This window comes from Centroberyx gerrardi, chromosome 7 (genome assembly GCF_048128805.1).
Source record: "Centroberyx gerrardi isolate f3 chromosome 7, fCenGer3.hap1.cur.20231027, whole genome shotgun sequence".
In the NCBI taxonomy this organism is placed as follows: domain Eukaryota; kingdom Metazoa; phylum Chordata; class Actinopteri; order Beryciformes; family Berycidae; genus Centroberyx; species Centroberyx gerrardi.
In genome coordinates this window covers 2,789,553-2,861,211 of record NC_136003.1, presented here as the reverse complement: position 1 = coordinate 2,861,211, position 71,659 = coordinate 2,789,553, and the positions used below count along the sequence as shown (strand labels likewise).

General features: G+C 42.0%; 3 protein-coding genes across 5 annotated transcripts in view; 2 read left to right on the top strand and 1 right to left on the bottom strand.

Moving 5' to 3' along the window:
* The window catches only part of prmt1 (protein arginine methyltransferase 1), a 6,785-nt gene extending 226 nt beyond the window's left edge, over positions 1 to 6,559 (bottom strand). The window contains exons 1-10 of one of the 2 annotated variants that reach the window (XM_071905201.2): positions 6,512 to 6,559; positions 5,431 to 5,517; positions 5,099 to 5,254; positions 4,828 to 4,891; positions 4,577 to 4,719; positions 4,237 to 4,324; positions 3,496 to 3,611; positions 2,355 to 2,505; positions 1,429 to 1,550; positions 1 to 1,237 (exon numbers count right to left, since the gene is read on the bottom strand). The exon at positions 1 to 1,237 is cut by the window's left edge and continues 226 nt beyond it. In XM_071905201.2, the coding sequence (XP_071761302.1) occupies positions 1,154 to 1,237; positions 1,429 to 1,550; positions 2,355 to 2,505; positions 3,496 to 3,611; positions 4,237 to 4,324; positions 4,577 to 4,719; positions 4,828 to 4,891; positions 5,099 to 5,254; positions 5,431 to 5,517; positions 6,512 to 6,538 (1,038 nt within the window). In that variant the 5' untranslated portion in view covers positions 6,539 to 6,559 and the 3' untranslated portion in view covers positions 1 to 1,153. Of the gene's footprint in view, positions 1,238 to 1,428; positions 1,551 to 2,354; positions 2,506 to 3,495; positions 3,612 to 4,236; positions 4,325 to 4,576; positions 4,720 to 4,827; positions 4,892 to 5,098; positions 5,255 to 5,430; positions 5,527 to 6,511 lie in introns of both variants that reach the window. The other variant, XM_071905200.2, reaches the window with a different exon arrangement.
* Positions 6,560 to 21,428: 14,869 nt separating this feature from the next.
* On the top strand, positions 21,429 to 62,024 carry ap2a1 (adaptor related protein complex 2 subunit alpha 1). Of its 2 annotated transcripts, XM_078284678.1 has the most exons (21): positions 21,429 to 22,223; positions 25,679 to 25,890; positions 29,344 to 29,537; positions 30,695 to 30,824; positions 32,678 to 32,779; positions 33,562 to 33,821; positions 34,581 to 34,749; positions 36,796 to 36,933; positions 37,420 to 37,602; positions 37,839 to 37,936; positions 38,045 to 38,276; positions 39,744 to 39,932; positions 40,357 to 40,511; positions 45,136 to 45,198; positions 46,367 to 46,449; positions 52,136 to 52,225; positions 52,680 to 52,803; positions 56,783 to 56,899; positions 56,994 to 57,063; positions 58,102 to 58,236; positions 61,386 to 62,024. In XM_078284678.1, exons 1-21 carry the CDS (start codon positions 22,157 to 22,159, stop codon positions 61,461 to 61,463), a joined length of 2,889 nt encoding a protein of 962 aa, XP_078140804.1. In that variant the 5' UTR covers positions 21,429 to 22,156; the 3' UTR covers positions 61,464 to 62,024. The 2 variants fall into 2 exon arrangements, with proteins under 2 accessions (XP_078140804.1, XP_078140805.1); XM_078284679.1 differs by lacking the exon at positions 45,136 to 45,198.
* Positions 62,025 to 66,509: 4,485 nt separating this feature from the next.
* On the top strand, positions 66,510 to 70,673 carry LOC139916357 (uncharacterized). Its single transcript, XM_071905202.2, has 5 exons — positions 66,510 to 66,711; positions 66,930 to 67,028; positions 68,231 to 68,390; positions 69,131 to 69,254; positions 69,369 to 70,673. Exons 2-5 carry the CDS (start codon positions 66,936 to 66,938, stop codon positions 70,273 to 70,275), a joined length of 1,284 nt encoding a protein of 427 aa, XP_071761303.1. The 5' UTR covers positions 66,510 to 66,711; positions 66,930 to 66,935; the 3' UTR covers positions 70,276 to 70,673.
* Positions 70,674 to 71,659: the final 986 nt, after the last annotated feature.

The window sequence follows — 71,659 nt, the reverse complement described above, 5'->3', positions numbered from 1 at the left end:
AGGGCTGATGGAGCCAATTCCAACCAGTCCTGGAGAAACAACTGGAGGGACATCTGACATCAGTGTGGTCCCAGCAAACCATCTTTTTCTCCAGGTCCAGTATTTATGAACACTAGACTAAACTCTACAAACAAAACCCACCAGTGTTGCTGAAGTGTGGTTTTCTTAAGGGAAATGGGGAGGCGGTCCTAGTTGTCGCTGTAATGAGTTCTGATGTGAAAAAAAATCTCATAAAAGCCAAAACACACAATGAGGGAGGACAGCTGGGGGCACTGTAAAGGGTTGTGGTGGGTATGGGGTCCCTTTGGAAAGGTTTGCAACCTGGCAATCATCTTGGACATACGCCTCAATGAGAGCACTACTCAAGGGCAATTTTAGGGAAAGGATGTATTTGGAGAGATAACTTGGTTGTCAAGTAGATTGGGCGTATACTGATTGATAGAGGTGGAGGAGATGAGGGTTTTGAATCTTACAAAAAAAAAATAAAAAATAAAACAAGAGCCACTTTCCTCATTTCATGACAGCCACAACTCAACTGTTGGGGGCCTAATGGGACTGTCCCTTGAACTGCTCATAAAGAATTCAAAAACAAAAAAAAACAAAACACAACCACTGATAGCTGACTTTCTCCATCTAACGGAAGACAATCTTATGGTCTGATGGGGCTTCAGACAGCCACAGGAGGCTTCAACATAATCAGAATAAAAGACTGGGAGGATTCAGGTAGCTAGGTCACGTCATTAAGAGCCATGACTATACAGAGGGGGGCCAAAGTGACTGAACAGTAACACTATGTACAGACAAGTCAGCAGGGCCGGAGTGTTTGTGTGTATATGTGGATTCGGAGCATGCAAAGGTCAAAAGAAAACTCAAAATACGCTGGACGCAGGAAACACATCGGCACATGTGGAACAAACACATTTTGAGTGACTATTGCACAATGAATCACGAGGCAAATTCACTTTGGCCCTAAAGATTTGGAAAAACCTTTTAAATACTCACAACATCTGAACAGGAAACATTACACAAAAGCCAGTCTTTAAAATGATGCTTTAGAGGAGAATGGAACTGCCTCCAACACAGAGACTCTCATTCAGACCTCATTATCCTTCCTCTAATACACATATACACACAAACACAGGGATGGACGCTCCTAGCGCATTCTGTACTCAGAGGTTTTGGATACCTCACACAGCTGACCCTTGAAGTCGATGTCTACGGTGAAGTCCAGGTCTCTCTGCAAAACCAAAGACAGCAACAAGTCAGACAGGAGCCATACTGCAACCAATTTCAGTGTAGAAGCAACATGCAAAATCAAGCATGGACACAAGTGATTGTATTCACTCGTGTGAGCCATTTCTTATCGGAGCAAGCAGGGGAAAAGCTTCCAACACTGGGTGAAATAGGGTAGTCCAGGTCTGCTCTTACGTTGTTCTTGACATTTGGCTTCATGTTGATAGTGCCAAAGATCTCTTCACCAGTCTTGACAGTCAGGTAGTCATCCAGGTAGAAGACCGTCTGCTTCCAATGGGTGTAGGGAGACTCAGGACCTGGAGAGGGAAAAAGTTGAGTACCTTAACGCATGCATACAATTTCTACACGGTTGTCACACCATTTAAGTCTAGGTGAAAAGCTGCAATCCCCCATGATGGTGAGAAAACTGAGCAAGAAAGTGAGAAATTATGCTATTATTCTGTTGGCTTCAACAGACTTGGGAGTATGCTGTCAGAGCTGCATGGAACCATTTTATGGTTGTTTTCCAATATTGTTTGAAGACAGGTCTCCAGCAACTTCAGTTGTTTTGGAGAAAGCTGTAAATTTGCAGCTGAAATTTCATTTTTATTTGTTGGAATTCACATTTATGCCTATTACTGCAGCATGAGGTCACCATTAAATATACTGTTTTTCAGGAAGTAAAAGTAATGGGAGTTAATTTCATGAGGACTTTAAGATTTCATGTTGGCGAGTCCAGTTTTCTCTGAATGGAGTGCTTGCTCACTGTGATTTAGGAGACACTTTTAGATTTCATTCCAAGTTTTAATTAATCACTTCCTGTGTGAAGAAGATTTCCCACTAGTGACTTTAGAATTTAATTTGTGAAAATGATCACCTCATTTTCACAAATTAAATTCTGTCTGGGATGGTCACTAGTGGGAAATCTTCTCCACACAGGAAGTGATGAATTAAAACTTGGGAGTGAAACCCAAGGCATCACCAAGGCAGGATTTTACGCTCTTCTCTGTTGCAGCCCCATTTCCTGATAGAGACAGCTGGATTTTTAAATAAAAATGATTATATGCCCCTGTATTTGTATAGACAATAGGTGTACTGTGTCTAAAAGGAAGCAGGCATACTGGTGGAAAAGCCGGTTCTCTTGTGACAGCGGGTGAACTCTATGTTGAAGTAGGTGACCAGAGCATGGATGTAATCATTCCTCTTCACTTGCAGGCAGAACGGTGAGGTGAAGGACAGGTCCTCAATCTTCACTGTGTAGATGTCCACCTCCTAGACAAAACACAACATTGGGGAAACCAAATCAGTTGAATTTCAAAGTTGCAAGTGATATGTTCAGGGTCTGAAATTACCACCCGCAATCAGCACTACATTTGTTCAGTGGCCAATAGGGCTGCTCTTCGACCACTGTAACAAGTTCTGGAAAAAGTGGCAGGGCGGTTAAGTCTTAACGGGAAATGCGCTTTCGAGTACCCCCCCCCCCCCCCCCATGTTGTTTGATTAGGCTTATAATGGAGGGTTTGCCTCTTCTTGTACCGTACGTCTGCTGATAGGCACACCAAGTTAGAGTTACATGAATCAATTCAGAAGTTGCATTATTGCAAATATGCATCATTTTGAGAAGCCATGTCCACCGCCCCCCTTTGGCAGATGTAACAAAGATTTTGTATCAAACAGGCTTCTGATGGGCTGCCAGTTGCACTGCTCTACACAAAGCGGTAGCGTCTAAACTTCATGGATAGCTAACTATGGCCTAACATTAATGGAAAATTAAAGTTAGTCCCATGTAGCGACACAAAGAAAAAATGAACACAAAAAAGATTCATTGCATAAGTGGCTGAGGAAATTTGAATTTAAAACTAAACCTGCTCTCGCCTCATTTTGTTTGTCATTAATGTAAAGCTGAATGAAACGCTGATAGTGACTGGCTGAGAGAGACAATGAAACGTATTTATCTTACCATAAAATTTACAGGCCTATTTGGTGTTCGCAAGCCGATTCGGATTACGTTTGTAATTGCCATGTACACCCACGTCAAATAGCCTCTCAGAAACCAGTTTCTGTACTCATTTCAGGATACCGACTCATATTCAGGAACCTCAATGCATCTCAGCCCCCAGGGGAGCCTAGCAAGTAATTCCAAAACATGCTTTCACATTCCTTCATAAGCTCATCAGTGATCAAGTGCATTTGGCATCAGCAGTGTCTTCAAAACTCTGAGGCAGCTGGTATCCCAGTCAAACCAGCCATCCAACCACCCACCTTGATGAGGCAGGCACTGCTGACCAGCTGCTTGGGGTCCACCACATCCACTAGGGGCTCTTTAATTGCCACCTCCTTGATGCAGGACATGTCAAAGCCATACACGTTCTCCCACCCTGACAGAAAACAGATACACAACATGCGTGCACAGATTGTTGTCACACCATAGCCATTCAGTTTTCTAAAAAGCTCCATGTGGAGCTAATGGTGTCCTGTGCCCTGAAGAGTGAAGGTTTTCCAATTCCGACCAATCACTACAGCAGCTCATTTGATTTAAGGTGTTTCAGTGAAATCAGCTGCTCAAGTGTTTGGTTGGAATTTTTCATGGCACAGAACTGGAAACACTGGCATGAGGAAATATTGTGTACAGCAGAGAAAAATAAGTGAATTCCACTGCCATTCAATTCAAACAAATCCTCTCCTCCTATCTTCATTCTGTCACACCACAGTATTGAATCCTAATGGGACCACAAGTCCAGAAGGTAGTGTGTGGCTGGAAATGCCCCGATTCACTTTCTGCATATACAGTATTTTTTTTTTTTACATAATAAAATCATTACTACTAAAACTAGTTTTAGATGATAGTAAGACTACATTACAATGCTAATTTTAATTTCACATTTTCTCTAGCAGTGGTGGTAACTTCCTTCTGTGATGGCGCACCACTGATAAATGAATACAGAGGAAACGCTGCGTTCATTAGGTGTCCCATGAAGGCAGAGTAGGTGAAAGGCTACTCACAGTGGATTTTGTAGTCCTTGTACTGCCTGTCTTCGATGGCTGTGACATAGAGGGTTGCCCTGTCTGGAAAAATCAGACCATCTGGTTTCTGTCAGAGGGTGAGAGAGAAAGAAAGAAGGTTAATAGTCTTAGAACAACAGATTACCAGGCTATTCACAGCCGTGACATTTGGTAGCAGCTGTGTGGAATCATAGCACTAACATCCCTGCCTGCACAACACCACAGCACAACACAGCCACCCAGGCAACAGAGACCAAGACCAGCAAGGGATGCTCTGGTCTTTCAAGTTCAAACATAAGGACCCCCCACCACCACCACCACAGCACACACAGACACCTACCAGCCACTTGTCTCTGGCATAGATGACTGTATTGAGCATGGACTCGTAGAAGAGGCAGTAACCCATCCACTCAGAGATGATGATATCTACTCCCTCCACTGGCAGATCCACCTCCTCCACCTTGCCCTTGATGATCGTCACAACTGAGAGACGAGGAAGTCAAAGTCAGATGCAGGTTAGACATGGGAGATCCATTCAGTCATGTCTAAACTGTAAAGATATCACCATGTAATTTTATTAAATCCACTCACTGTCATCCAGCTTGTTAGCCTTGACAATTTTCACAGCGTAGTCCGAGATACTGCTGCACTCTATCTATAAACACAAACAAAACAGAAAACATTTTTAAATCCACACATCACCAACTTATGTTGTCTCTATAGGGAGCCATTTCCCCAGACTCAACACTACCAGCCAGTGTAGGAAACTTTCACCAAGTGGGTGGGAGTGTTCCATTCCAGCCAGTCTAGAAAACCACACAAGCCTTAAAGTAGTTCTGATATGAGGGAGCACGACACTTACCCCTATAACCTTCTTGGCCCCGGCTTTGGCAGCAAACATGCAGAGGATGCCTGTCCCACTGCCCACATCCAGCACCACCTTGTCCTTAAACAGATGCTTGTTGTGGAACATGGAGTTGCGGTAGGTAAGAGTGCGAACCTCATCTTTGAGCATTTCCTACAATGACATTGAAAAAAAACAATTAAATAAACCCCAACAGTGCATACACACAAAGTTTATGTGACTCTGTGGGATTAAATATGTAAACTTTGATGAGCCCAAATATGCCAGAGTGGAAGTTACTGTAAACAAATAAAATGAGACCCATAAAGGGTAGTGCTTTTTTCCTTTACCTCGTGGATGCCAAAGTGGGCATATGAGTCAAAGTAGTAGTCCTTTGAGGTCATGTCTTCAGCTGCAGGCTTGGCTGAACTCTCCCCCTGAGAAATCTCACCAAAGACAGACAAAGTTACAACCAGAAATCGGGTCGGACTTAATTTCCTCAAGTAACAAACTACAGTAGACATAATTGCTCTATAAAAGATCAATTTTACTAGGCTGGAAATTTGACTGGCTTCACAAACCAATTGAGTTTGTATTGTACAGCATGAGCTTTCCCCCCAGCACAAAGGATGAGCGCACATGGTTGGTAGTGCTATAATGACGATCATGGCCATCTTCAATCATTACCACTGACCATTAAATATTTTATAATTAACAATGATTTCTCAAAGTCCTCCCAATTACAATTCATCGCCAGGTGCCAGTGGTAGGCCTCCACACTCAGTTGTACTGAGACTTGAAAGCTACAAGTTGTCGGGCTTTTTCTATGGAGTGGCATGGTACCGTTTAGCCGGGCAACAAGCCCTACCGGCAAGTCCGCAATTTATATGGTGTTACTACTATTACTGAATTAATTGGATGACAAGCTTAAACTCTCTTCGTCTCAGTTTGCCATTTTCTTGATGGTAAGATAACATTTGGACTGAATAAAGCTGGTGGGAGCATGAGGCAGCATCCGTGCTGAAAGTGGCTAACTAGCTAGCTAACACATTAGCCCCCATGCGGTCTCAGGCTCAGCAGCTGGCCAGACACGGATTAACTGCTGGCTGTCGCATCAATTTACGAACATTTCTGTTACTCAATTACACGTATATCAACACACACTCCCTATTAAATATCTGTGGCATGTATTAATCCATTGATTTATGTTGCTAACCAATATATGACGCTAAATGAATGAGCGCAAACGACAGAAAAATTATCTGCCCAAGTAAAATGGATGCTTCATTTTCAAGTGCGTATATGAAGAAAGCCACGAGTAACACCAAATATGACAGTTAACAAGATCTTTCCTGAAATAGGGAAATATGTATATGTAGAATGAAGGCCATAAAGTTGAGAATGGTTTTGGGTTGTTTCGTAAGGACTTACCTCCATCCTCTCTGCTGGCACCGCCATTTCGCTCTTCTGCCTGCGCGTGAGCTTCAGCATAGTAAAGAGCGCCCCTTCCAAACCCCGCCCATCGCGGCAAAGCACGTTTTGTGATTTGAACAGAATATCGATTCCGCCCATATTTTCAGAGCTGAGCTTGTTCATTGGTTATTTACTAATCCTAAAGGCCTTTCATCCAAGGAAACGTGATAGGTCTAACCGGAATGGAAAGAGTAATTCTGATTTCATCCGGGGAGTGGCAGCAATGCGCTAGCAGCGTCTAGTCTGACCCAGTCGGAAATCTAAATACACACACACACACACACACACACACACACACACACACACACACACACACACACACACACACACACACACACACACACACTAAAACTGCATTTATGAAGGTAGATTTTAGAAGCTTAAGAAACAAAATTGTCCTAGTCAGAAAAAACTTGGAACAGTCCTGCAGACTGCTCAATTCAGTCCAGTCTGTCTTCAGAAGGGACAGATTCACTGATAGTCCAACAGCAGTCAATAAGATACATAAGACGGCACTGGGATAAAGGCTATGTCACCCTAGTTATAATAAAATATCACAGCCTATATGTCAAATTATGCAAGAAATAACTCAGTGAGGCTGTAGAGTATTCAGCCAAGCAACAAAATCTGAGCTGTTGTATGTCGGCACAGCTACATACTTCACAATCACTCACTATTATCATAATGTAATCACTGCACATACTACAATACATGTGGCAAAAATGTAATAAAAAAGTAATAAATACTCATAATGCAATGACGTCCCAAAATACACTCAAAATGTTACATTTACATTAATTCACACCTTAATTCATGCAAAATCCCCTTAAAATTAATTAAGGGAGTTATTAATGGAGGAAGCCCCATAAAAAACACCTTAAACACCCCTTAATTTTTGACTCTTTGAACTTTTCCATTAATTTCCACTTAACCCTGTAGGCTAAACCATGCACAAAAGGCATGAAAAATCCCTTAATTACTAGTGTAATTTCAGGGATAATATTAAGGGGTTTGGTTTCGTAGTAAATACACGTATCATAATAACCTTTGGGTTGTAATGTAAGGTACAAGGTATTACATTTTATGCTGGTTTTTACATTATAAAGTGAGATGCATTTTTTTGTGAATGTCATAGCATATACATTTAATGTAATAATCCATAATCAAATAGTTCCATAATCATGATTTTAATGGGTAACTGTCTTGATGGAAAACTTGATCAACTGTTCAGATAGCCTGCCTATGTTCACCATTTCTACTCTTCTTCTAATTTAAGGGGCTATACCATGTAGGGGCTACACCATGTGGCTTCAACCATGTCCCATTCATCCCTCTAACATCACTCCACGTCATAGCAATTGGACTCAATCATATTGTCACATCATTGTAACCAGTGGTCACCGGCAGGCGTGTTCACTTTACTTGGCCTCAGCCTGGCTCAAACTCAGCCACACCAGCACCATGTCTCACAAATACTGCATCATACCATACTTCCCACTTTTACAGTGTACTTAACATGTTAAAATTGTCTGCAGTATATGTTTAGATGACCCCACAAGTATTTATAGCTGATTATTGTTTTTATTATTTGTCTAAAATTTGTATTGCATATTTTTCGATTCTAGTGGTGTGCTCATATTTTAATGGTGCATTCCATTGGAAGTCGATAGTTCCGAGTTGGAATTACCGACTTCCGATCTAAATGCTAACCCTAACCCTAACCCTGTTAGTCCATGGGCCAGACCAGATATCGGTACCATCTGAGTGGGCAAAACCTTACCTATACTAAATTGTTTATAGGGTCGATATAAGTAAATTAATATATGATAGCCTTTCCACAGGAGCAGCTTTTCATATTTACTGGACATTTTATTTTTCCCTATTAGCGCATGTAGGAGATTTTGTTGTTGTTGCTATTCTTGTTTTCTTTCCCCCCCAATATAAATTATTTCTAAATAAATTATGTAATTGAAAATATACAGTATATTTAATAGAAGCCGACTCCACTTTTGAAATAATTAACACATAAACACAACACTTTTTGAAGGTTTTGTTTATGTCCAGGTTTCCCAGATTCCATCTCTGTAGCATCTCTGTAGCACGTGAGTTGCGTGTTCAGTGAGTGAGTCTAGTGGCTGGTGACTGGTGACTGCTAGGACCATAGGCTAGTCTGTGACAGATGCCTTGCCCTTGTAAGTAATTTTGTTCAAAGTACTTAATACAAAGATAAAGTCTACCCATCAACAGAATAAAAGGTTTAAAAACGTAACCAGACTGTGTTTACCGCCTCAAGTGAATTAACTTATCCCCAGCCAGATCCATATTTAGATGTAATGTTAGCTAGCTAGCTAGCTAATTTTCTTTAGCAATTTTCTTTCCCTCCACTTTACGCTACAGTGGCTACACTCAGGTCCTCAACTATAGAATATACAGCGTCGGGACCTGAGCTCTGCTCCCAAAATTTCTTCAGCGATCAAGCAGTCAAGAAGAAGAACAAGAAGATAAAGAAGTCGTCTCACCGCGCCGGAGGAGCTGTCCGCTTGTGTACTGCCTGCTGGACCGGCTACATCCTGCCGTCGGACCTCCACCCCCGCTGTGAGGCTTGCCTGGGCGCTGTTCACGCCGGGTTAGTGTTGACTCCGCAGGCCTCCTGTCAATTCTGTGCTCGACTGCCTGTGGAGGAACTGCAGCGGCGGGCGGACGCCTTCACGGCGCTCCAGATGGAGGGAAGCGGCGACGGTAGCTGGGCTGACCGCGGCACCGTCTCTCCGGATGACGAGCTGGACAAGATCCTCTGTGGCAACGACTTCCCGAATATTCCAGAGGAAATCCTCGATGGCGGGTACAAGTCAGCCGGCTCAGCTCCCTCCATCTCGGGCTCTCCTCCCGATTCTCCCGTCTCCCCGTCGGGAGACCTGGAGCCTGATCTTGAGGGCGGGGCTCCGCAATTGCCGCTTTCCCCTTCCCCACCGCGGCAAGGAGCTCCTGCGGTCCTCTCCTTCTCCGCTCCAATCTGCCAGCCACATGCCGGCCGCCAAAGGACTTCTCCTGGACTTGCCGGACATCATTAAGCAGGCGGCGGATTTGAGGGGCATAGCGATGCCGGCAGAGCAACCTGCACCTGCTCACGGCGTCTTAGGCAGGGATGTGTACGTCCAGGAGCCGCCGGTCAAACGCCCCCCGCTTTGGCTCTCCTTTATGCGTTTCCCCCAGTTCCCCTGATTTCTCGCCTCTTAGTGCGTGTTCAGGAGGAGACCTAGCGGTTATTCTGGTGGCACCAGAACGCATGAGCGCGTCTTGGTTCCAGACCATGGTGCAGCTGCTGGCGGGGAAACCGTGGCAGCTCCCATGGCGCAGAGACGCACTGTCACAGCTGGACGGTGCTATCCTCCACCTCCCGGTAATAGGCCAACAACTGTGGGCCTGGCCGCTGAACCGGAGCGCTTGGAAAGGTTAGGTCCAGGGGTTAAAGTGGGATTTGGCAGGTGGGGGAACCCTGTTTCCGGGGGGGGGGGGGGGTAAGATACATAATTGGTGGGTCAGAAAAAAATAGTAATTCAAAACAAATTTCCTGCATTTCTACACCACCTAACCTCTTGGATTAACTCAAGAAACAGTATAATGTTAACCAAAAATGTTAAATTATGTTATATTACTAGATTTCAGCATTGAGGTGCTTACATTCATGATTTTGCATAGGCATACTAACCTAAAAACCTATTATTGGGAATCGCGAGAAAGTTTCAGAGTGACAGAGACACAGAGCGTCCCCGTAACCATAGTAACTCACTCTCACTCCTGCCTGCGTGCGCAAGGCGCAAGAGGAGAGGGAGAGACGCAGAAGAGCCGCTGACTGAGATTACTCTGAGCACCATGCATGGGAATAAATTACAATATAATAGATTTGTGTATATTTCTCGCTATTCAGATGGTCTGAATAACTCGCTGCTGCACGGTGCTGCTCTGTCTTGTCTGTCCATGCACTGTCAGTGTCTCTTTTCGCGCCGCGACGTTATCAGTTATGAATTTGTTTTTCACTGCGTGAGAAAATGGACTTGTGGCATGAGAGCGTGTGAAAAATGTCAATTGCGTGAGTCTCACAGTCAATGCGTGAGAGTTGGCAGCCCTGTGAACTCGCTTGACATTATTATGTATGAATCAGATTTATTTACTTATTAATCGAAGGTGCCGGAACGCCGTTCCGGATCGTTCCGGATCGTTCCGGCCCACTTTAACCCCTGGTTAGGACTGCCCCCTGCGGTGGTGCGCACTATCCAAGGTGCGAGAGCCCCTTCTACTACAGCGTGTTACGTGGGTAGATGGTCTGCTTTTCAGCGCTGGTGTGTGGAGAGAGGCTCAGATCCCACGTCGTGTCCTCTGCCTCTCGTGTTAACCTACCTGTAGACGTTGGTAGATAATGATTTGGCTCCATCTACAATCAAAGCGTATGCTGCAGCCATTTCATCCTGCCACGAGGGCTATGGGCATCCCTTGGTGAAGTGCTTTTTAAAGGGAGTCAGACGACAGAAACCTGTCATACGCATACTCTAGCTCCGCAGTGGGATTTACCTCTGGTGTTGCGCGCTCTGGGGGGTCCCCCTTTTGAGCCGATAGCCCAAATCTCTCTCAAGATGCTATCCCTGAAAACAGCGCTCCTCCTAGCCCTGACGTCGGCTAAGAGAGTGAGTGACTTGCGACATGCGCGCTGTCGGTCTCGCCGTCCTGCCTTTCTATTAGAGAGGACGGGAGCACAGCAACTTTACAGCCAAATCCCTCATTCACACCTAAAGTCCTAACAAACTCCTTTCGGTCGAGAATTATTTCCCTCGAGGGGTTCTTCCCCCCGCCTCACAGAAATGAGGCAGAGGAAGTGTCTCACCGACTCTGCCCAGTGCGCGCTTTGTCTCAGTATGTTCTGCGCACAGCAAACATCCGACAGACACAGCAGCTGTTTGTTCATTACAGAGGGCATGCACAAGGCTCGGATCTGTCAAAACAGCGCCTGTCGCACTGGCTGTGTGATGCCATCACACAAGCCTACAGTGCGGCGGGAGCCGAGCCGCCACAGGGCGTCCGGGCGCACTCCACGAGAGCCTTGTCATCATCTACGGCCCTCCTCAGAGGGATGGCGGTGGCAGACAACTGCGCAGCAGCATCTTGGGCTTCTCCGTGCCTTTTCATCCGTTTCTATCTGTGCGATGTGTCTGAGTCCTCCCTGACTCATTCAGTCTTAAACGTGCTAGACCGCAGATGACGCATTGTCAGATCTGACGTTTTTACGCACATGCCAAATGGCGCGCCCCCAATCTAATCATCACGGATTAGTGGGCTGCATGAGGGATCATTACGATACGTAATCAATGTCTCACATTCTGCAACGGCAGTGTTGTGTGGAGCGGGTGCTCTATCACTCACCTTTTTTCCACACAAGGTTGACATGAGGTCAACCATGGCACAGCTGGTGTTTTCCTGCCTTATTACGCTTCGCATTATAGGGTTGTGAACTGGTGTATGTTATCTGCTTGAGGTCCTTGGTGTCTCAGTGGGCATTGACTACATCAGCTTCGCCCTTAACCCAATAGCGACAGCTCTTAGAGGGCGAAGCCTATATGAAATAGAACGTTAGTTATGCTACCATAACTCCAGATTCTATGAGTATAGGCGTAGCCCTCTAAGACTTAGGCCCCCTGCTCCACTGACATTGGCCAAAGAAATTACTGGCTTTTGGGAGCAGAGCTCAGGTCCCGATGCTGTATATTCTATAGTTGAGGACCTGAGTGTAGCCACTGTAGCGTAAAGTGGTGGGAAAGAAAATGTAACCCTCTAACCCTAGTCGTAACACATTTTGAATGCAGCTGTTCATATACACATTAACACAAATAAAACTCTTTTTGACTGAGACGTGCCAATTTAGTAGACACTATATAGTATAGTATATCTAGACATGTCTGTTGAACATGTTTCTACATGTAATACTAACAGTCAGTAGTCCAGACACACCCCAGGGAGAGGATATAATGAAAGAAAGATGATTTCCAGGGAAGGCACTTTCCTGGTTTTGAACGACAGCAGTCCATACTGCAAGGTCTATTATATCAAAACATAATCTAGGGATGTATAGGAATTAAAAAATCACAACTAGAATTTGCCCACCCAGATGGTACCGGTACGTTAAATTTTGGGTCTGAGCCCATGGACTATGTAGTTACCCTGTAAGTACATGTAACTAGGGGAGAACTACCACCGCATATATATAACTTATTCTGTAACTACAGAGAACAATGTGTTTGAAACAGTTTGTTTCGATTTTACTTGCCTCAAAACATGGAAGAACAAACTAAATTAACTGCACAGTTTGCTGTCAGAAGAGCATATTAACCATATATAGCCTATGCGTTGTGATCCATATGTTGTGTTTTATCTTGCTATATTTGTATTTATTTCCTGGGATGAAAGGAGGCCATGCACAGAGCTGAAAAAAAGGTAAGCTTGCACCTTGAGGAGCCGTAATGCCGTCGAACACAATTGTCAGGGAGAAGACTTTCAACATTTTAATGACTTCAAAATTGTCAACATGTGTTTACACCGAAGCAAAAGTGAGTGACATCTAGGGTGGGTGAATTCTGTCCACCGATGGCAGGCGGAGCCACCAGGCCATAAACGAGCATCCAGTAATGAAGTTTGCTGGTGAGGTGAACGACAGTTGAGACAGTCTTCAGAGGCCGACAGTATCCATGACAATACACTGTCCCCTGGACCTTTGTTCCGAAGTAAACGCACAGATGTACCCTGTAGTTATTTTAAGTAGGCCTACCCTAAAATTATAAAGGAGTAATGTAGTTTGCCTGTGTGTTGGTAATAAGGTCATTTTGAAATAAAATCACATCAGATTTATTAAGTGCTGCAGAAATCATCACTCCATCTTCCCTGAAAAGTCCAGATTTTTGCTCAGTTTTATGGTCATACTGTACCCTGAAATAATAGAATAGGTACCCATTAGTTAAAAAATAACTACAGTATTCTCTCTAAATTCCTCCCAAACTTCCAGATTAGTGCTCAGTAGGTCATACATACCCTGTAATAATAGAATAGGTACGGTAGTTAAAAAATAACTACAGCAGGCTATAAGTTCTTTGTAAGTTCCTGAATTGTTACCCCCTTATTCCATAACTTCACATCTTGTTCCCCTGTACCTACGTATTAGTACGTACTGTAGGCTACTGGTACACCGTTAGTACAAAAGATTACACCGTAAGTCCGGAGTAATTATGCTGTACGTTGCGGGCTGTAATCTAAAGCGTTACCAAGACTTCTATCTAGGAACGAAGCACAAGTCAACTGAATTACGTTACAAATGGAAACTACAAAGTTGTTTCAACACCTTTTCCTAACACAAAAACTACATATCAAGTAAAATCAAGTATTATTAAGTACAAATTGATGCTGTGACGTCACCTTTGTTTATGTCGGAGAACTCTGACGGAATTAATCTTGCCCGAATTTCCGACTGGGAATTCTGACTTGAAGGTCCATTCTGTTGCACTTTTCCGTGTTGTAAGTCGTTTTTCTCCGAGTTCCGAGTACAATGGAATGCACCATAATTCCTTTTCGCCTTTAGTGTGAACACACACAGAGCTAGATTTGAATCCTGGGTTGACAGAATGAGTTCATAACCACCTTCATGAGACCAGTGTCCTATGTCACGAAGCCAGTTCAACACAGTCGCGGTTTCTTTGCGATAGCTGGGCTAAAACCTAACAATGGCAATCCTCGCTAACTGGTCTCATGAAGGTGGTTATCAACTTGTCAACCCAGGATTTACCTATCCAGCTATGATTGCGTTCACATAAAAAGGGGCAGAAAACTGTGGAAGTTCAGCAAGGGTACGGGTGGAGAAGAAACTCTTGTATACAGAAGCAGTTAAGATGGTAAGAGCCGAAGGAAGAGAAGTAGAGAGAGCACAAAGTGGAGAAAGGGAGAGAGGAGAATGGATGAGAACACATACTAGTGAATAAGGAGAAATTTGTGCTTTTCATGGTTGATCACATCACAGGCAGATCAGATAAGATCATGGTCATTGTGAACAGTGCAGCAAAATATCTTGAAGTTAAGGAATTGTTATTGGAAGAGCAGCTGAAACAGCCAAGTGTCAGAACATGTTCCCAACATACAGTAATGCTTCTCATTTACTGGGATGCTAGGAGCCTGATTGCCAATGGACAGGAATTCAAAAATACCTAGATGAGTTAGCATTGAAACCTGATGTAGGCTAATATGTGTACAAGACATTTGGCCCTCTTTAGATTTTAGGTTATGATTGCATTAGTAATGGTAGACAGACTGGAAATGTTGAACGATGTGCCACTTTTGTAAATCAAACATTGCCTTATAGGCGGACTGCAACAGGAAAGGATCTGAAATATGTTGTAGTGGACATAAGGATAAATTATTCAAGTTTGGTGATTGTTAATTTCTACAATCCATGTAAACAACTACACTTAGAATAATTGGGTGAAGTTCAGGGGCAAGAGGAAAGACAGGTAATGTGGTGTGGAGCAGTTATTGAAGATTTCATGGAAACACACTATCACAGGTCATACCTACAGTATGTCTTAGGTGAAGGTAGTGTGTAACCTTTTTAAAAAGGTAGTCTTTGCACAACTGTGTGTGCCAGGTGCTTCGGAGGAGAAGGATAAAATCAAAATCTGTAGACTCCCTCACACTGTCTTCACTTACAAAAATTTTATTTCAAGACACAATGTGTCACCTAAGTGACCTTTGTCAGGTATCTGAATAAACATTACAATGGGGCCTGTGTATATAGGGGACAGGAAATAAGATGGTCAATCAGGTTCCCTCATGAGACAAATCAGCACCTAGTGAGGTGTGTGTAACCTTGACCATTTCCTTCTTTGACATGGTGTTATCAGTTTAATAGTTTTTAACTTGGTTTGGTCCTTTTCACAAATCCAGGAAGTTGGGCAGAACTGCAGGTGAGATTGTGAATGGTTTAATAAAGGTGAATGGGACACATTCGGAAACAACAATCGTGTTGAATAGGTCCGGGGGATGATAAAGTACGAGTTAAAAAGGAATGGAGGTATCCAGTATTGAGTAATGGGGCTACTAAAGCAATTTAAACTGAAGAAAAAACAGACATGCTAGTTGAGACGTGTCAAAGTTCATAGCTCTAACAAAATGTCTGAAGGGAGAAGAGAGGGATAGACCCTGGCTGAGTTTAGGGATGAGGAAAGAGATGATACCTTGAACTTTTACAGTTGGTGAATTAAAGCAAGCTGTAAGTAGAGCTGGGTAAAATCACGATAACACACCTTAGTGATAAAGCCTTAGAATTGTTTTAGAAATATACAATAGAGTATGGCAAGAAGGAAAACTTCCTCAGGAATGAGGTTGTGATTGTTCCAGTAAAAAAGCTAGGTAAGGACCGAACAGGCAATTATAGACCACTCACATGGGAAAACTGCTGGAGAGAATGATAACTGAAAGGTTAACATTACTTGGGATCAAATTCGTTTATCTCTGCATCAAAGTGGATTTTGGAAAGGAAGGGGAACAATGGACCCTGTATTGTGTCTAGAATCTAAGTGAGGAAGGCTCAGATTAACAAAGTTCATTTATTTATATAGCCCTTCATTGCAAGCACCACTTTACAGAGAGCTTAGCTAGATTTAACTACTCAACAATCAATCACAGAACAAAATGATGTAATGCAGCATGCAGCAAAGCAAAACAAGGGAGCATAACAAAGCACAAAACACAAAATAGCATGTTGGAGAGACATAACAGGCCTACCTAACCTAAATAACCTAGCCTACCTAGCACCACCAACCTTAGACCCACAGTGCATACAAGGAAAACTCCCAAGAAAACTTTATTATAAGGGGGAAAAAATGGAAGAAACCTTGGCGGGCCAAGTTAAAGAGGGATCCCCCACCAGAACGGCTGAGTGTGCAATAGGTGCCGGGACAAAACAATAAAATGGACAATGACATGCAATAGCTGCTGGGACAAAACAATAAAATGAACAATAATGGCGTTGCCATCAAGCCATTTTATGCGAAAAGTTAAGTTTCGAAAGGGAATAAGCTGAATGGGAACACCAAATTTCGGGGAAAAAAAATCACCAAATATCGCAAAAAGTTTTTATGTTCACTTGAGGTGGATTTGTTGGTGTGTCAATAAAGAGGTTATTCGAAAAACAACGTTGGAAATGTATAATAGGAAAATGTAAAAATATGAATATTTATTAATTAATAATTAATTAATTAATAATTACGTTGAGTTACCCTAACCCTGTATTCTGCACAGGTGGCCAGCTTGTACAGTGCTGTCATGACGCGCTCCTGTATTAGAACCGGTGGCCTGACAGGCCCAACAGCAGATGAAATGTTGTTCTGGACATCCTAAAGTGTTGCACCCAAAGGCTCTCCATAAAATGCCTTTCCCGTCTCTTTACCCAGATGTACGGCAACCGTTGTAGAATGGGCATTTCTCCTACCATTGAAATATTGGCCATAGCATTTAGTCGCTGCCGCCGGGAAGCAAGAAACACGGCCACCAGAAAATTACATGAAACAACAATTATTACTTCGCTGATGGGAAGTAACTATTGGAAAGCCCTCTCTATTTTTTATTCAGGAGATTTGTGATCTTGTCTCACACCTACTTATTCGCTTAAAAGCCGTTAATGGAAACGCACCTGATTCACATTTTAAGATTGTCGACTTCTCAAAAGGTTGCTTAGAATTTGCCGCAAAACCTGAATGGAACATACCTATAGACATGCAATAGGTACAAGGACAAAGCAATAAAATGGACAATGACATGGACAATGACAATGAGATAAGAAAACAGATGAGACAAAAACTACATTTACATAGAGTAAGCATAATCGCATTAAGACGTGGAGTATTCCGATTTTAGTTGCATTATTGAAAGGCATTTTAAACATGTATATGCCTTAATCGAACCCTGACTCTCTATTGGACTATTTATCTGAGCTTCAAGTGGCAATCCAACTGCTTGAAGATGCACGCTCTGCCTTCCAGCGGTTGCAAACTTGTTTACAGAGGAAAAAGTTGACTGACACCAGAAAAAAGAAGTCCCAACATTTTTGGGGTGAGGCTGAAGCTGTGGGCATCAAAACATTAGTCTATATGCACCTACAATAAAGGCTTCAACTGTCCGTGTGCTCCAATGACTTCTCCATAGGCCCTTTTCACATTCTGTTTCTCAATGCTTCTGCATTGAGAAACCGATGCATTACAACTTCCTGTTGCCAGCTATGGCCTTCACTAAATCGCTCCACAACCTGCCCAAAATGTTTAATTTGTTACATTACGTATCTAGTGCTAGTAACCATTACAGTTTTGTTGCTTTGGTTGGATTGGTTTGTCAATAAGTCGCAAAAAGAAACTTGCCACAGGAAGTTGTAATGCACCGGTTTGCTGTGCTAAGCATGAGCCACACACTCAGCAGACATATTCAGCCACAGACACACTCATACAGACAGTAGATGTGAGGGAGAGTGAAGAGATGCAGCAACCAAAATCCAGCCCTACACTGGGTTTCCAAAGGCAGGTTTCCATATTAATACTGTCTAAGCTAACGTAGGAGCAGAGACTGTGTCAGTCCCGAGCTAGTAGTGGTGGTCTTTTTGAGGTGTATGACATGATGTGGAAAGAAGGCTTATTAATCAAACTAAGCAAACTTAGAATTGGAGGACGGATGTTTAACTGGATTAAAGATTTTCTGTTTGAGAGACTGATTGAAGTTAAGAGCGGGTGAGAGTCTGTCAAACAGTTAAGAGCGGGTGAGAGTCTGTCAAACAGATACTTAGTAGAGAATGGTACATCTCAGGGAAGTGCGATCAGCGATCAGCCCATTAATGTTTTCTATTATGATTGATGATCTGAATTCAAATGTTGAGAAAATATTGAGCATATTGGGAAAAAGTTGCGAGAAATGTTGCGATAATGTGCAAGACTGGACAAATCGATGGAGATGTAAATTGAGACTGAGACTTTCTGGCAGACCAACCAAGCGCACACTGCATCTGCACCCTCGATTGTCCAAATCATCAATGTGCTCCAACATTCCGCTCACTTGTTTCTCTAGCCCTTGTGATAGCTTCATATTTCGTATGCTCCCCTTGTCCACGGGTCAAAAATGACCCACTCTCACTGTCCCTCCTAGTATAAAGCCTCTTCATTTAATTTTTAACCCAAAATCTATTTTGTATGAAGAAACAACCTGTCACGTATAAACAGCAATAACTTTGTTTTCCTACCTCACAGTCCAGGAGACTATATATTCAGTGTACACCACTCATTTTTACTGTAAAATACACTTCATAAGTGGACTGGTACTGAAGCACCTTTATATCATGACCCCACCCCTGACTCTTTTTCTTGCGAGAAAACTTTATTTCTCGCGAGAAAAAGAGTGCTTCATAGTTACTACAAATAATTTATAAATACTTTAATTAGTCTGTAATTGATTTAATTGTTGTTTAATTGTACAATCTTTGTACCCTGATAAATAAAAGGTAAATGTTTCACATTTTCTAATTGTAAGATCACTAATTGTAAGTCATCAAATTTCATGCAGATAAAAAGAGAATTTAGGAGGTTATCACTGCTGTCAAACTCAGAAACGGGTCATTTTTGAGGGCTAGACCCGCCACTTTAGACTGCAAAGATTATGTTGTAGTCTCCACACTAGCAATTCTCCCCTCTGCCTCGCCAAGTCAAAGCACCAGAGCCTGCAGTTGAGTCATTTGTTCCTTTATGGCCACAAGAACTGTGTCAACTTTAGCATCAATAACCTTTGTGATGTTATCGGTTATTCTGCCCATTGCCTGAAGAATATTCAGGTGGATGTTTACTGCTAGCATCTTCATGACCGGTCATTTCCACATAATTAGCATTCTGCTGTCACTTGTCTTCAAGGATAGTCTTGGTCGAGTTTTTCTTGACTCTGGGAATATTCTTGGGTATTTTCGAGAAATAGTTGTCAAGAGTCATTGTAGAGTCACTCCCGTGGTAAATGAAATGAATGAAATGCAATAAATATAAAGATTAAGGCATAGTATTTCAATGTGTCTCTGATTGCATGTACTGAAAGTATGGACCCCAACAATGAATATTGTTTGCTGTTTAATGAAATAAATTTCCAGCATTAGTGCAAACTGCAAACTTTAATTGTGAAAATAAAAGGCCAAAACCTAAAGCACAAAAGATGCTTCGTCATCCCACCCACCATCTTCTCCTTGTCTTAGACAAAATCAAAAAAGCTGTAAGGATTTTAGCCCTTCCCATAATGCTTTGCTTTTCCAGTTGTTCCACTCAATACACTGCCAGCTGACTGCCGTTCAGTCGTACTGAAGAGAGTGTAATACTATCGCTGTAACAGCAAGTAATATTAACACTGATTTAGTTGTTGTCACTTTATTAAGTTACAGCAACAGTATTACACTCTCCTCCAGTTATTGCAGCCCTTTACGATGTGTTTATTGTGGAAATTTATATCGCGATAACAATAAAAATACGATACATCTTTCAGCCCTAGCTCCAATGACACCCTGTCTGTCAAAGACAAACCAATCGCAGCAGTGACACCTCCCCCAGTATAAATCACTGCAGTCCACATGTACATCACTCTTGCTTTCTTCCCCGTGATTATCACAACCAGCTCACCTCGGCGCGACCAGATCTGTTCCCTGTTCAACTGTTCCAACCCACTCTGTCTCCCCTGCAAACCTACTCCTCGCCCTCCACAAGCCCCTTGCAACCCCTGGCACATCAGGCCACCAGCAGAGGAGCAGGCAGAGAATCCCCAGGTGAAAAACCCCTGCCCTAAGCCGTGGGGCAGACAATCCTTTGCTGCTGCGAAGAACCGCCCTTCCAATCCCCCTGACGGGAAGAAGAGGCAGACCACCCAGGGATTTCCCATATTACCAACTGAACGGGGATATGTATCAGCATCATGTTGTCCTTGTTCTCCCCCCCGGGTCAGACCCACCACCCCTCCCCCTGCCTGCAAAATGGAGGACAGGGCCCAATGTTTCACATTGTCCCAAAAACTGCTGTCTGGTGGGCCACTGTGTTCTCCCGACCCACAGCTGTTCAGCCGTTTGGGCACATTTCTCTGGGTTTGAACATTGTTGGAAACATTTGGGATAATGTAAGTACACAACTCAACAAAATATATAACATAGGTCTAGTCGTTTTTAGATATTTTAATGCGGAAATGTTACATATTATACCTTTAAATATCACCTATAGGCTGAGAGCTTCCATGGTTGGATCACTAGAGAGTGCTCTCCTATAGGCTGAGGTACCTCACTTATCAGAGAACCGAGGGTTACGTGATGTAACCTAATTTTACTGTAGTTCCCCTGTGCATACTCCTATTCAGTTGGTGGCGGTAATGCACTAAACGTTGTTTGCCAAACGGCATAAACCAAGAAGAAGAAGAAGAAGAAGAAGAAGAAGAAGAAGAAGATGAAGAAGATGAAGAAGATGAAGCAGCAGCAGTAGAAGTAGCAGAAGTTCGATTAAAATTCTCTTGTTCTTGTGTATTGTTGTAATTTGTGTTGTGTATTTGTATTTGCATTTTATGTCTATGTGTATTTGCATTGTATGTCTATTTCTTTCCAACAAAAAAATAAATAAATATAGCAGAAGCAACAGAAGAAGAAGAAGAAGCAGAAGAAAGCAACGACGAACCTGGACCAATCAGCGCTCTGTTTGGAGACAGTAGGCTGGACCCAGCTAGAGGAAAGCGTACGCGTGCCCAGATTGCGTCGCGCGGTCCCGCTGCTGGAACTGGTGTCACGAGCCCTGTCCAAGCCGCGGAGAGGAGGCTGGAGAATTAGACTACACATAAATTATAGAGGACATCATATTTACCACATTTAGCCAGTGTTAAAGATACCTGGGCTATAATTTCATATCGCTGAATGGGAATTAAGACGGTTTGCTGAGTGATTACGGTCAACTGGTGATGTATTCCAGTATTTGAATGATATTGCTAGCCAGCTAGCTAGCTAGCTGTTTAGCTAGCTTGACCGTGCGTGACTCGAAGCTAACTTACATTCTCGGACATTATTTTCACCAACAATTATCTGCCTGCATATTTCTTAGAAATATCCCTATACTGGGTGGATTACTTTACGTTGAGTCTTACTGTAGATGTTGTGCACTGTCACAGTCAGCAGCACACGTCGCTTCTAATCCGAGATAAGAAAAGGATTGAATGAAATAGCTGCCCTAGCCAGCGGAAACGAGCCAGTTAACGGGGATACCCTGCTGCTGGTTGATCGACCACCGCCATCCAGCTAATCTAGCAAATGCTATCTGGAATAGCCACCCACAAGCCTACAGCGAGCCTGATAGCTAATCATAAAGTTCTAGCTAACGACTGGAACTGTTACGTAGCTAGCTGCCACTGTTCGAGGGCTTATTAGCTGGCCTTACTAGCCAACTAGTACACCATCTTCCACCCAAGGGCGGTTTGAAGCTGACCAACATCAGTTTATTTCTACGGATAAGGCCGGAGTGAGGACAGAAACCTGGAAAAATGCCGGCTGTGTCGAAGGGAGACGGAATGCGCGGATTAGCGGTGTTCATATCGGACATTAGAAATTGTAAGTGCCGCTTTCTTTCAGTCTGTATGCCAACTGCTGTCACTAAATTGCAACCATTGATGTTAGTTGTCCTGTTGCTGAGTAGTCAATTTAGTTGCTTATTAACGAAATGATCTGGGGGCTTCACGGCATAGGGAGGTCATTTGCTGCATACCACCATCGTTATTATGAGTGGTTCACGGTATGTGTAGATGGTGTAGCCACTTGATGTTTCTGTTTTTGCTAACAACTAACTAGCCTACATTATAATGCAGCAGACGTGTCTTGTCAGTAACGTTTAACTTAACGTCACATTCTGCAGCATAAGTAACGGATACATCTGATAGTGGGATTTAGAGAACAAGGCCTTCTGTTTTTGAGCGAGCCACTACTTACAGTGGCGCGCTTCTATGTGTTGGGTTTTTGAGATTATGCTCTTATCAGGCTGCCGCCTTGGTCGAACTGAGTGACAATGTATGCCGGTTCGTCAGACCAAACCTACTCCCATACCCCACCTCATACGACCCCCCCCCCCCCCCCCCAAAAAAAAAAAAAAACCCCAAAAAACCCACACACATACACCACAATGGTTCTCTGCAACTCATACAGTGGATGCTTGTTACAATATAGCATACACAAGCCCTGGTTTATCATATTACATTTCTTAGTGTCTTGGCCTATCAATTGCCACTGGGGTAAAAACTTTAACATAAAGTTTTTCTGTGGCATTGGTCAAATTTTCCTTTGCTAGTATCTTTGGCTAGTCACAATGACCTTGAATATATTTCCATAAATATTCCATGTTGTCTCTGCAGTTGGAAGGATTAGCCATTTAAATGCAATAGTGTTGTGACTATGTAGCTACATGGCCCCCTTTACACCTTGCATTAACATGTGCCAGGTGTAATATCCAGATTGTGTCTACATATGATTAAGCCTTTTCTCTCACAAAACACAGATAGCAGAGCACGTCACTTGCTCTCTTAATATTTCCATCCTTTAGAAAGATAATAAGTGCTTGGGAAGTCGATGGTGTATGCACCTTTTTTGTTACATTTTAAAACTGAGGAAGAACTCCTTTGAGGTATATCATTGGTAATAGCTGACAAGAAGGTAGTTTTATGCAGCTTCTCATTACTATCAATCTAGTCTCACTTGTTCCCCATCCATAAGTATCCTGACTGTACATTTTGATACATTGTTATTTTCAATACTTTTTTATACGTTTTAAATCACTATCCAAGTTGTCTGCCACGTCTTTGCTTTGTGCACTAGGGATGCTCCAGTCTGGATTTTTGGACCTGATACGGATTGTCGATATTCTGCCATCTGTATCTGCTGATACCCTGCCAATACCAATGTTTTTTTTTCCTGTGTGTGTATTTTTTTTGTTTTTTTTGTTTTTGGGGGGGGGGGGGGGGGGGGGGGGGGAAGGAGAATGTTCATATTTTTGCAGAACCATTATTGAGGTAGGATAGGCTATTATAGGAATATTTCTCACAAAAAAGAAAATTTGGTCATTGTATACTCACCTTGATGTCAGTTGAAAGATAGGCATACAGTTTAGAGTTCCAAAAATGGCAAAAAATGACTATAACATTACTTGTGCAGCTACGGCAGCATAGTCCAGGTGTTCTGAATTCAAACTATTGCACTATGAGTTCAATATTTCCTTTATTATTTTCAAGATATCCCCCACTCAGGGTGCTGCGGTCACCCTGCAGTGATCTGGTGGAAGAGTTTTGCTGCCTTCATTTGCTCCTCGTAAGCTCGTACTTCCGAGTTTGATAGGCTACAACTTATAGCCAACGTGTATTCAAGTACTTTTTAGGGTTTGACCGACATGGGTTTTTTAAGAATGGGCCGATATTTTTTAACTGAATCTGGCCGATATTTTGTGCCGATATTCACTGTCTTTAAATTTGAAAATTACTGTCCAGAAAAATAAACAAGAACACTATTACTAGAGTAAATCCCTTTTTAATGAAATGTTTGAATAAACAAAATGAATTAAGAGAACGGTGGTGCCATTTTTACACCGGTGGTGCTTCCCTCTTCAACACCGGTCATACTGGTTATACCACCTTTCGCCACTAGAGGGTGGTCTAAGCGCTATCAAAGTCAGTCACGAAAACAAAAGTGAAACTTCAAATTTTACAATTTGCTCCAAACTCACGTGTTAGTAAAGGTAAGCCTATTTGTAAACAGTGACACTTTTTAATCAGAGATTGATAACACTGCTCAACCCTCAGAGAGTTAACGTTGAGTGCAGTGCAGATTCTGGCATATTTCCCTTGTTTACCATTGGATTCTACTGGACACACTACTGTCACTGTAGGCAAGGACAAAGTTAATCCTATTTGTCCTAATCCATCATATTAGTGATCAGATATTAGTGATCAGTATGTTGATAAGATAAGATAGCACTTTTTTTGATCCCCTTGGGGAAATTCAGGTGCCGCAGCAGCATTTAGTAGCCTAACTTGAACGTGGAAGCTCTGAACATGTGCTTTTATTTTTGGGATTACAAAATAACGGTATTCCCGGTGTGGGGCTAGTAACACCGGTGTTGACTCCAAGACCGCATGCCACCAGGAACACCACCCACTGTGACAACCCTATTGCAAATGCAAAATAAAAGTGCCTGAGAGACCTAACAGCCCCGCAACGTTGAATTTTGTGGAAGCGGCTCTGCCGGGATTCGTACTTGCGTCTCCCACTTGAGAGTCTGCAGTCTAACTCCCATGGCTCACTTGACCGCAGTGTTTTGGGAATTAGCCTTATCCCTCAGAACTAACATGTTGGTCGACCATTGCACTGTACCATTAATTGAGGTTGTGAGGAGACACGACACAAGCTATTGGATCATTATCAGCAGTAGAACGTCCTAACCTATGCGTTAAACACCAATACAAAAAATGTCATATCACTTGAAAATTTGGCTAATCGCTGGCTAATATGGGCACTGCCAGATATGTACCGTTTACCACTCTTATGTAGAACAAATGGCCCGTCTTCACTTACACATAAACACATTACTATAAAATATAAATAATGAATATGCATACATGTGCGTGAATGTATATAGGCCTATATACTGTATATATTAGGGGTGTAATGGTTCAGAAAACTCTGTTTGGTTTGATTCACGGTTTTGGGGTCACGGTTTCGGTGTGGTGTATATATATATATATATATATATATATATATATATATATATATATATATATACATATATATAGCCTATGCAACAAAGGCCTAAATAAATCAAAGGAATAGTTCACCAAAAAATTTAAATTCGGTCGTTATCTGCTCATCCTCATGCCAGTACAAAATCGGACATGACTCCAGAGGCAGAGTCTTTTTTGTCTTTTGACCTCATAAATATGAATTCCAATCAGTGTAGGCTATGATCTCAGATTCTTCGTGTCCAGATTGTCAACCCTGGTGTTGCCCTGCTTCCTTCCTCCCACCAGGTAAGAGCAAGGAAGCTGAGATCAAACGGATCAATAAGGAGCTGGCCAACATTCGCTCAAAGTTTAAGGGGGACAAGGCTCTGGATGGCTACAGCAAGAAGAAGTACGTTTGCAAGCTGCTCTTCATCTTTCTGCTCGGCCATGACATTGACTTCGGACACATGGAGGCTGTCAACCTACTCAGCTCAAACAAGTACACAGAGAAACAGATCGTAAGTCTTCTGCTGTTTTGTGTGTGTGTACAACACTGGTGAAATTTTGTCAGCTTTTGTCTATATGTTTGCTGTGTCTGTTGGTTCTGGTTTTTGTAGTCATCCCAAATGTGCGATCACATTGAAGCCATTGTTTGAACAGCAATTTGTCTCTGTTGACAGAACTGGAGATCAATGAACTGTGTGTCATCGTCCACATATTTGCTGGAAATCACAGGCCCTCAAACCTTGGTTGTAATAATGAGATTTTGTTTCTGCATATGATATCTCCAAGTCTGATGCAACATGTATATCAAGAAATGAAGATGAAATATTCACTTCATTGTGTGTGTCAAAATATCATCACCAGTAGGGATGCGCCGATCCAATACTTGGTATCGGTATCGGGCCGATATTGGCCTAAAATGCTGGATCAGATATCGGTGGCAGTGAACGTTATAATCCGATCCAGAGCAATCAGTTTGGTAAAACGAGCCCCCAGAGTAATAAACTGGCGTAGTCGCAACATGCCGTGAAGATTGCACATGACTCAACGCGAGTGAGTGAAGAAGTTGGAAAAAGAAAGAGCGTGGAGGCAATGTGTGGATGTAAACATGTCTGCGGTTGGGAATTATATAAGCATCTTCATTTAACGGCGCCTTCCAAACGCCTGCTCCTTCGCTTAAACTTACATCGAGTGTCCTTCGGCTTAGTATCATGTACACACCACCATAAACGTTTCAGTAAAGTCTTTTTTTTCACAAAACAAAGCTTTTTGGAGCTGGGAGCTAAGCTACAGCTAATGCTACCGCGCCGATGACGCTAACACAACCGGTGTGTGCGTCAGTTCTTCAGTGCAGCGCCTCCAACATGCAACAGGCTGAAAGCAGAAAGAGGTGAGATGCTTCTGTTTCTGAAGAAAAACCTGCCCCTTTGTCCTTAGCAAAACTAGACTAGATTCGGCACACACTGGAGGCTATGCCCAGAAAAAGCCTATGTGTGGCAGTATTTTTTCTGTCAGTTATTCACACTAAAGAAGAGGAAAAAATTCAATATTGTTTTGCAGCAGTATGCACTGGTCAGTTTATTGCTCTTTTGCACTTTTGTGAGTTTTTTTTTTTTGCACTGTATGCCTATGTTATGTAACAGTACTTTATTTATTCTTTTATTTTTTGGTCAGTTATTTACACTGAAGGTTATCTAGTTTTAAATTTATAACCAGAATGTTTTAGTATTGTTTTATGTATATTGCAGCAGTCTTTTATATATCCTACGAATTGTCATTCCTATTTTGGTCAGTTCTTTTGCCCTGCTGCAGTTTTTTTTTAAACAATAGAATTGTTCCCATGTTATTTACGTGTATGCAGCTGTGTAATTATAGAAGGGAAAAAAAGGGTCAATATCGGATCGGTAGTCGATACTCAGAATTCTGGTATCGGATCAGCAGTGAAAAAAATGGTATCGGTGCATCCCTAAACCAGTAATTTGCATTTCTTGTGGCGATAATTGGTGATTTTAATCCTCTGCCGATAAGCCTGGTCTGTAATTTGAAAAGTAAAAACTCCAGCGCTCCAACTAGATGGCACTCAGTAGAAACAAATTGGCAGGGCGGTTGTGTCTAAACTGAAAATGAGCTCTCCAGTGCCCCCATGTTGTTTGATTGGGCCAATAATGGAGGGTTTGCCTCTTCATATGTCTCCTGATAGGCCACAAACCCCCCTTTGGCCAATTGGTGTGAAAAGTTAATCAGTAATACCTTGGCCCATGACCAACATTTCCATAAAGTTTCATGGTGTTGCATGAATCTATTCAGAAGGTACATAACTTTTTTTGAGAAACCACGCCCACTGGTGAACTTTCCACACAATTTCATGCAAATCCATTCATAACTTTTGGAGTTATCCTGCTAGGAGATTAATGATACCGCATTGTCATTAGTGTTTTTGGCTTGAGAACAAGGCTTTTTAGCCTTTGTAGCTAAAGTATGTTGCAACGCCAGTTGCTTGCCCATAGCACCATCCTCCTTTGTGGAGGTTGAAAATGCAAGAGAGCTCAGAACTTGAGAGAAGTAGAAATAGTTTAATACGCTATTTCAAAGCAGAACAGGCACCTCAGCCGCTATGGCTATTTCTGTTGATTCTGTAGCTGTCAGACCATTTAGACAGGAAGAGGAAATGTTGACAAGGCAGAATAGTGATGTGTCAGGATTTCTTGTTGTGGGAAAGTAGACCACTATATCAACCAAGACTGTAAGAGTATATTTTACTGCATTGACCGTTTACATTAGTTCCTTAGATATGTCTGCAGTTAAATTTTCTCACCCACTATGTCAGTTGTGTCTGTTATGTCATGTGTACAGCAGTTGCTTCATGTTAGAGGGTAAAGCAGGTAGTGAGCAGTGAGACCTTAGGATGGCAACAGTCAACAAACTGTCATGATCATGGTGAGAACTTTGAAAAGCATTTAACCTCTAGTTGAAATATTGTCTAGTAAAAAAAAACAACTGTTTACTGGCAAAACTGTTTACTGAGCAAAATAAAACATTTTGCGTCTTGTAAACACATGCAGTAGTTGAGAGATAATGTCCTCTGCAGTTCAAGGATGGATAGAGATGGATGGATGTTCATTCATAAGTTATGTATATCAATCAGGCCACTGTAGCACTGCATGTTGTAGGCTAATGAAGACCTGATGAATGAGCTTTTTGTCAAGCTCATTAAGCCAGTGTAGGCCCACAGGATTAACCCTAAACCTTGTCATCAACACCTAGCTTCACACTCAGACTTATTGTGACACTTAACTTCCATACCAGTTCCAAAACTTTTTATACCTTTCTGGATACAGAAAAAAGTATTTTATAATGTGATAGTTGCTTGTTTTCTGTTTTACATGTTGCACTTTGCTTTTTTAAACAAAATCATTTTCTCAATTAACAAAGCAGAGAGATTCATATTTTCATAATTAACATTGAAGGGTCTCTTGAGTGTTCTTGTGTAGTTCTTGTGTAGTTTTCTATGAGAAATGCTAGGAGTGGTGTGCTGGGTGGTGTGTATTTGAGAGGAAATGTGGCTGTATGATTGGCTAGTGCCAGACACCCCGACTCTCCTCACAGCAAAGCCAGGAGGACCTGCCTTTCATAGCCTGTACTGTCAACCCACTATAATGTTTCCTTTGACTTCTTTTTCACTTTCCCATTTCCTTCCTTAACCATCATCCTCTATTATCGACCTCGCCTTGTCTGTTATTACTCACTGCCTTCACCCTTCCTGTTTCCCACTTTCCCTCTCCCTCTCTTTTCATATTGCATCCAACCCTCCTTATGCTTTATTTCACCGTTTCAATGCCTCACCTGTTTTCCCAATTTTCACATCTTTACTCGTCTTCACCAATCTCTTCTCCAACCTCCTCCTCTCATCCCATTGGTCTCCACCTCCTTATTTCCCTCCTCCCTCCACTTGTGTTTCCTTCACCCAGGGGTACCTGTTTATCTCAGTGCTGGTGAACAGCAATAGTGAGCTGATCCGTCTGATCAACAACGCCATCAAGAATGACTTGTCCAGCCGGAACCCCACCTTCATGTGCCTGGCCCTGCACTGCATCGCCAACGTTGGCAGCCGTGAGATGGCCGAGGCCTTCGCCAGTGAGATCCCCCGCATCCTGGTTGCTGGGTAAGTGTGGATGGTGGGTGGGGGGGCTTGACGGTATACTGAAAATTCACAATACCAACACTGTGAATCTGTCACGACACAGCTGTGCTTGAAGTCCATTTAGAATAAAAGAGCATTCGTAAGTGTTAATCGACTGTCAAGACTGTAATGTTGCAGCGCTTTAAAACAAGGTCATGCACCTATGTATTATTTTTCTATTCAAATGTTTTAATGCAGATATAATTTGTGCCCAGATGGTTCGGTCAATTAGGCCTTCAGCAGGCTGATAACAGAGGCTGATTATCAAATCCAAGAATGCCAAGTCGATACTTGTGTCCTTGTGGAGTAAGTTCTTCCCAAGTTGTCTTGGGGAGAACGATCTTCTCATGAAAGTATATACAGAGAAGCGTGTGCTTCACGTTGTGTGCGTGAGTAAGACACACAGCTGTTAATTTTCCCACCCGTTAACCGGCTCTGTACTGTAGACTACAGCGCTGCTTGGACGTGATGTGCTGTCATCGCAGTGAATCTTGGGGTTTTCAATTCGTTGATATTTTGAGGTTGGCTAGGAAACTTCCAGACTTTCTATCCGTCCTCCATCCTGTCGTTCTTTTGTTTTGGAATCGTGCTTCGGCAGTTAGATATTACGTAAAACGCATCATGGAGGACACAAGACAGCACAAGAGAACGCATATTGATAATCAGTCTGACAAACGGCATTTAGTAAATGGCAGGCAGGCAGGCACAGGTGTTACCAATTATCAATCAGTACTTCAACACCCATTAGCTATGTACTGCGCAAATAACTGTGATCGAGGGTCACAAAATCTAACTAAGGCAAACGGTAATATCTGTACTTTTTGCATTTTGTGACCCTCGATCAAATCCCTGTTTTTTATAGTTGCGCAGTTGTCTGACAACAGAAACAGAAAGATATGTCAGTGACATTCAGTGCCACGCGAGAAATCGCGAGGCAGACAGACGCGGTAGTGCTGCTTTATTTTTTTTTCACAATCGAATATTAATTTTCACAATCGAATGTCTGTTTTTTTTTTACAATTCGATTATATAATTGAATTTAGAATATTCGCTGACAGCCCTAGTGTGAATGGTAAATATGAATTTTGAATTTCTCTGTGACTTTACTGGCTTGCTGATGTGAATATGATGTACCATAGTGATACCATGGACAGTGTGAAGCAGTCGGCTGCCCTGTGTCTGCTGCGTCTTTATAAGACCTCTCCTGACCTGGTGCTAATGGGGGAGTGGACATCCCGTGTGGTGCATCTCCTCAATGACCAGCACATGGTGAGACCACAGCCTTGACCTCTTGACTCTAGCTTAAAGGATAATTCTGTATTTTCAACCGTGGCTTTATTTTCTTAGTTTTTGCCGTCATGCTGATCGATTCTGATCAACATTTCAGCAGTTACTTCACTGTAGAGCTACTTTTCTCTTAGTTTGCAGGCTGTTTTCCAATACAGTCCAAAGGTCCCAAGCAAAAAAAGTGATTAAAACAGGCCCTTTCAACTAGGGATGCACATTTTCCAAAAAAGTCTTGATCGATTTGCACAATGTTAGTTAACGATCAAATATCGATGTTTGTTAGGCCAAAATAAATTACAAGTTAGACATAAGTTATAACTTACATAAGTTAGACTTTATTAAAAGTAAGTCATTGGGGGTGTCCTGGTGGCTCAGTTAGCTAAGGTGCATACCACATAACAGCAACTTTTTCCTATCTATCTCTACTGTCAATTATCCAAAATAAAGACAAAATGCCCAAAAAATAATATATTAAAAAAAAAAATTTGCCACTCTTATCCTCACTCTTATTGTATAGAAATCATCTCTGAGTACACAATCTACTGTTATATAAAGAAAACATCAACCTCTGAAAGGCAAGGTAGGTAATGAACAGCAGATGGTGTTCACAACACATTGTGAACACCAAGTGCTTTCAATTAAAATCTTCAGTATGATACTGAATGGTAATGGCAAGCGCTATTTCAACAGTGTGGAAGTCCTTAGTATAATGTCGAGCACAAAGCTCTTTTACAGTTATCTAAAAAAATGGAACTTGCAAAATTATCTTAAGTGCATAGAGTTTGCTCCCATTTTCTTCAAATTATTTCAGTGGAAATAACCAATAATCCAGTCAGCTACATTAATGATAAATCTAAGAACAACACAAATAGGCCTATAAAGGATACACTTAGCAGTCTCAAGGTACAAAAATGATATCAAACAGAGATGTTATGAAATGATTAAGACAGAGGGAATTCCTGGCCCATCAAAAGTGCAAAAAGGATAGCTTAAGGCTATGTTATATCAATTCTACTGCATTATAACTCAGTCAAACAAATGTTACTCTGTTACCCCCAACATTGTGAATGTGGCAGAAGACCGGCAGCCAGCAGAGTAAGCAAGAACAATGTAAAAAATTATCAAATGAACTATTATACCTGAAATGGCATGTGATAATTGTTCAATGAAAGACATTTAAACATGTAGTGTGTGTGTTACTGTGTTGAACACGCGTTTTAATTGTTTTTTTGGGTTTGACTGTTTGGGTTTTGGTTAGCCCCTTTGGTCTGTACCATAGAGTGGTCTCTGCAAACTGATAGGTACATAGCTCTACAGTGATATAATTGATGAAATTTTAATCAAAATCGATTGGCATGATGGCAAAAACTAGGGAAATAAGGTTTGAAAATAACCAGAATTGTCCTTGAAACTTCCTACTAATGTTACGTTGATTGTTGCATTGGACCTTGGAAAGGCCAACTTCAACACTAATAGCAATAAAAAGTGAATGTTTTGCTACAAAAAAGTCATCACATTAGCTTTAAACAATAGAAGAGGGCAGTCTAGCTAACCGTTCATACCATTGATTTCATAACACATCCATGGTGGCCGTTCTTCTTCTTCCTGTCAAGTTGATGGCAAACTGTCAGTGGAGGCGATCAGTGGCCAATCAGAATAGAAAGAATAATCAAAATCAGAAGTTGTTTTAACATAAAAAAATGTTTTTGAATTGATGAAATATTTGTTGCAACCTTGGTATTGGCTGAGCTATAATGCACCTGTGAGACTGTCCATTTAGTTTTTCTTTGTGTGTGTGCGTGCGTGCGTGCGTGTGTGTGTGGGGTGGATTTCAGGGCGTGGTGACAGCAGCCATCTCTCTCATCACCTGTCTGAGCCAGAAGAACCCAGACGAGTTCAAGACCTGCGTTTCCCTGGCCGTTTCCCGACTCAGCAGGGTGCGTGGACCTGTGTGTTTGTTGGTGGAGAATAAATTCTACTAATGTCTATTGTGGAATCCAGTCAGCCCACCTATTGACTATTCCTGTTGATCCACACAAAACAAATTTTGAAGTATTCCATCATCTGTGTATTCACTTACATTTTCATGGGCTTCTTAGTGATTTGATTTCCAGCCTCACAAAGCAGGCTTTCTGAGGTGTTTTTTTGTTATCCAAGCCTAACACTGACAGAAGCATCACTGTCATTTTGAATTGTTTTGCAAGGAGATATGACCTTTGACCTTCCTTGCCATTCACCTGGGTTGATCAGAAGTAATCTATGGAGTGATATGGTATATTTAAGTAGGGGCAAGATGACTATCTGTGTAAATCATTTAATGGTAAAAGTCTGGAATTCTGGAATTGAAAATGAGTAGCAACTGCAAATGAAAGACCACCTAGCAAATGAGCTCATAATTGAATGAATGTCATTTTTTTTTTTTTTAGAATTAGAATATTTACAATACACTACAGTATTGCAATAGACCACGCATTAGTGCCCATGGATGCCGTTGTTGTCACTCCCAGCTGAGATGACTGTTGATGACTGGAGCCTCTGGTAGACTGTAGCATCAGCTCACCTTTTTGTTGATATTCAGAAATGATTTTCCCTCTTGGCATGATGGCTTTTCAGAGAAGATTTTACACCATCTCAAACAGGAACTTGTGTGTAAAGTGTCTCAAGGACACCAATGAAATGTCCATAGACGAATCCATGTGTTTGTCCATTGGTCGTCCAGATCGTGTCGTCAGCCTCCACTGACCTTCAGGATTACACCTACTACTTTGTCCCGGCACCGTGGCTTTCCTGCAAGCTGCTGCGCCTGCTGCAGTGCTATCCACCGCCAGAGGACGGCGCCGTCAAGGGCCGCCTGGTGGAGTGTCTGGAGACCATCCTCAACAAGGCCCAGGAACCGCCCAAGTCCAAGAAGGTGCAGCACTCCAACGCCAAGAACGCTATCCTGTTCGAGGCCATCTCCCTCATCATCCACTATGACAGGTGGGCACTTCAACAACAAAATTGTACTGTACAGAGCTACAAAGGCGCTGCCTTTTGGTGAAATTTGCCGTTTTGAATCTGAAATAGGTCATTCTTGTGATTTGCGCAGATCCGATGAACTTTTATTTTTTTCTGATTCTCCTGTCACTATTTTCCTTCTTGATGATGTCCAGACGGAAACAATTTCCTGGTGTTCTTTTTCTCACACTTTTCATACTAGTGACTCATATTATTGTCTTTCATAAGCTATGTTAAATCAGAAACAGGCTGGTTTAGCCAGATTTGTTCCTTTACTATGGTTTGTAAACTAGGTCTTAAGAAGTCTTAGATTTGGCCCTCTGAAACCTGCAGATAACCTGATATTGCTTTTTCAAGTAATCTGAAGTTACTTTGAAAATCAGATTTCTACCAGTCATAGAGATGTATTCACGCTATAAAGCCAACTACTAACCTAACTTTCCACTTTTACCCATTTCCCGTTGATGTATAGCACAAGTAACAGATGGCAGCCATGATGTCACTGCATCTTTACCTGTGTTAACTGAATGAAATCAGGAGGACATTCTAGTTTGATGTGTCCTTTATGTGACTGAGTTGATGGCTGACCAACATGGCCTTTAAGTGTGTCTGTGAAAGTCCCTGAAAAGCACCAGAACTAGTACTGTTACGTGGTACTTTCTACAGTAAGTAATGAAATTTAGGTAATATCAAGTTGAGTTTGAGTGTATGTAAGTGTGAGTTTTGTTCCCTATTCCCCAGTGAGCCCAACCTACTGGTACGGGCCTGTAACCAGCTGGGCCAGTTTCTGCAGCACAGGGAGACCAACCTGCGCTACCTTGCTCTGGAGAGCATGTGCACTCTGGCCAGCTCAGAGTTTTCCCATGAAGCCGTCAAGACACACATCGAGACAGTCATCAATGCCCTCAAGGTGACACACTCTCACCTAACCCTGCACCGACATTCAACAACAGCTTAGGTCAGGTTTTCCCACCACCAAAACCACACAAACAAAAAAAGTCTTGCTAAAATTAACTTGTAAATAAAAACTAAAAATAATATATATTTTTTTTAACTAGGCTATGTATTGGAGCTGATGTTTTTATGTGTGGCCCAGTAGAGTGGCAGTGTTTCTTCTGAATAGAATAGCTGACTGCAGTCAATGCATAAATTAACATGAATTTACAATTGTAAGGTGTTTGTAAATGTCTTAAATACAATTGAGGCACTTGGAACTGGATAGATGGGCTTAAGGTACATGGTCTTTCGTTGAATTTCACATTTTTCATCTGTTTCAAAGAGACACACACCAACCCACAGTAGTTATAAAGTAAAAAGCACAATAAGTTATCCACTTTATATACAGATTTGAATTAGCATTTGCTTTTAATCATTCATTTAGAGAATTGGAAATCACAACAACCCAATATCCTTATTTCATGGTGATATGGTTCTACTGAAAGATGATGGACGATATTGAATTATTATCTGTCATATTCAAGTTAGACTAAGGCTACTAAATGATAAATGGACAACATACTGACAGTTGTCACAAAAGGTGGCAACACCTCAAACTTGCATACAGATAGTCATCTCCGAACACATCACCCTGCCACGGCAGTCAAAATAGACCTGCAGTCAAAGGAGGAGAGACGTCTAAAACTGTACAGCTGTCAATAATTAATAGCTTTGGCCCGGTCAATTGTATGAGAAATATTTGATACAATATATTGGTAATTCAATATGGGCATTCCGGTGTTAAATAAGACCTGATTGTTTGCAAATCACGGCTGTGACTCTGACTTTGATAGCGCTTAGACGGCCCTCTAGTGGCGAAAGGCTGTATAACGGGTATGACTGGGGTTGAGGAGGGAAGCACCACAGTTTGTCATAAATATTATAAACTGTGTATTGTAAATGTCTCCAAATAAATGAAATTTAAGTGATAACATTTTATTCCTCTGTGCTTATTCCCTCCCTACTGATGTTACTGTATTAAAGCAATATTCCACTTAGTTTTAACATGGGGGTTATTTGGCCCTTGGCCGCCATGAAAACCAGAATATAAACTAATCACCAAGATTCGATGCAGCTGGGATGAGTTTGTAGCGTTCGTATTTTTACTTCCAATTCATTTGAATGAGGCCACGAAAATAGCCTGAAAACGTACAGTTAACACGTTTGTGAACAGATTCAACAACCGATCCCGCTACTGTGATTTTCAACTGACGTTTGGTCATATTTTTTAGAACATAATTTCGCCAAATAGCATTTTTATTGATAGACGAGAACATAGCGGAGGGATACATGCCTCTGATCAAGAGAGCTGTCAGTTTCAACGAGACAGGTGAGGTGGTGAGGTGGTGAGGTGTTCGCACAACATCGCTGTCTGGGTAACGGCACCACGACAGATGCACAATACATGACTGGTTTCACTGCATGTCAGCAAGTTACTGAACATTTATTTTGAAAATCATTTTTTCCCCTTCCCTGTGCCGTCTGCAGAAGCTTACCACTCCAGTTTCATCAATTGCAGACACTATCCATTTTGTGTTTTGTCTCCTTTTTCACAGTTCCCTCAGCATCTTTTTTATTTATTTTTTTTAAAATCGTAATTATAATTCATCGTTCCCCTCTCGCCACACCACACTGTTTTTTTAAATGCAGTTTTTGCCATAGGCTAACATAACACTGTCCTAGTTGAGGCATTCTTTAGATTTTTAAATATGCAATTTTATGCATATTTCCATGGCTAAGCGGGCCAGAACAGACCGTATTAATTCATTACTTATTTACAATGCAGGAAAAATGTTTCCTATAATCCTGACGCCCCACATACAACCTCACCGCACAGCAGACACCTCAGTTTTAAACAGGATACAGGATATCCATAGTGTACTAGTAGACACTGTCTATATAATTACACCCTCTCTCTGTCTCTTTCTGTCTCTCTCTTTATCTCTCTCTGTCTGTGCAGACTGAGAGGGATGTGAGTGTTCGTCAAAGGGCAGCCGATCTGCTCTATGCCATGTGCGACCGCAGCAACGCCAAGCAGATTGTAGCCGAGATGCTCAGCTACCTTGAGACAGCCGACTACTCCATCAGAGAGGAGATGGTGGGTGTGAGAGCTTACCAATATACATTTTTGTGCCACACTATATTCCATTTTGTCCATGAATGCATGTGTATGTCACTAGCTGTTTCCATCCAATTGTCAAGTGAATTTTTTATGCAAACCTTTGAAATGTTGAGGGAAAAAACAATGTGAATTTGATGCGTTGAAGTGAATAAATTGACTTCCTGAACATCAAAATAACTTCCAGCAGGAAAATGAGTATTGACAAAGAAATACACTTGGTAATATTCTAATGTACCAGCTAATGGTCATACAACTGCGATGGAGACTTAAACATGTTAGAAGTGAGACAAGACAACGTGTAAGATGTAAGTAGACGGATGTAGACATTGGATGCTACCAGGTGTTTGGGGTTGTTTGCTGTAGTCGGTTCGGAATACATTCTCACTCCTCGGGGTGGAACGCACATTTCCACATGACAGATTCCCATGCTGGAAAGTGATTTGTTCTTCCTTCTCCCTTAAGGTGCTGAAGGTCGCCATCCTGGCGGAGAAGTATGCCGTGGACTACTCCTGGTACGTGGACACCATCCTCAACCTCATCCGCATCGCCGGAGACTACGTCAGCGAAGAGGTATGGTATCGCGTCATCCAGATCGTCATCAACCGAGACGACGTGCAGGGCTATGCCGCCAAGACCGTCTTTGAGGTATGACCGCATGAAATCATGACTCGTCAAATCTAGCTTTAGGCAGTAGCAGTGGTTTAAGAGACCATTCTGCTGAGAGGGTCACAGGTTTGATCCTCTGGCAGCCGACACTGATGCTCTTGAGTCATTTGTACTGTATAGTTGTGTCTCAGGTCAATTTGTCAAGCAGCAAATACTAATTTACACAGGAATTTTGTGTGCTAGATGGAAAAACAATGAACAAATGTGTTCTCCAGGCCTTGCAGGCCCCTGCCTGCCATGAGAATATGGTGAAGGTTGGAGGCTACATTTTGGGAGAGTTTGGTAACCTCATCGCTGGTGACCCACGCTCCAGGTATGTTGGTTATTGGCTGCCATGTCACCAAGTTGACTATGTAAACACCAAATAGCCAGTTGTACTACTATAAACATTTCTGCGGCTTTCTTGCTGTCTGTCCTCCAGCCCCCTGGTCCAGTTCAACCTTCTCCACTCTAAGTTCCACCTGTGTTCTGTGCCGACCCGGGCCCTGCTGCTGTCGGCCTACATCAAGTTCATCAACCTGTTCCCAGAGACCAAGGCCACCATCCAGGAGGTGCTGCGCTCTGACAGCCAGATCCGCAACTCGGACGTGGAGCTGCAGCAGCGCGCCGTTGAATATCTCAAGCTTTCCTCCATTGCTAGCACCGACGTGCTGGTTAGTTCTGATAACCCTGTCAGAACAAACTGGGTGTTAGGTTAACTCAGTCAGCTATTGGCACACTCCCTAGCCAGTGGCAGTGGTTAACACCTTACATCATAGACATGACACACAGCAATAATTTCATTTTGACCCAGCCTCCACAAAGTCAGTGTAGATGGATAATGATGACAAAATGACCTATAAGAAACAAAAGCGTGATGAAACAAGTGAAAACTAGCATAGAACTAGTTCCATGCTTGCAGCTGTGAGCATCTTGGCTAATGTAATAAAATCAAAAAGCCAATAATCACTCACTATTAAACTTGACAACTAACGTTACTGCTAACATACAGTTACGCCTGAACTACATGTGTAACATTTGCGTATCCAAACTTGTTGTGGCCCAGTTGCAGCACGGCATTTTAAGCTGCTACACCAGCTCCATTAGTGTTCTGCCCATGGTCTGCTGATTGTGTTGAGCCTATCTATGTTTTACCTATGTGTAAGTGAACACAATTCCATAAACAACTCACGTTGTACCGTGAGGAACATTAATGTACCATACAGGGTACATATGTCACTTTTTGTAGGCGTACTGTTTCCAAATAGAAGGCTTCTCAGCTGCTATCCATAGATAACCTCATCTCCGACATATATTTAAGTGACATTGGTTTATGTATCCTCTATTTTGTTTACTGACATGGTGATAAATGACTATAGTAAGCAAAATCTAGTCATATCTACACATTTATATGGCTCAAATGCGCAACAGACAGCTGCGTAGTCTGACAAAAGTAGAAGCCATACGTATCTCCAAAGTTGCGGCTCCGATCTGGCTCCGTTTCAGATCAGTCAGTGTGCTGCATCAAAGTAAATTGCTGCGTATTTCATGCAACCCTTCGGACACAAACAGACGGAACAGAAACGCACCAGGTGTAGCTGAGCCATTAGCAAGGCTGACTACACTAACGCTAAATCCTCAAAAAAATGATTCAGCCCACTTACAACAAAGTCCAACAACCAATTTGCAAAACCTAAATCAAACAATCTAATTGTGTAAAATGATACAACTTACCTGATCAGGAAACCAAGGAACTTGAAATTCATTTTCTACCAGCTAGCCAAACACTTCCACAAGCAATTTGAATTGTAGAGAAATGTGAAATGGAAAAACAAAATGGAAAATGGAAAACAAGGACCAAGTGAAAATACTAGTCTCATAGACACACTAACACATGGAGGTGCTGGCAAGCAGAAAAATCTTGCGGATAAATCTTGCCATCTAAATTGCCCCTAAATGTCACGGGTAAAGCAAGTCTAATGTAAGTGTGATAACTGCTTCCACTGGAACTGGAACTGTCTGTTCCTTGGTGAAAGTAATATTGTGCATCTGTATTGCTCTATTATGTGTAATGTAGTCAGATGTGTTGGTAGTCCTTTCAGCTGTAGCCCACAGTATGGTTCTTCCCTGTCCCATCCCAGGCCACTGTTCTGGAGGAGATGCCTCCCTTCCCAGAGAGAGAGTCGTCCATCTTGGCCAAGCTGAAGAAGAAGAAGGGCCCTGGTGCCGTTTCTGTGTCCGAGCTGGAGGAGGGCAAGAGGGAGGGTGGGGAGCTGAATGGAGGAGGTGACAGGGGGGCAGACACAGCAGCCATGGCTGCCTCCAATGCTGTAAGTAGAGCCTCTGCACAATGCTGGTTTGCGTGACTGCGTATATTTGCAGGTGGGCAGTAATGTGGAAAGAGATATGTTAATTGCATGCCAGCACTGTGTATTGATTTCAGTTGGACTTGTTCTGGGTGTGTTGAGATAATGGAATGGATACATGGGGCATTGGATTAAACCTCACTTATCCCTGAAACTTCAGCAACTATATGAATGGTAGCATGTTACCACGGGCAAGAGTGGACAATGAGATGTGGCAACATATCAACAGCAGCAGCCTCTGGACCTTTGTCGCATGTCTTCCCCCTTCTCTCTCTCCCTCCCAGTCTCTCCTGTCTCTCTCTACTTCAAACTGTGTAACAAAGGCCAAAAATGAATCTTAAAAAGGCTTTAGTGGCTCTATATTGTAATCTCCTTCTGTGTTTTCCAGTCCACCCCCTCCCCATCAGCAGATCTTCTCGGGCTACGTTCCGCTGCTCCAGTCAGCTCTGCCACACCCAGTGCTGGCAGCCTGTTGGTGGATGTGTTCTCCGAGGCGGGGCCCGCCACTCCCTCCGCTGCCGTGAATGACGATGGCTTCCTAAGGTGAAAGGTCATCTCTTGATGGGCAGATGTAGGACCACCTAAAGCCACAGTCTAGTATGCGTAGCTCAGACAAAGCTGCCTGGTAATGTTGCAGAACTGCCCAAGGAAAGCGGCAAAGTCTGCTTGCTGTTCAAACGGTGTCTCTCATACTGGACTGGGGCTTGAAGACTACAAAGAATGCTAAACTGGTCTTGGACCTGAATAGAAAAGATTAGCCCCCTCACTTTGTCACATACTGTTGTTTCCTCTGTTAAACTACTATGTAATTAGTTCCGGTGGTTTGTGGTGTGTTTGTGCTGTTTAACTACCATGTAACTAGTTGGGATGTGTCTGTGCTGGTTGTCTCTATCTGTTGGCTCTTTCTTCTTTTTGCTTTCCGTGTTTGTCTAATACAGACCTGCCAACCTGGACGCACTTTGACATCAAAATACACTGGCACTAGTTGTTACTTTAAAATACGCCAAAAGAGGCCTGTTAGTTTTTTAACCTGATAAAAAAATGTCACCGGGGCCTGAAGCTAGGATGATTGATAACCACATAATGTCATTCCAGTGAATCAGTACTCTCAACTTTGATATGTCCCTCCCCCTTCCTCCTCCTCATTCTGTTGCTGGCTGGTTTTCCTCCAGTAGACAGCGAGCGCTGAGTTTGAACTGCCATACCGAGGTAAACGCATTATGAATTTACTACTAAGTCAACATATGAAATAAAACAAAACAAGGCAGGGTTCTCTCCAGAAAATTTCAACAGAATGGTGCTCAGGTGCTAAGGAGCTTTTGCATTTTCATACCTCCTTTAAAACCATTTCCTGCATTCCAGGGCCTTAAACACAAAAAGAAAGCCTTTAGACCAAGAGGGTTTAGAGCCATAAATCATGACATTTATGCCAATGATCAAAGTAATCTTAAATTGTATTTTCTATGAACAGATAATCAAAAAAAATGTCAAGCAATGGTGGTCTTAAAAACATAAACATAGTTATGAAAATGATATCAGGATCAGGATCTGCTCTCACTCTCTTCCTATCAACCTGTAATATCCAACATATCCCAATATCCCCCCATACCTTTTTTTCTTTTTTTTCCATTCCTGTTTTTATTTTATTATTTTGTTTCACTCTCTTATTCCTTTCATTATTTATTTCTTCCTTATTTTGTAATCTATCATAATATCTATAGCAGTGTGGTTAGGGGAGGGAGGATGGGTTGGGTTAAATTGTTGTCGGAGATGGGGTGAGTTAAAGACAAATGACAATAATAGGTGGATAGGGTACATTTTTGGAGGAGGGGTATCTCTTATATCTTTACTCAAAATTCATCCTTGGATGAATCAATGAATCCATTTAATAACTACTCAAAAAAAAAAAAAAAAATTAGAATTAAAACATTACAGTTGCAAGTGAGGGATCAAAGTGGCGCACCACCACTGTTACATTCTTTGGGGAGAACCCTGCAAGGTTTGATGTGTTAAAAGATAATTCCGGTTATTTTCAAGCTTTCTTTATATAAGTCTTTATATTCCTAGTTTTTGCCGTCATGACGATTGTGTTGAAAATGTTATCACTTCATACATCCAGGTCGCCAGTAGCACTGCTGCCCAACACGCACACACACAGGGCCAACGGTAATCTCCAACAGTTGAAGCGATTAAAACACGACCTTTCAACACAATAACACCCACACTGCAATAGGACCTCATTTCCGTGTCCATCCTCATTTTGTATTTCTATTCTTGGTTTACACAAAAATTTGTATTTAAAAATAAAAGTAGATCCGATCTCCCAAACATGAACTATCTCTCCTAAAGGGTATCCCTCCGCTATGTTCTCTTCTATGCTATTTGGCGAAATTATGTTCTAAAACGCCGTACCAAAGGTCCATTGAAAATCACAGGAGTGGGATCTGTTGTTGAATATGTTCACGAACGTGTTAAATGTACGTTTTCAGGCAATTTTAGTGGCCTCATTCAAATGAATGGGAGGTAAAAGTCCAATCGCTACAAACTCGTCCCAGCTGCATCTGATTTTGGTGATTAGCTTATATTCTGGTTTTCATGGCGGTCAAGTGCTGAATAACCCCCATGTCAAAACTATGTGGAATATTGCTTTAAGCTCTTAATCGGTGGCATGTTGTAGTAGTTAGCATAACGTTGGCTCGTGATTAAGCTTAAACTTTCCAGCCACTGACTGATAAGACAGATAGAAAAAAAAGAATGGTGGGTTTTAGCACCACGCTGCAGCAAAAGTGAGAGCAAAGTCTGACACTCACGAGGCCAAACTGAAGAATACAACTGTCACCTGAACTATGTTTGTCTCAGCTAAGTAAAAGTGACACCTACAATCATACTGTGTCAGATCTATGGGAATGTTATCTGTTGTTCAAACTAAGTAAAACTCAGATAATTAGGCCTATCCTCCGAAGCTGTAGGTTTTGCCTATTTATTTATTCAGTTATTTAATTTTATTCATGTCACTTTTACTGCCAATTTGTGTTGAGCTACTGTAAATGGTGCAATATTTATTTCAGGTACACAGTAGAGGACTGCATTGGGATTGGGATCCCGCGGGACCCAACGCAAATCTTGCGGGAGCGGGCGGTTTTAACTTTGCTGCGGGCGGGAGCGGGCGGTCAAAAAATAAACTGCAGGTCCCGGGATTTAGCTAGCTAACCAGAAGGATGGAGACGAAGTCAACAAATGCAGTTGAAAAGAAAATCAAAGCAGGTCATTACAATACCAAAGCAAGGCAAGTCTGACATTTGGACAAATTTCTCAGTTGTTACTGACAAAGATGGAAAGGAACTGGACTTTGTTAGTTGCGACAAATGTGAAAAAGTATTAATCTACAACGGGCACAAATCTGGCACCTCTGGGTTGAGGCGACATACCTGCTCCGTTCTCCCCGGTCAAAGTAAGCTCTTCAAGGATAAAGCACTTCTTCCTGCACATATTTACAAGATACTATCGAGAAATGTGTGGCACTTTGCTGCAGAGTAGAGGACTGGATTGGGACCCGACGCAAATCTCGCGGGAGCGGGCGGTTTTAACTTTGCTGTGGGCGGGAGCGGGCGGTCAATAACACACACATTGCAGGAGCGGGCGGTAATGGTCAGAAATCCAGCGGGAGCGGGATTAAGAAAACAGTCCCGCGCAGGGCTCTAGTACACAGTCAGAATGTTGGTGTCAGTGAACAATTAAAAGTAAACTTATCCAAAATGTACTCAATGTTTTTGCAGCACACATACATGAGATGAACATAAGCCAATCTTAAATTCGCACTCGGCGTGATATTGCTACTTTCTCCATGGTTGGCAGGTCTGCTTAACTTGTCTGTTCTCTTTATCTTGCTGTGTATGTGACTGTCTTTCTCTTTCGCCTTTTTCTCTCCTTCCCTTTCTCCACTTCCCTGTGTGTGTGTGTGTGTGCATGTGTGCATATGTGTATGTGCTTTTGGTTTGAATGTGTGTGTCTGTCTCCTGTCCTCTGTTGTGATTGGACATTGACAGAGATCTGGAACAGCCCACCGAGACCTCTGACTCCCTATTGGTGGAGGGTCCCGGTGACTCGGAGTAAGGGGCCAATAGTAAACTACCTCACCTAGAAAACTACAAATATGGCACCATCACATTGTTTTCCTGGGCCATTTAACAGGCTTTTTTCCATATTCTAACCATGTCATTGGTAATTTACAGTATCTTGAGTGGGCAGCTTGATGATATTGTACTTAACTTTAGTCCAGGACAAATGTACATGAATCATTCAGAGTTGCATGAAAGCATCAAATTGGTCTGCATATACAGTTTGATGCCCTTTCAGAATTACATTTTCAGGATTTGAGCCATAGCAAAAATGCTACCAGTCAGCTGTGGTGGACATTTTCCTTTCCTCCAATACCTGCACATGGATTGGAAGACAATTGTGCAACGGGAAATATCACTAACTATGAAATACAATGAAATTGCAATTTTAAGAGAACTAAGAACATTGCCATTTTTCCCATATGCTTGATTGTCGTAGATAGTACAATTGCAATGTTCTTGATTCTCTTAAAATTGTAATTTCATTGTATATCGTTACACAATATCATTGAATTGGCCAATGCATGAGGATCTCAACAGTTTGATCGTATCATTGTCAGTTCAGCAGACATGGAGGAAAACTCATTTACAGGAAAATGGTCGCTACAACGGATCGGTACCATTTTTGCAATGGCCCCACTTGTGAAAATCTTCATGGCATCAAACTGTACATGTGGACCAATTTTCGTGCTTTTATGCTAATCTGAATGGTGTCCTATTTCTGTCCTGTTGGGCCTGGACTAGAAGTAATTAGCCCACGCTTTAGCTAGCCAGCAGATGCCGTTGTTGAATGATCTAATTTTTATACAAACTGGAGTTGGATGCTTTCACTAACCACCTCTGCATTTTATTCTTTTATCCCTCTTTCTGTCTTACGCCTCACTAAAACTCTCCATCACACTGTCTATATCCCCTGTATTGGATGGCTCGCTTCGTCATCCCCACTACATCCCCATCCATTCCTCCTCTGTCCGGTCTATCTGTGTCCATTCTTCCTCTGTCCTGTGGTCTATCTATATCCATTCCTCCTCTGTCCTGTGGTCTCTCAGCTCTGCTCCTCCCTCTGAGGATCCTGCTCCTCCTCTGTCTGAGGCAGACGAGCTTCTCAACAAGTAAGGTTTTTCTTTCTCTCTCTCTCTCTCTCTGTGCATGCAAGCTTTGTTGTGTGTTTATCTAGCTGCAGTCACACATACTGGATGGCATCAGAGTTTTGCTGCTGTCAAAGTGAGAAAGCCAAGAACTGAAAAACAAACTGCGGAAAAAGTATCACTTCCAATTGTTTGACTTTTGGTGCAATGCAGCCATCCAACCAACAGAGGGCACGTTAATAACACAACTGGGTAGTTGGCTAAGCAGAAGACACAGCAGCAGATGTCTCATTCATTACAGCTGGGGCTTCCCACTGTGCAGTGTGTAAAAATAGCAACTGTTGCCAACTTGCTAACTTTGTCACTAGATTTAGTTACTTTTCTGACCTCGAAAATGATTTGCGGCAAATCTAGGTATGATTTTAGACAATGAGCAAAATGTTAATGTGTTGACGCTGAAAGCATTAGGCAACAAATTCAGGGTGCTTGCAGGTTAGGTTCTGAAAAAGTCTTAAAATGTCTTGAATTTGATTATCATTCAAGGCTTCAAAAGTCCTTGAATACTGATAAACACATTTTATAAACGCCTTTGTTTTCTAATTAGAAATCACTCTGATAGGGCAAATGGTAGGCAACTTATTTTTCCTACAAGATGTGTCGATCAGGAGCCAAATTCAGGTCAGTCAGTCTATCAGTCAGTCAAACGCTCTCTCACGTCATATTGAGTGATGTGCTCGCCTGGTGCTACAGTCTTGCTAAACTTTGCAACTGTGGTGGCTAATCTCTGTGGGGGAAAAAATTGCTGGCTAATAATTTAGTTACAACAAGATTGAGTTTTGTGTAACAGGTGTTGAATTTATTAAGTTTGGCCTGTGCTAACGACACTAATGGCAACACCAATGGAGAATGCAATATTTGTGCCAAGGTAAAAAAAATATATGAACAAGTTATCATTTTAATTATCGTTATCGAAGTAAACATTGCGACTATACAAATTATCATCTGGCCCTCACAACAGGGGCACCAAAGACTGATAAAAATCAGGAAAAACCGTGTGTAGGCTCTCATGACAAATGCTTAATATCACATTCTGTCCTTGTGCCTCATAGATGTTGGTTAGTTTTCTGGATATGACAGAATGCCATTTGTCAAAGTGTTGATTAGTAACTTCTCCATTGCCTCCATCCTTTAGGTTTGTGTGCAAGAACAACGGGGTTCTGTTTGAGAATCAGCTGCTGCAGATTGGCATCAAGTCAGAGTACCGCCAGAACCTGGGTGAGTTCTCCCAAACACAGGGATTTAAGTTTCCCGTCAGTATGATGGATTTCCGGCATTTTGGATTTCAGAGAGGCGATAGACCCACAAGAAAAAAGGGGGAGGTGATATTGTGTGCATTTAAGATGGTCAGCCACTCCTGTTTCTGATCTTGGACCTCCCCTCATGTTCTGTTCAACAGCTTGTTCATAACAAAAGATTATACGTCAGCCCACTTCGTTTGACTCCTTAGATTAATACGAGCCTTTTGCCACATTTCTGTATGACACATAATATGGGAATATCCTGCATAGAAATGTCATGGCTGAAGAACAAATAGTTGCCGTGGCTGCTGGTACAAACTGTGTAACACTCTGAGGATGAGATGACTTTGTAATGCTAACATGGCTGTAGATTTCTTCATGTTTCTGCAGCTGTGAGGCATTTGCCTGACTGCATAGTGGGGTTGGGTTTCAGGTCTATTTTTACCAGTTTCTATTTACTGTAATTGAGAACTTTGTTCCTCACAAACAGAAAATGTTATGTATCCGTAACCAAGTCAAACCAATGATGATGCTCTGTAAAATGTCTAAAATACATGGAAGTCAATGGAAAAGTGTAGGTTTTCCTCAACTCTGAAAGGTCCTGAGGTTTCTGCAGGATACAGGATAGGTCTGTTATGCGATTGTCCTTATAGTCTAGATTTCTATGTCAACAACAACTCCAGCTCCAGTTGCTGGACATTTCAGCTTCAGAAAGGTCAGTTCAGTCTTGGTCATCTGATTTCTAGTTTGGGAAAGACTCTTAGCTCATATGAAAACTTTGTTCTGTTGTGGTGCAAGATGTAGCTGACAGTTTTAACAGTGTAAGTTTTTTAAAAAAAAATTTTATTGGTGTTCCGGCAACAATTACATATACTTCCTGTTCAGAATATGTACAGAACCACTTTTTTCCATAGTTTTTTAACTACCTGCTGTAATGTTAACTTATCTATAGGGCACATGTGAAACCTCATGGTCTCTAACATCTTTCCCTCCCTACTTAACATCGAAGTAAACACTAGTAGGATGAAACAGAGCTCCCCAGACTCTATATTAAGTAAAAACATCTTTCAGGGATAGTAACTATTCAGTGTATATCGCCAACCTTAATGTTTCTTTTCCAGTCTCTACACTGCAGCCTATGGTATTAATGTACAATTAACATCACCCCTCCTCTACTCTCCAGGGGTAACTATTGACAAAGGAGGAGTGTGCCACAAAACGTAGGATGAATAACAAACTCTCGTTAATAGACCTGTCCCCAATCAACAATAGCGAAATTAGTGCAGTCACGAAATATAATAACCAAAAGAGCAGTGGATCAGTTGTTTCCTTAGACACAACTCTACCTGAACGATAAATCCTGTTTCCAGCAATAAATTCTACAGATGCTAGGTATGGGGGGTAGGCCATCATCTAAGGCAATACTAAAACAAGATAATTTCAATCATACACGCAAAAAGTGTTTTCAATATCTCCCCCCATTTTGACTGCTTCATCTTGATACCAGCCAACATAAATTAGCAAAATAACACTTTAACACATTAAACTTTATATAGGCACAGTCCGTAACTGCATTAGTCGTGTCCATTAACCTCCCTTGTGTGATATTTCAGCTGCATAACCATCATAAACGAAAACTGTTGACTTAATTCTAGATTACATTGCATTTGTCCATTATGCCTTGTCTTTCTGCATCTCCTCAACATACCTCCGTGCTTCTGATACGGTTTTGAAAAGCTGGACCTTGTCATCATGTGTGATGCACAACACCGCGGGGAAAAGCATCCTGTAGGGAATCCCCAGTGCTCGGAATGACTTCTTTGCCTCCAGAAACTCACGTCGCCTTTTTTCCACCGCAGGTGAAAAATCCTCAAAGAGGTGAATGCGGTTCATGTTTCGTGCCTTTTGCATGACCAGCTGTTTATCTGCGTAGTTGTGAAGACGAATGTATACAATCCTCGGTCTCGTTGACTCCGTCCGCAGTTGTGCAGGACTGCGATGGCATCTGTCCATCTTGATCCGGTCGTTTTTCACCGTGAGATTCAGGATTTTTGGTAGCCACGTCTCGAGGAAGTCTTTGGTGTTGTCACCCTCTGTGCGTTCTGGCAAGTTGACGATCTTTATGTTATTGCGTCTGGACCTGTTCTCCTGGTCCTCTAGCCTGTTGATAGCCTCACTCAGCCGCGCCTCGGTGTGCTCAAGTTTAGCTAGCAGCTGAGACACCGTGTCTTCTGTGTCGGAGATTCTTTGTTTGCGTCTTTTACCTTTTCGCACACCGAGCTCACTGATTTGGCTATCTGATCGAGTTTTATATCCAAGCTGGAGCTGAGTTTGGCAAATACTCCTTCACTTATCTTAGTTACCAGGGGCCTCATTTATAAAACTGTGCGTAGGATTCACGTCAAAAGGTTGCGTACGGACGAAACACAGAAAGTGCTTACACACAAAAATATTCCGATTTATAACACAGTGCGCACGCACGTCCTACGCAGGTTTCCCTTTATAAATCACAATCAACTTGAAATGTTGCGCACGTGCGCGAGCCTCATACTCCGCCCCTTAACTCCTACAATTAACCATATATGGTCAATGAAACGCCCTGAATGAATACTGATGTGTATGTAAATGTACTTGTCATTCCATTCTCTGTGTGAGAAATTGGCAAAGCCGGACCAGACGGAAAAGAGAAATGTCCCCGGTGGCGTCAGTTCGGGCGTCACCAACCAGAAACAGTTTGTTGAGTGACAACATGTCACAGCAGTATTTAATGCTGCAGCTCAGAGAGGAGAACCCTTTATAAAAATAAAAAAGAAATTGTCCGATATAAAGGTTGACGCCAAGAAGCGCATTGGACTGTTGTGTCAGCACCACCGGCGGGGCGAGGAGATACCGGGAGCTCTCTCCTCTTGAACGTTACACCTCGATGACGGGGGAAACCCTATTTAGTGGCATTGTGCCAGAAAAACAGCGTGACACTGACTTAACATTAGAGAGGAAGATGAGATGCTGCTACGATACCCAGGTATCGTAAATGTGCCTTTTGTTTTTGGAAAGAGTGAACGTAACCATGCACTCAGCATTTCACATTCATTTGATTTTAATAAAAAACGCATAGACAAGTTCTGTATTCTCGTTTTCTGACTCGGGGATCAGACAGTGTGCGACCGGGATGAACAGCTGGCTGTAGAGGACGCTGCGCCTGGCACCGGCGTCTCCAATGCGCCCTGTGCGTCATAACGCATAATTATTTATGACCTTGAGACATCCAGTCCAATTGCCTAACACCTTGAATTTGTCAGATTTAATTGTGACAAACTGGGTCTCTGCTAAAAGACTGTAATGCACGTACTTGAGACTAATTCACACCATGTCAGCCTATAATGACATGTAGATGCTTTTTGGACAAATGATCGGCTTTCAAACGAAAGCAACAAATACACTATTTAGTTGTAGCCTAGACGTTCTTCCGACAAGGAATATTATTAGTAGAGGGGTTTCTAAGTTGATGTGGAGTCGGCCTGGAAGTTAACTGAGTGTACAATGCCACTTTTTGCTTTATTTTACTGCTTTGCTATGTCAGTCGCCGTTTCCCACTGTCTCCAAAATGTGCGCACGCATGGGTCAAAGTTTCCGTGGCGGTGCGCACATTCTCCCGTCAAGTTTGTTTTTTATAAATCCCAAAGTTTGCTTAGAAAGTGGCGTACGCCTTCTTTTGTGCGTAAGCAACGTTTATAAATGAGGCCCCAGGTCATCTATTTCCTCGCCTTCCGCCATTTTGTCAGGTCCGCTGGTCCCTGGTTCCAACTGAGTTTTTTGAGATTTGGGACGCAAAACCCGTTTGTTTACAGGTGTTTTTGTCCAAACTTCACGCAATGACATTACTCCTTTGGTCGTGTTATTTCGGCCGTATTAGACTATCTCTGAAATGTTCGAAAACGTATTTAGTCCGGGAGCTCGGCTCTGGCGCTCCTACTCTCTCCGCATCACGTGGCCCCTCCAACAGTGTAAGTTTTAACCAGCTTAAGTCACCTAATGTTAGCGTTAGCTAGCAGACACAGCTAGCATAAACTGTTTGAGTTTCAAGGATGGCATAATGTTAGTATATTACTAATACACAAGATAAATGTTGTTAATGCTGACAATTAATAAGATACATTAAAATTAATAAATGAATTCCTAGTTGGCGTCATCTGAGATCGTCTCACTGTTTTGTTCCAGTACATTAGGGGGCCAAACGCCAACATTTTTAAAACGAGTCCGAAAAACACAACCCGCAACTGCCAATATTTTCAAGCGACTTTAAAAATAAGATAGATAAAAGTACAGATCCTGTACAGGCCCACAGCACGTGTGTTGAATTCCAGTAGCTGCGGCCACACTGATCCGTCAGAAATTGGACAGAATTATTGACGGATAGATTTCTGTCCATTGGGCTGTTTTGGAATGTCAACATGGTGGGAGAGGAAGAAATACAGTAGCCTAGCTTCGCTCATAACGGTACTACTTCATAGAAACAAGTTAAATTCACTTGAACACATTGTTTTATCACTCACATTGGGTTGCAAATAGGAAAGAATGTCTTGTTTCTAGTGTCTCGACATTTTCACAACACAATCTGTCAGCTCCGCGACTCATATTAAACTGTCTGCTTGTCATTTGATTGTGCGTTTGTTTAATGTCGCCCGGCTTCCCGGTTGAGTGGAGTTTTCCGTTTTTAAGCACTGTGATTGGCCCGAAGGTCCAAACACCACCCCGCCGGAAAACTTTGGTCAAAAATGAACTCAGCCAACAGGTACAACCACCGGTACTGCTCTGGATTTATTTTTTCAGAACCAGAACACATGTTACGTCGTCAAATTCACTCCCGGAACGGTGTACCGGTGCCCCCGGCCCAATGATCAGGGGATCATTGGGCCGGGGGGACATGAGATATATCTAGGCTATATCCAGGGGGATATAGTCTAGATTTGTTTCCTCTGTCAAGAGACTCGCGGCTAGTGAGATCCAATATGGCGTTATCAGTGTATGGTGTTTAGCCCATAGGCGAGAGGCCATCTCTTAGTCATAGATGCCCTCTAGAGGCCATCTCACTAAGCGTTATCTGACTGACTGAGTGACTGATTGCCTGACCTGAATTTGGCCCCTTATGCCCTCAGCTGCGCCGTGGGAAAAAACAAGCCCAGAGTCAGACATTTCAACTATGCTGTTGTTGCGGCTCACTCATCAACACATATGTCATCAAGTATGGAGCCATCCGTAGGCTGGCTGCTGGCTATGTTTAAATCTTTTCAACTAATGAAATGTAAGATTTGTATTGTAGAATAGATAATGCACAATACTAGAAATGCCGGACAATAGGCGTCCAGCAGGAGGTGTACCAAATAGAGGACAGCGGGTTCAAAAACCAGATTGAGGCTAATGCGGGATGACTGGCCATGGTAACATCAACCCAGTTGCTGTCTTTCTTTGGAACTTCTCCAGCTCTGTTCATCTCTCTTATCCAAGGATCATTTTTGTGTAGATTATAAAGTTTTGTTTCCATGTGCTTTCTTCCAGGTAGGGTTTCCCATCCTGAGTATGACATAAACCAAATATACCTGCCATGTAAATACGGTGAATAATGTACTGACCCTTCTGTTTATATGTGTGTGTCTCTCTTGCAGGGAGAATGTACTTATTCTATGGTAACAAGACGTCAGTGCAGTTTGCCAGCTTCACCACCACAGTCAGCTGTCCTGGGGAGCTACAGTCTCATATCCTTTAAATGCAGTGATGTTTCAGCACATATAGAAACCATCAGTATAACAATGACAAATGCACAAAAGTTTAAATACATTAAGTTAGCAAATTTGTAATTTAAATCCACTGGCAACATCCCACACAGTTGTATTAGCCAATGTTAGCAATTCTCTGAATAGCTTTGCATAACTTGGTCCATGGTTGTCACAAAAGCAAAACAATATTACACCAGACCATTCACAATGGCTCCACAGTACCACACCAAAGAATACAAAAAGCTGATGATTCTAGTCCTACTTTACCTTTACATTCATGCCTTTATAAACAATTAGAATGCAGCCTTACTTACATTAAGAGGTAAAATAGTGACTCCATGAGGCAGTATGACCCACTTAACCAGAGTTAGTTGGAAGTCCAGTCAGGTAGTTAGTCTATGTTGTGTGTTGGTGGTCCTTGACGGCTGGCCACAGCTCAACGTTCAGACCAAGCCAGTGGAGCCCCTGGTAGAGGGAGGAGCCCAGGTCCAGCAGGTTCTCAACATCGAGTGTCTGGCCGACTTCTCCGACGCCCCGCTGCTTAACATCAAGTTCAGGTATGCTCATACAACCAACCCTTAACATGTACAAAAAAGCCCTGAAGAAGACCTACAGTGGTCGAAACATGTTGGCTTTTTTAATGATTTAGCCACTACAATAAAGGCTTTTTAAGTATTTTTTCTTCCTTGTGATTATATATTTGGAGTGCCTGGATTGTCCTTCGGTTTGTAGCACACCTTAACATGTACAATTGGTTTTAATCATAACTAGTAGGGAACACCCGATATGGATTTTTTTAAAGACCGATACCAATATATTTTGTACTAAAGCTGCCGATAGCCGATATTTCATACCGATATTTGATTAAAAAAAATTAAATACATAGACTACAAGACATTGGTGCTACTGTAATACTGCTGCATTGGCCATGAGAATGGGTAGCAAAAATGTATGCATTTCACAAAAAATGATAAAATAACAAAACAAAAAGAGAAACGAATGTTACACTAAATGTGTTGGTCAGAGTGTTGTCTTTGCAAAACTGTGAGGTTACTCACACACATAACCAAGATTGGCCACTAGCAGACTTTCAGTAGCATGCATTTAATCATTAGATGGCAGCCAGGCTCTATACAGATTTGGCCTTGGTGTTTCTCTTTTAGTACTGGCTAAGAATGACTCCACATGCTTTCCGGCGTAAATGACTATCCAATTCAAACCCTCTAACATGAGTATACAATTGTGAATATGATTTCAGTCGAGTTATGACCCTGCTCCCTGCCAAAGTTACTTTTGGTTTATCACTCAGTTTTGGTTGTTACATTTATCTTCAGATCTGCTACTTAAGAACGTGATTGTGCCTGTTGTTACCAGTTAGCATTTTGTGACGATAATAATCACGTTTAATTAATGAAACAGTGGTGTTCCAACAGTAACAACAAAGTATGCGAAAAAGGACATAGCACAAATGTTAACCAAACTGCCAGAATACAGAAAAAGTGATTACAATTTCAACCAAAGCTCCTGATTCCATATGTAGCTCTTTAGCTCAACAACTCTTATCTGAGATTTGGCTCAGTTCTGCTAGCTATCTAACGTTAGACTATGTCTTTCTCAATAGTATTAATTACTTGTCCTTACCTACAGTGACAGCAGTGTGTCCAGTGGAATCCAATGGTAAACAGGGGGTAATATGCCAATCTTTGCACTGCACTCATGTTAATTCTCTATGAGTATGAAGTAGTTTGACACATCTCCGATTTTAAAGTGTTACTGTTACTAAGACATGCAAGTTTGGAGCAAATTGTAGCATTTTAAGTTTCACTTTTGTTTTTGTGACTGACTTTTGATAGCATTTAGACCACCCTCTATTGGCGAAATGCGGTATAATCGGTATGACCAAGGTTGAGGAGGGAAGCACCACTGGTGTAAAAATGGCACCACCGTGACAACTCTAGTCTATTACTTTATCAGGACAGTTCGATCATGGGTGAGCTGGAGTTGCCAATTACAAGTTATTTGATACGTGTATGGATGTGTTAGCTACTGTCATCATAACTCGCTAGTGAATTGGACTTAATTTCTATTTGCTTCGGCAGTTTGATTTTTCGAACACGATTACCGTTAGACTTGGGTGCAGACCGTGCGGTGAATTCTCTGCCGTTTCCTATGTCCCTACACAGCCACAGGTATACCATTCATTCTGGACTGTCTGCCTGTGGTTGAGGGCAGCCTGGCTGCAGTTGCCAGAGTCACCACTAGATGGTAGACATGGACTAACTTAACAATTCTATATTTTTGCTCGTCCAGGGATGCTGCTTCATATTGGCAGAGGGGCAACACTGACGACCAATGTCCAATATGCGAGAAAAGGCGTATATTGGCCCGATATATAGGAAAACCGATATATTGGGCGAACCCTAATAACCAGTGATTTGGAAAAACTACAGACCTATCCTGTGTTCAGACAGGAAGCTTTACTTGCATGATTTTGATGGCTTGACTTGAAACATCACCAGTTAAATTGACGACATGCAAGCAGGTTTGATCAGGGTTTCCACGGGTCCTTAAAAAGTCTAAAATCCAATAATCTGAATTTTAGGCCTTAAAATGTCTTAAATACGATTTTGATAGGTCTTAAAAATTGATTGGATTATGAAGTTAACGTTACTTTTATAAAGTTGCATTAACTTCAGTCTCGCTTTTAAATGTGTTTTTGGGAAAAATGTGTATTGATCACGCTGTAACAAAACTACAAAACGAAACCAACATGGAACCAGTAACGACTAATACAAACTGTGCAGCCCGGTCAGAATTTATCGGAGCACACCCAGCTAGTGTGTCGCGATGTGGTGTGTGGGCTAACGTTACTTTCATCTAAAATGGGCAAGTGCAAGTTCAACGAGATCTGGCTCGAGAACAGCAAATTTAGTGCTTGGTTGAAGCTGGTTGAAAACACATTTGAAGCCCGCTGCACCTTGTGCAAGAAAACGCTGAAATTAGGAACGTTGGGTATAAAGGCATTAGAGTCGCATGGGAAGTCTGAAAAACATAAAGCCGCCGTAAAAAACCAGCAGCAAACGCCTGCCATCACCCAATATTCTGGTTTCACATCGGGAGCATCAAAGTCCGGCCCCAGCGCGACCCATGCAACTCCTGCAACTCCGGTAAGCGACCTCCGGACAGCATTTGGATCTACGCCAACATTAAAAGCGGAGGTGCTCTGGACTTTACACACGGATCTATAATACCCTATAATGCAATAAACAATAAATATAATAAATAACTATGTGTGTGAGCTGCTAGGGATTCACTGACTTGCTCACGGACACTTTGGTTTTTTGCTGACATGGGGCACAAATCATCTGGTTTAAGGATGGTGTCTTTAACCACTAGTCCATCCTGCTGCCCCAATATTTATTGTTATTTATTTATTTATTTATTGTTAAAAAATGCTCATATCCTTTGTACTTTTTTTGCCAGTATGGACGTGAAATAGGTCTTAAATTGCATTCATAATGGTCTTAAAAAGGTCTTAAAAAGTCTTAAATTTAACTTGTTGAAACCTGCAGAAACCCTGTTTGATGCCACCACTTGACCGAACAGAAAACAGCCAGCCAGACAGACCAGCCATTATGATTAGTGGTTTTGGTGTACACCTTTCTATAGTCCAGTCATTATGATTAGTGGTGGTTGTGGTTGGATCTTTTTTTTAGATTAGTTGAAACTCTCTTTCAGCATTATAGGTTTTATTATATCATGCTGCATTTTAATCCTTTAGCACCAGGCGTGGCTGCAGCACCGCCAATGTCTTCTTTAGGGAATCTATTTTTATTAACTTGTTTGTCAGATGTCATTGGTCAGTGTTATTGGTCACAAATACCCAGTGGTCATTTTTCCTGCTGTAAGTACTAGGTGGGGGAAGAAATTTACAAACGCATGGATAAGAGTCCTGCTTGAAGCTGTTTGGCTTTCACATGACTGTGTCAGGCCAATTTCTCTCAAGTTGAAAATTTTAACTGGAGCGGATGCCTCAGCTAGCTAAGCTAACAATAGCCTTCTTCGCTAGCTTGCTAGTTCACAAATGGCTTTCAAACTACAGAGAGCTGTGTGAATAGATGTAAAGACAAGTGGAGCAGCTAAAGCTCTGCTCACACATGGGCTAGCCTTACAGAGAAAAACAGTAAATCTGAGGAAAATCCTGCCATGGACTTTATATATCACTAAAATAGTCAATCAAAATAGTCATCTTCATCATCTTCAAAGGCACATTTTTGAAAGTTAAACTTTCAACATGAGTGTAGTGCCTCTCAAAATTCTGCCGTCCTATCTTTTTGGAAAATGAAAATGCTAAAATTGGGCATTTTATATGCTGTTTAATTAATATACCAAAAAGCTGATATTTCCTGGCTGCACTGAAAACATACCAAACCATGACTGCGAAACTGAGTCACCAAACAGTTCAACCTCTTCTGTATACACACACACATATAAATATAGAGGTGTGTAAAGTTGCAGTGTGTGGTGTTTTTTCAGATATGGAGGAGCTCTGCAGAACCTGACCCTCAAGCTGCCAGTCACCATCAACAAGTTCTTCCAACCCACTGAGATGGCCTCACATGACTTCTTTCAACGCTGGAAACAGCTCAGCCAGTAAGAGAGAGTGTGTGGACATGTGTGTATTATATGCTTATTAGTTAATTTTGATTCCCTACTAAGGCTAAAGTTTGTTGCCATCTCTCTTCAGGCCCCAGCAAGAAGCACAAAAGATATTCAAGGCCAACCACGGCATGGACACAGAAGTACTTAAGGCCAAGGTACACACACATTTGACAGTTCATCCATATGTGTACAACACCTATTTCTTATCTATAGAGGCTTTGCAGTTAGATCACAGATCTATCAACCACATCTGGCTCCATCATGGAGGTCCATTGGAGAATTGGCTATGCGCAAATAATGGCAAAATATATTACAACGAGGCTAGAAAAACGGAGATACCTGAAAGTGATTGTTGTGGTGTGGTTGTAGATCCATTCTGTAATGTTATAAGTAAAGGTGAATAGTAATAAGTGGTAAGCTAGATTTGTATGCAAATTTAGGTTACTGTGACACAGTAAACTGTCTTGTCTTTAGCCCTGAGCCGTCTTTACACAGCTAACCCAACTAAAACTGCTGTAGCAGAACCGGGATAGAGTTAATCATGATCAATTTCCACAAGCATTCTTTATCCACCTTTTTCTCGGTATGACTATCTTTACACTGCGGGAGAGGGATCCGCAGGAACCACTGTATCTCGTGCAACAATAACTTCACTTGTGGATGATTGTTGTGCAATATTGTTTTAATACTAGGCCATTTATACGTCCGGTAGATTCAAGATTTTTCTGTTAGCTGTTGAATTGTGTAGTCTATGAAGCTGGTCTTCCTCACAGTCCGACATGATTAGCGTATGGTAATTTTTGATTGCAAAGACCGATGGCTGAGTCATCATTGCAAAGACAGATGGCTGCATGGCTAGCTAGATGGCTCCTGAAAATTGTCAGTTTACAAAATTGCACCCTCGCAAGAAGAGAGCGCGGTCAGAACATAATAGTACGTCCAAGACACCTGGGAACTGGGAAACACACAGTCAATGAGTCATGGCCATTTTTCCCATGGCGCAGCCAAGGGAATCACAAGGTGTATTCAAGTCAGGCCGTCAGTCTGTTTAGAAACAGAATTCACAGCCACTGTTGCCCAAAAGCCGAGGACCTGCAAAATGGCCACCAGAGGTTGTGTTGCGTCACCTGAAAGCCATCTGTTGTCTCCTCCATGCTTTTCTGGCCTGTGTGTGTGTTTGTGTGTGTGTGCAGCTGTTGGGTCTAGGCACAGCCCTGCTTGACAATGTGGATCCAAACCCAGAGAACTACGTCTGTGCTGGGGTGATCCAGACCAAGAACCAGCAGGTCGGCTGTCTGCTGAGACTGGAGCCCAATGCCCAAGCACAGGTACCCAACCACAGAGACACACAGATACTCATACAACTAGGGTCCGGAATTTACACCACCTCATGCAAAATTCCTGTAAAATAAACAGTTTGGTCTTTGGTGGAGAAATCAATAAGGGTCTCAGTTATGTAGAGTCTTTTGTCTTTACCTGTTCTCATACTTATTATACTATACAAGCCACCGTATGCTCTGGCTGACCTTGAGCCAATGAAATCAAAGCAGAGCAATGGCTCTGTATCAAACAGGCTCCTGATTGGCTGCCTGTCGCTGCAAAGCGGTAGCATTTAAACTTCCTGGATGGGTAACTAGCCTAATGTTAGTTGACATTTAGCATTATTCCTATGTGGAGACATGTCGCAGGTGTGAGGCCACCAAAAATAAAAAATTAAGACCAAGACCAAAACAGATCCATTCTATAAGTGCGTCAGTTAGAAATTAAAACTCTAAATCAGCTCGTCTCTTGATTGAAGGTTTCAAACGGTAGCTGATTCTATACACAGATAGCATTGCAAACAGGTAGGGTGACATATTTCTATGAAAAATGTATATTGAGTCTTTGGCAGGAAAAATTATTCTTGATGGGTAATGTTTAGTGTACCAGCCCTTTGTGGGTGATCCAAAAAGTGAATTTCGGACACTGCACGCCCCCAGTGCTACTGCCGCCTGCCATGCATGTAACTGTGTGTCTGTCCTTCTGTCTGTCTGTGTAACTCCCATCATATTTTAAATGCAAGGATCTTCTCTATATGACCATCTGACATGGGTAGTCATGGCAGGCCAGTTGTAGCTCCAGTCATAGTTCCACTAGCTGCAGTCCAATTGGCAACAAGACAATTGACAAGACAAAGACTGCCTGCAAGTATTATTAAAGAGCTTTGCCTTAGAATAACACCAGCAACATAACATGCTGCACCATGTAGAATGACATCACAGTGAAAAACGCCAGTTGCCGCTATATGGTTAAATGTTGCATTTGAGTCTTAAATATGGTTTCAGAGGTCTTAAAAATTTTCCAGCGAGAAATTTCCCTGGTTGTGCAGATGTATACTTTACTGTTATGTTTTTTACTCTTCACACTTATTTGGGGATGAAATTGGTCTTAAATAGTATTTGAACTGGCATTAAAAAGGTCTTAAAACAGTTTTAAATTTAACTTGCTCTGTTTATACTTGGTTTTGTTTTTGTCTCTCAAAATTGTCAAAATTGTATTCATTCAGATTATGCAGAAAATATCGTGCTAATATTGAATTGTGAACCCAGTGTCGCGCATCAAATTGAATCATGAGCTGAATGTATCATTATATCCCTCGTAATGGAAGACTATTGCATTTGGAAAACAGAGGAGCGGAGAAAAACTAAATTGTCATTGTAATCCAGGCCAAATGTAGATGAATCCTTCAGATTTGCATAAAAGCACCAACATTGGTCTACAACTAGTTTGATGCCATGTACATTTTCAGACAAATGGTTGCACAAATGATTCCAAATGGTTCCAATCCACCGTGGCGACCGTTTTCCTTTCCTCTATTACCAGTAAATGAGTTTTCCTCCATGTCTACTGAACTGACAATGATGGGATTGAAAAAATGTGTCTACACCTATGGTTTAGATCAGTGTTTCCCAAACTTTTTTTCTGGGGACCCACTTTTTAAAAATGACAAACCATCGCGACCCAATTCACAATAGGCCTTATCTATAAATCGTGAGAAGAGCGAATTTGTGCATAAATGAACGTTCCTGACCATTTTTACTGCCATCACCTTATATTATCTTGAATAGGTAAACCAGCCATTTCGAAGAGATAAACGTTTGATAAATCACAACTTTGTTTTATGCACGTGTTATTGAAAACATATACACGTTAAATACTTTATAAATGAGACCAAATAAATGCATTTATTCGGAGTTAACAGGCTATCTCATTGTTTTTATTTCCTCTCATCAGTAAAACAATATACACATTTTAACTTTATAAATGAGACAAAATAAGTGCATTTAGGCGGAGTTAACAGGCTCTCGTTTTTTCCTCTCATCAGTAAAACAGACAGAATGTACGCTAGCCTTTCATATTAGATTCAATGTTATAAGTACAATTACGAACATTCAGTACTACCAAAAACATGCTTCTTGTTGAAAGTTTTTTGAAATGCTCATGCCTATTATCAGAACAAGTAGGCTTGTGTTTAAGTGCAGCTATTGTTATCAAACAGTCAATCAATCAATTCGAACAGTCAACAATCAATTCGTTAACCACATCAGGTCTATTCCACGTCAAATCTCATTAGGCCCATTATGTGCTATTTACCTTGCTAATGTGATAGGTGGACCTGCTTACTTTTTAGTATTGCATTCCAGTCCGGTGTACAAGAGGAGAGCGCAACGCGCATATCGGGTGCAGCGTTCAGTCTATTTCTGTCATCAGCGGGTTGAATGTGACCGGTAGCAGGGGTCGGTTCACGTCCATCCTCATGCTGGCTTCCTTCACGGGAGGTAGTTTGACTAACGTTAGCTGTAGTCTGGTCTTTAGCTGGGCCTTTCTTTTTTATTAGCCAAGCATCCATTTCTTGTGGCTGGCTGCAGAATCTGGCGGAAACCGTGAGTGTGGTAGAAATACCAACGAGCTCCCTCATGTGGCTCAAAGGTGTACTGCAGATATAAATCTTAAATAAAAGACTATGGAAGAAATTCTGCAAATGTATTGGGCGACCCAAATAAAATCTCCTGCGATCCACCTGTGGGTCGCGACCCAGTCTTTGGGAATGACTGGTTTAGATGGTCAAGGAATTCAATAGTGCTGAGGAAAAGATCAAATGTTCAGATCATCATGCCAATTCATCAGCCAATTCAATGTTTTAAGATGTGTTTTAAGAGAACTAAGAACATTGCAATTGTACTATCTATGACAATCAGGCATATGGGAAGAATGTAAGTTCTTAGATCTCTTAAAATTGCAATATTTTTGTATTTCTTCACCCAATGTCACTGGATTTGCCATTGCATGGGCAACTATACATGTAGACCAGTTTTGGTGCTTTGACACAAATCTGAACAATGTGAGCTATTTCTGGCCTTCACTAGATAACAAGTCTGCTAACCTGTGTGTGTGTGTGTGTGTGTGTGTGTGTGTGTGTGTGTGCGCGCGCGTGTAGATGTACCGTCTGACTCTGCGCTGCAGTAAGGACTCGGTGTCCAGGCGTCTCTGTGAACTGCTGGCCCAACAGTTCTAGAGTCCAGGACCTTCATCATGACCAGTACTCCCAGTACCCCCTCCAACAACCAAACCACCAAGACCAGCGATCCTTCACCCCCCCCCCCCCAACCAACCTCCCACCCCCATTCTCTCCTCTCCCTCCAACACAGAATCTATTAATAAAAAAGGTGTAACCTACATAAGGGAAAAAGCAGCTGTCGCTAGCAGCGGCGGCCATATTATTGTCATTATTCTTGTCCCAGATTCTGATTCCAGTTCTTCTTCTTCTTTCTATTTCTTATCATGATGCTACATTCTTGTTTTTTGGTGTTTACCTGTGTAGCTGGTGTGTATGGCCAGGAGTGTGTGTGTCCCACAGTTGTGCTGGTGTCCCATTCTGCTCCGTCCTGACTGCTCTGTAGTACTGATGACAGCTGGTGTGTGTTTGAGAGAGAGAGTGTGTGTGTGTGTGAGGTAATGAGTGATAAAGTGGTATATCGGGGGGATTTGGTCAGTTTTACATAATTTGAAATGGGAGAACCTGCTCTGCAAACACATACACTCACACCCCCCCCCCCCCCCCCCCCCCACACACACACACACACACACACACACACACACACACACACACACACACACACACACACACACACACACACAAGTCTTAGGCATACATATATATTTCGATGCTGGATTATGGTGGGTCACACTAATGAAGTCGGACCTCAGGGTTCAGCACTACGCCCTGCCTGCCAGCTCTTCCCAGTCATTTCCTCCCAGCATTCCCAGTCAGTTCCTCCCAGCATTCCCAGTGGAAATTGCCAGTGCACTTTAGGCATTTTTGGGAGCTTTTGTGTGACCCTCCAGCGTGAGCCCCTCCAGCGTGAGCCCCTCCACCCTGCAGGCTGATCCAGTACTTTACTCTCTCTAGAAAAAGGACTGATTCCTCTTCTGAAATCATGTGATGAAGTAGCCTTGTGTTCCGTTTTTTAGTGGACTCGTTTGTGTGTTATTGATGTGTCGGTATGTGTCTACCAGTGTATTACTGTCTTGCTTTCTGGGACATTCCTGTGTGGCTTGTCCAGATCAACCCACCCCAACCCCCACCCCTACCCCTTCCTTATTTAGAAGGACGGCATAGAACTGGATAAGAGAGAGGGAGAGGAGGTTTACAGTGTTAGAACAGCGAGAGATGAAGCCAGACTCTTCCTGCAAGCTCATCAATACATCTTAAATCCGTCCAAAACCGGACAGGAAGACCAAACCAGATTTAGCCTGGTTGATGGCAGGCTTGCATTCATATTCTCATCACTCCTCTTGAGTGTTTTAGAGAGGAGCATCTGACAAAAGCATCAACACCAAATCTGACGGGCACAAAAGCAGGTATAATGATTTTGAGCAAAACGAATCCCGGTGCGATGAAACCCACATAGCTTTTCATGCGTGTACCGTACTTCGTACACGTATGCAGCACTTATTTCAGATGGCTTTTGGACTCGTTTCATCTAGGTTTCTTCCCATGCATCGACACTGACGTTATGGGAGAGGACAGGACAACCAACATGTCAACATGTGTGCATGCGCGAGCGTCTGTGTGTGCGAGAGTGTGATTGTAAGCAGGTTGGGGGAAAAAAAAGAAAGCCTAATGACATTTCTGATACATGGTCATATTAGTTCAACAGGCGTCGCATCCTGTCCGTGCACAGCAATCGCAGGACATTGAACTTTGTTGTGGAAAATGTAGTCATTTTGTCATTGTGTGTGTGAGTGTGGGTATGTGTTTGAGTGTGCGTGCGTGCGTGCGTCTATGCAGTATCCGCTAGCTAATGCAGCCCCGTGTATCGGTGTTAAAAAACCTGTCAAATACCTGTGTTAGATTTAAGATTTACTCTGTACTGAATAATGTGAAAGTAAAACTATGCCATATACTCAACATGATGCCTCCTGTCTTGACTGAGTGACCAATGGATAGATGGATGACTGCAGGTTTTTTCCAATACCAGAAATCAGCAGGATAGAACAGGGTGTCTGCAGGTCCCTAAAGCCTGGAGAAAGGCTTGCATAAAAAGCATTCATTGCATTAGACGGTTTCAAACAATCAGACTGTGTATGCAGTACATGTTCTTACTGGTCTCTAATTAATGCCAGTAAAATCACACTTACATGTTCTGACTGGTCTCTTATTAATGCAAGTTTTTCTCAATCACTTCCACACTAAAACTGGTCTGCTTCTATGAGCAAAACATCCCAAACCATTACATCGGCTACCAATAGAAAGACTAATTTCCCCAAACTATAAACACTATTCACCTGTTTTCACACATGCAGATTTGTTGAACTCGTCGTGCGAAATGAGCACATGCTCATTTAGAAAGCACTGGCATTCAATATAATTAACTCGTTATCACAAACTGAAGTCAATTAACACACAATTTTCAAGGTGCAAGTACGTGTTGTATACGTAAGTATACAACAATTCGTTTTGGTTGAGTAATTTGATTGGACAGGAGGCATTCCATGATACACAGTATAACGGCACTGAGACGTTTTACTGGTGTTCACTCCATTTTGCAGGTGTTCTAATATAAACAATTTATTCTGTTGTCTCAAATGACCTGATAACATTACTTGATAAATAGCTTTGTTTATAGAACTGTTGTATGTATGTAGCCAGATCATTTAAAGTGCCATAATAACTAAAATCACCACCACATTAAACAAGAAAAGTAAAAACATCACTCCTATCAGCAGTTAAGTCAACAAGCCAGCGCAAGTATAATAATCTAATAACATAATAACAACAACAACTAAGTGACTAACTAGTGTGTGTGTGTTTGGGGATATAAATTCTGGCTTAGGTAAAGGGCCACATTCTGAATTTATATAGACACTTACCTTATTTGTGCCAGTGCAGTTTATTAGTGGCTTCTCCTTAGAACCTGGTGTTCTCATGGCTGCCCAAGAACAAAAGCATATGCATGAGAATATTCATTGATTCAAATAACAGTTTGACTGAGAATTACAGTATTCAAGCAGAAGATGGATCACCTTATTTACATCAGGGAAGACAAACTATTTAGATAAGATCAGATATTAGATTACTTATCCATGATACAAGGATATGTGACTGCTTTTGTGCAATTAATTTGAGATTACAGCTTTATGGTCCACCATTGTCAGCAACATTTACCATCAGGATTCAGGTGTTTTACTTATCTGTGTAATGTTATGCTGAGAATATTTTAAACCATTAGGGGGGTTTGTTTAACCTTCAAATCAAATCAAATCTAGAGTTATCTGAGTAGACTTTGTCATAGAAGTCTGAGGTTTGTATAGATCAGTGTGTGTTTTTGGTTTTGTTTATAGTTTTGGGAAAATGGAGCATAATTTCAGGAAATGTGTCTTAGCTGTTGGGAAAAACTTTAATACCAGTAAAATCACACTTAAAGAAATGTTCTGACTGGTCTCTATTAAAGCCATTAAAATCACACTTAAAGAGTAAACTTCACAATATGTTGGAATAAAATACTTGCAGACTATCAAGCCTAACATCTGTACCCGAGTAGCCAATTAATTTTTGGACTGAAACACAGAGCTATAGAGTGATTACACATTAAGTAATGTTTCTGAGAACCGGAGATCTGCATTTTTACACTTGTTGGAGGTACAATCCACAACACAGCAACTTTTCAGCTTTTTTCAATCTGTTATAACAATGTGGTATAGTTTCAGTTAAGCTCACTAACTCACAGACAGAACATTTCAATTCTACTGTCCCCACTCCTCATCCTGACTTCGGCACACTGCATCGTATGAAATAGTATGTCCAAACACACACTTCATATTCATATATATATTACATACACATTTATACAGTAAAAACATTACTGCCAAAAATTAAGATAAACCACATGAATTTCCCATGTGATAACATGTTTTCCACATGTGTACACGTTATCACATGTAGCCTAATCATGTCATCACTTATAACATGTGGAGCACCTGAAAATGTTCCAAAACCACACATTCCCCATGTGCAAAGCTCGTGTTCCACATATTCCCCACGTGATGTCATGTGCTTCACATGGGACTTTCCACATGTGAAATTCATGTGGTTTTACTGCAAGGATCCAACTTGTCTCTGACAAAAGACACGGAGACAAAAATACTTAATTGGAGATAAAGTGTGTAAGAATATTTCAATCATAATGATTTACCTGTTGGCAGAAATGTGCTGGAATCAAATAAAATTACTGAAAACGTATCACATTGTCCATGTAAAGGCACATCAACAAACATTATACACAAATATAAAACAAATGAAAGACAATTACCGTGTGCGCCTCTTGGACCACATGCAGAATAGGGTTATTTTGGGGCCATATGTCTTTCCTCTGCAGCCATGTTGGTTCTGACCCATAATGCCACGGTTATGCCCTTAACTAAACTCTGGTCATGTGACCCGTTACACTCTACATTAAAATAAACCTTACATAAAGCGCACTAAATTTTTAACTAAACATTATTTTAAGGTGGTATATTTTAGATACATTTTTTATCAATGTTACACTTTTAACATCTTATTTATATTACATTTTTAATCATCAATGACTGTATGAACTCAAATAATCATGAATTTATGACAGAAACATATAAATAAACATCTCAATGAAACATGTCTCTGAGACAGTTACAGCAACCAATGGAAATCTGTTTCTGCACCATGCAAATCCTGTATTGAATGAAACCAAGAGGACTATCCCAGTAGTGAAAAATCTGACTTTTCTATTTACATTTGCACATAAAAAAACAAAACAAGGGGTGATGAGACAAGCAAGCCCAGCTTCACACCGGGCTGATGTAGGCTTCCTCATACCCCCCCACCTCTGCTGAGGCGGACGCTAATGCGGCGGAGATGCGCCTGCGCGTGTCCGAGTCCGGCAAGGCGCCGATTGGCTGAAAATGACATCATCCAGTAGAGATCTATTGTTAGAAAGAGGATGAGCTCATCCTCCACACCAGTCTAAGACCCGTGTAACAGAGGACAGACCAGTCTGAAGCAGCAGCACAGAGGACAGACCAGCGTTGCAGACCAGTCTGACAGAGGATAGACCAATCTCAAACCAATCTCATAGAGGACAGACCAGTCTGAAACCAGTCTGCCATTGGACAGAAAGCATCTGGAAATCTTGTCTTGCGTCTAAATTCTCTACCAAGATCCAGTTCCAAGACAAGGAAGCCTTCAGCAGTACAGATTTCCAGTTTTGAGAGGGAGAACTCTCACTGTGAGTATTAAACTAAAATATATTCACTATTTTGCTTGTTCTTTATCTGCATGGTAATATCATAAGGAAAGTTGCACGACAGTAGAAAGCGCCTTATGGCTTTGTTCTTGTGCATCACTTCAATTTTCAACGCAAGAGATGCTGGACTGAAAATGTGGTTAAAGTTGCACTAAAAGCGTGTCCAGGTGTTAAATAAGGGGATTGTTGTTGTGCGGCAGACAGAGATGGTTTTGTCCCGGGAGAGAGAGGTGGAGCGGCCGCAGCTGTCTGTCATCCTGCCGCGGCTCTACCTGGGGGCGGAGAGTGACGTGACGCAGGTAAGATCTGAACCAGGACCAGTACCGGATCAGACCACACTGATGTATGAGCTCGGGAGTAGACTAAATACACCTCACACTTCATCAGCTAAACTTAAACAAAAAAATACAAAATAACACGAGAAAAGTGTGCTGGTATAAGATAGAGAGAAGAATTAGGATGCCAGGAAATGTATCAGAAATTTGAAATATGTGTAAAAGTATCACTCCCCAGTAAACTCTGCATCCACTCTGTCTATAAGGATAACTTGCTTGTCCTAAATTGTCATCGTTACTGAAATGAATTGAATTGTTGTTAATTGGCTTTTGATTATATTGTTGTTGCTATAATTGTTGATATTCATGTATTATTGGTTATGTACTGAAAGCTTTTTATTAATGCTTGCAGTGTTACTGCAATTGAAGCACTCTATTGATTTGGCAACATACAGTACTGTGCAAAACTCTTAGGCACATGTAAAAAAGAATCTGTAAAGTGAAGATGCTTTCAAAAATAATGAAATGAAAAGTTTCAAAATATAGACTTTTGCACAGTATTGTAGGTCTCTTTCCTGTCATGCCAATAAAGCTGATTTGAATTTGAATAGCCTATTGGTCAATGTGAAATACTTGAAGACACTGCTAAACTGAACCCTGATCTGAAGGGAAAACAATCAAATTACAAAACATGGCATAGGTTCAGCACGGTTCCACAATGCCCTACACAGTTTCATTGCTTGTTGAAATACATTTGAAGACATTAAAGGAGATTCAGACAACTAGGAGAAGGGCTCCATCTTTTAAAGGGGAAGTAGTGTTTGTGCTGGTGACCAAAGCGAATCTCAAAATGTTGTTCGGTAAAACTAAATGCAAAGGAAATGAAAGTAGGTGTTTGAATTAATTAATTCTACATTCTAATAAAACTGTCCCTACGGAAGAGGATTAGGGCCACATGGGACCTTTTTCTCAGAATTCTGACCTTAATCTCAGAATTCTGACTTTAAACTCAGAACTCAAATACATTTTTCACATATGGCTCTAATCCTCTTCCGTATGTCCCCACATGTCCTGCAAAACCTTTTTTTATTTTTTTGTGGGCATTTTAGCCCACAACAGTAGACCAAATCTGCACCTATAATCAGGCTTGTGGATTCACATCCAGCAGCAACATGGAGGCTGTAGGCTGATACTGACTGACTGTCTGTGTGTGTGTCTGTCTGCAGGACCGTCTGGCTGCTCTAGGTATCTCCTACGTGCTGAGCGTGAGCCGCTGCAGCCCCCAGCCTTCCTTCCTGCCCCAGTCCCGATACCTCCGCATCCCCATCGACGACTCCCTGCGGGACGACCTGCTGCCCTGGATCCCACAGGCGCTGCGCTTCATTGGTCAGGATGACCACTAGAATTCTCAAATTCACAAATGTCACTTTGTCTTTCTGTCTTAGTCAATTTTTTTTATTTTTTTTACACATTTTCATTCATACATTTATTTACATAACCTCCATTTGCTCTATTTTTATTTACACTGCCTGTCAAAAGTTTGGGGACACCTGATTGAACGTACTATGTTTTTCATTAACTTAAAGCCATTCTGATCAAAAGGCTTCTGCTTAAATGCTTGAAGTTAGTTTCTTAGACAAATATAAATAGTGAAGTTGATGCCTATGTATACATTTCTTTCCAAAGCCTTTGCCTTTCCATTAAGGCAAAGGGCGGCTCCTTTAAATAATCTAAAATATAAGATAGTTTTGATTTGTTTAACACTTTATTGGTTACTGCATAATTCCATTTGTGTTATTTCATAGTTTTGATGTCTTTTCTATTATTCTAAAATGTGAAAAATAGTAAAAATAAAGAAAAATGTGGTGTCCCAAACTTTTGACGGGCAGTGTATGTCCTGCTCTTCTTTGCTTATGCTATTACTATTTGCTGCTGCAACTACCCAATGTCCCCACAGCGACCAATAGTTTTGTCTAATCTAATATAATGTAATGTAATGTAATCTAATCTTAATAATATTGGTGTCAGCAATTTACTCCAATAACAGTAGACTGGTGCTTGTTTTTCCATGCACAGGCTTGTGATGTGTAGTTTGAATGACTAGAGTGATATCATTTATGTCTCAGATGCAGCCATGTCTTCTGGTGCCTCGGTGTTGGTTCACTGTGCTGCGGGGATCTCTCGCTCCCCAGCGCTGGCGGTGGCCTACATTATGTACAGCCTGGGGATGGACCTGGACCACGCTTACAGGTCTGTGTGTTTGCATGCATTAATACTGTATCTTGAGTATGAAAAACCCACACAGTAGAGCCTGGCAGTAGAAAGCAGCCCTATATAACCACATCCTCTTTCTCCCCTTGGAAGGTTTGTGAAAGAGCGCCGGCCCTCCATTTCCCCAAACTTCAACTTCCTGGGTCAGCTGCAGCACTTCCAGGCCACTCTGAGTCAGAAAACCTCCAATGGCAACCTCGTCATCCAGCCACTCAAACCCCTGGGTACTCGCCTGCCGTCCACCAACGACAGCATCAGCCACACCTCCGCCGGCCCGCCGGATTCCAATCAGAGCATGAATTATCAGGCCAACTGTGTCACAAATGACTCTGCAGAGGCTGAGCAAGCACACAGTGAGAATTTATACAACACAGACAAAGTAGAGCATAGATATTCCCATTCCGGTGAATACGGAAACCCACGGCCATTGACGCTTTCCCTGTCAGGAAAACTCCTAACTCTCAATCTGACCATCAACCAAAACCAGAAGGATGTCCAGACACCATGTGAGGCTCCGGCCCTGAGCCCCTGTGAGCCAGCTAAACCAACACCAAAGCCCACTCAACTACAACTCCCAGCAGGCTCTGCGTCTCTATTAGATAAACGTAAAAGCCTCACCCTGTCTTTGTCCCCCCTGGGAAGCTGCCCCCTGACTAGCCCAACAAGCAGCAGCAGCAGCCAGCTGACTGGGAGCAGTGCTACTTCCAAAACTGTCCACAAGAGGGAGATGGGAATCAGGCATGAGGGAAAGAGTCAGAGCGACAGGCTTCCAGCAGGGGGCACAGCCTCCAGCCAGGAGACCCAGAGGGAGTGGAGTTCCTCCCACAGCAAGTACGCCAGGCCGACGCCCGGCAGGCTGGAGGCCGAGCAGCAGGGTGTGCTGTCGCCGCTCAGCCTCACCCTCAACAAGCTGCTGGGCTGGGGGGAGAGGATGCTGCTAGGTGGCCTGCTAGCCCCCCCTGTCAGGATGGGACAGGCCGTTCTGCCATACAGGTGCTGAGGACGGAACACACCACTGACAGGAACTGGCGGGGGTGGGTGGGGGGGTGTACAAGGTGTTTATGAAAACTGTGGAAAAGACCTGATGTTCAGGATGGTGCGTATGTGTGCGTGTGCGCGTGTGTGTGCATGTTTGTACAAACCAAACTGCATGTATAATACACATCTATATATGACATTTGTTTTTTTGCTCATCAGGAGCTCTGAAGGAATTCTTTGTGTTATATCTATTTATTTGTTGTAGAGCTGAAGAAGCTTGCACTGTACATGAGAATATTGGAGAATAAACCTTCAAACCAAATGCAGCGTCTTGATTTCCTATTGACTGATGTCGGTCAAGTGTTTTAGGTTCTTGCCATTTATAAGATGGAGATATTTTGAAGGTTGAATTTTGCCACAATGGCTTGTAATGAAATCTGTGTTGATTAAAGGCAACATTGCAATCTACCCACACCATGTCTTGTTACCTTTGTCAGTCCAACCTGCTATTCAGTATAGAATCCTCAGTATGATGTGTGTTTTGGATGGTTTGCTACCATCAGCTCACACTGTGGATTACATTGAAACTGTTAATCAGTCACTCCAGCTAAATGCATGTTAATAGCTGTGTACAACTTAAAGAAAGGCTATGTGAGAATAACAAATCCTGAACTGAGACCTCATATTGACTTGGTTTATAACTCCTGAGAACATTATAACTCATGACTGTGACCCCATAATACCAGAAGCTGCTTTTTCAACCAGACTTAAACAGATTTGTAGGCCTATAATTTGGTGCACAAATTAAATGCTAACCTAAATTGGGCTGGGATGAAAGTTAAGCCAAGTAAGTCTAGAAGCATTGTTAGGGAAAACTGGCAAGCATAAGATTCTACATAGATGAGGAAGTAATTCCAACAGCATATGAGAAGTCTGTCAAAAGCTTAGGAAGGTGGTATGATGCGGACCTAAATGACAAGGGACAGATTCAGAAGATAAAACAGGAGGTAGAGGCACTGAGGGCATAGAGACATCAGTAAAGCTGTTGCCTACAATATCTACAACATTTAGCTTCTATTGCCTACCATACATTAGAAGACTGACACACACTCACATTTAACAACAACCCGTCTCAAGTCTTGAGTTTTTAGTCCTAGAGGTGCTCACATTTTAAGATTCTGTTAAGAATCTTAAGAATTATGCAGCATCACATATTAAAAGACTCCAGCAGGATTTTTCAGAGATTTGGTAATAATTCCTTGCTTGTATCACACAGGTTTTCAGTGCATGTGAAGGATTATACAGGCTCAAACCACTGTTAATGGACTAACCCTAACATCTAGAGGGAGAAATACAGAGAGAAGTAAACTCTCGTTCTCTTCACACCTAACCCTAACCCTCCACCA

What these genes read in the sequence shown, in the direction of transcription:
- ap2a1 (XM_078284678.1), top strand. Translation starts at nt 22,157, where the DNA reads ATGCCGGCTGTGTCGAAGGGAGACGGAATGCGCGGATTAGCGGTGTTC. An exon ending in CCCCGCATCCTGGTTGCTGG is followed by an intron (nt 29,538 to 30,694) that starts GTAAGTGTGGAT and finishes GATGTACCATAG; the next exon opens with TGATACCATGGACAGTGTGA. An exon ending in CCATGGCTGCCTCCAATGCT is followed by an intron (nt 39,933 to 40,356) that starts GTAAGTAGAGCC and finishes TGTGTTTTCCAG; the next exon opens with TCCACCCCCTCCCCATCAGC.
- LOC139916357 (XM_071905202.2), top strand. Translation starts at nt 66,936, where the DNA reads ATGGTTTTGTCCCGGGAGAGAGAGGTGGAGCGGCCGCAGCTGTCTGTC. An exon ending in ACAGGCGCTGCGCTTCATTG is followed by an intron (nt 68,391 to 69,130) that starts GTCAGGATGACC and finishes TTTATGTCTCAG; the next exon opens with ATGCAGCCATGTCTTCTGGT. An exon ending in GACCTGGACCACGCTTACAG is followed by an intron (nt 69,255 to 69,368) that starts GTCTGTGTGTTT and finishes TCCCCTTGGAAG; the next exon opens with GTTTGTGAAAGAGCGCCGGC.